Source organism: Oryctolagus cuniculus, chromosome 3 (assembly GCF_964237555.1).
Source record: "Oryctolagus cuniculus chromosome 3, mOryCun1.1, whole genome shotgun sequence".
Taxonomy (NCBI): Eukaryota; Metazoa; Chordata; class Mammalia; order Lagomorpha; family Leporidae; genus Oryctolagus; species Oryctolagus cuniculus.
This window is the reverse complement of record NC_091434.1, coordinates 33,571,264-33,642,833: the sequence shown is the minus strand read 5'-3', so window position 1 is coordinate 33,642,833 and position 71,570 is coordinate 33,571,264. Positions and strand designations below refer to the sequence as shown.

The 71,570-nt window shown below is 42.5% G+C and overlaps 1 protein-coding gene and 1 long non-coding RNA gene across 9 annotated transcripts in view; both read left to right on the top strand.

Moving 5' to 3' along the window:
- LOC127491711 (uncharacterized) overlaps positions 1–16,067 on the top strand; it is a 19,238-nt gene extending 3,171 nt beyond the window's left edge. Inside the window, exons 1-4 of the long non-coding RNA XR_011387147.1 lie at positions 1–730; positions 3,481–8,422; positions 10,049–10,273; positions 15,941–16,067. The exon at positions 1–730 is cut by the window's left edge and continues 3,171 nt beyond it. This is a non-coding gene — a long non-coding RNA (uncharacterized lncRNA). The remainder of the gene's footprint in view (positions 731–3,480; positions 8,423–10,048; positions 10,274–15,940) is intronic.
- Positions 16,068–21,537: 5,470 nt separating this feature from the next.
- On the top strand, positions 21,538–65,382 carry ZDBF2 (zinc finger DBF-type containing 2). 8 transcript variants are annotated; one of them, XM_008259034.4, is made up of 6 exons: positions 22,507–22,807; positions 28,034–28,087; positions 40,383–40,458; positions 41,589–41,679; positions 50,430–50,557; positions 55,835–65,382. In XM_008259034.4, exons 4-6 carry the CDS (start codon positions 41,620–41,622, stop codon positions 62,742–62,744), a joined length of 7,098 nt encoding a protein of 2,365 aa, XP_008257256.1. In that variant the 5' UTR covers positions 22,507–22,807; positions 28,034–28,087; positions 40,383–40,458; positions 41,589–41,619; the 3' UTR covers positions 62,745–65,382. The 8 variants fall into 8 exon arrangements, with proteins under 8 accessions (XP_051705177.1, XP_051705178.1, XP_008257260.1 ...); XM_070070312.1 differs by lacking the exon at positions 22,507–22,807 and adding an exon at positions 22,814–22,966; XM_051849217.2 differs by lacking the exons at positions 22,507–22,807; positions 28,034–28,087 and adding an exon at positions 21,538–21,662.
- The last annotated feature ends 6,188 nt before the right edge of the window (positions 65,383–71,570 follow it).

Genomic DNA, 71,570 nt, shown 5'->3' with positions numbered 1-71,570 from the left:
AAACAGTCATTTCTGTGATTTTCTAGCTTAAAATTTGGAGAGAATTTTTTTCTTAAGAGGATATCAAACAGCAGCCTCTTCAAATATTGAAATGCTATTAATTCGCAATTTAATATTTTATACACTACATGTTCAAATGTTCAATCTTTCACAGCACGTAAAGTTATTAGGGAAGCTGGACTACCGTGACCAGAACTATTCCGGCGTGTATACAGTTCTGACAGAGAGAGCCAAGATCAAGGAGTGGTTTTCTTTAGGAAACAATTCGACTGGAAAACAGTATGGGAATAGAAGTAATTTAAAGTGTTCAAGACCTACTATTTGGAGGACTGTGACTCCGAATTGCCATTTAGCATGCTTTTGTTTTGTAAATATAAATTCTAATTTGGTCACCCGCTGGACCACCTTTTCTTCCTTGTTTGGTTTGCTTTAGGGTTTTCGCTTCTTGAAGCTGCGCTTCTTATCTGTCTCTGATCTGTAAGGGACTATCGGAGGGGAGCAGACTGGCACAGCCCTCAACTGTAAGATGATTAGTCCCTCCTTCTTAAAGAAGAATCTTCAATTTTTTTTTTTCATTTTGTTTGAAAGGCAGAGAGAGAGAGAGAGAGAGAGAGAGATCGAGATCGAGATCTGTCAACTTAATCACTCCTGAAATACCAGCAACAGCCAAGGGCTGGGGCCAGACTGAAGCCAGGAGCCCGCAACTCTGTCTAGGTCTCCCATGTGCATGGTAAGGAGCCAACCACTTGAGCCCCCAGGATGTGCTTTTGCAGGGAGATGATTCAGAGGAATAGAAGCCAGGACTCTGAACCAGATTCTACAATGCGGGATGCAGACATTGCAAACAGCAGCTTAACGACGGTGCCCAGTGCTTCCTTCCCAAGTAAAATCTTGAGAACGGCTTGTATTTAGGAGACCAAACAAATTTTTCTCCTGCTCTCTTTTGATGTTTATCTGCTGAGCTCCTGGTAATATCAAGTAGCAAACTCTACTTTTGTTTCCCCATGGCCATGTTGGTAGTCTGCTTCTTCTCTAAAGTGTCCTCATTGGAGTTGGGGCGGGGACGGGGTGGGGACTAAAGCGACAGAATCCCAGGAAGGTCCCAATGTAGAGACCTCGGGCTTTGGCCCTCTTTCCCCTTTGCTGGTGCCTTTGGATTCCTGGTGTAAGATTATTCCTTCTCCAGGTTAGGGCACGTAGTGCTGGAGTAGCTCACCGCTCCAAGGACCCGGGGAACATCTCCCTGTTCCCTAATATTCCTGTCTTCTAATCCAGACTGGTTGGTTCTCCTTAAAGTGAGGTGGGGAGTTCCCTCTGTGTATTTTTTTTTTAATGATTTGTTTTTATTTCTTTGAAAGAGAGAGTGACAAGGAGGGGAAGAGAGAGAGAATCTCCCATCTGCTGGCTTATTCCCCAAATGGCTGCAGCGGTCCGTCCTGATCTCTCATATGGGTGTCAGGGACCCAAGTACTTGGGCCATCACCAGCTGCTTCATTAACAGGGAGCCGAATTGTAAGTGGCATAGCCAGAACTGTGAACTCCAGTGTGGGTTGCAGGTGCCCTAAATGGCAATTTAACCCTCTGTACCACAGTGTCAGCCTCCACAGAATGCTTTTTATTCTGAACCGATGCCTAAGTATCCAACCTATGACCAGAGATCGTTCTCATAGGAAACTTGTTTATACAGACGTTCCTGGATTTTTTTTTATGGTGTTGCATCGCAGTAAGCTCATTGCAAGTTGAAAATTCAGTAAGTGGAAAATCCATTTAATATACCTAGGCTAGTGAACAGCAGAGCTTAGCAGCCTGGTGCACTGCAGGGTATTATTTGCTTCCCCTCGTGATCTCGGGGCTGACTGGGAGCTGGGCTCACTGCGGCTTCTCAGCTGCGAGACAAGTATCGTGCTGTTGCATAGTGCTAGCCTGCGAAAAGAGCATAATTGAAGCACGGGTGCTACGAATGCGTATGGCTTTCCTACCATCACGAAATGGAAAAATGATTAAGTGGAACCATTTTCTGTGTGGGACTGTCTGTACTGGCAGATGTCTTTGTGGCTCTTTTTTGACTTATGTCCAGTGTATTCCTACAGAGACAGATACTCTCTAGGAAAAACTGGACCCAGAGAGTTTGGGTCGCAGTTGCTGTCTTTGCGGCACAGCGAATCCCATAATGCAGCAGATGCAGTGCGTTAATAATGACAGGTCCGAGAGGGCAGAGGGCAGAGGGCAGCCTGTCTCTCAGAGCCAAGGAGCAGGGGGATGCATCTTGGATATACACCCTCAACCAGCAAGTAGGGGGAGAGAGAGAGAGAGTGGGAGAGAGAGAGAGAGTGCAGCGCGCGCATGCGAGGGTGTGAGCTCAGACTTAGTTTCTTTCTCTTCAGCTCTAGCAGAACCTGAGTCTCCTCATTTTTTTTTTTTTTTTCAGGCAGAGTGGACAGTGAGAGAGAGAGACAGAGAGAAAGATCTTCCTTTTCTGTTGGTTCACCCCGCCAATGGCCACTGCGGCCGGCGCGCTGCGGCCGGCGCCCGCGCTGATCTGAAGCCAGGAGCCAGGTGCCTCTCCTGGTCTCCGATCCAGGTGCAGGGTCCAAGGACCTAGGCCATCCTCCACTGCACTCCCGGGCCACAGCAGAGAGCTGGACTGGAAGAGGAGCAACTGGGACAGAATCCGGCGCCCCAACCGGGACTAGAACCCGGTGTGCCGGCGCCGCAGGCGGAGGATTAGCCTAGTGAGCCGCGGCGCCTCATTTTTTAGTTTTCCATTCTGCAGGTGAATCTTTAATTTCTTGCTTTGCCTGCTTTCCCTTTGCTCCTCTTTTCCCTTTCTCAAAAAAGGTCTTTTTATGATTATGATTATGATTATTTGAAAGGCAGAGCAACAGAGACACAGAGAGATTGTCAGTCTGCTGATTTAGTCCCCAGATGCTCACAACAGCTGGAGCTGGGCCAGGATGAAACTAGGAGCCCTTAACTCAGTTCAGATCTCCCATAAATGGGGCAAGAATTCTGGTACTTGAGCCACCACCTGCTGTTTCCCAGGGTGTGCGTAAGCAGCAGGGAGCTGGGTCAAAAGCAGAGAATTTGGAACACTCTGATATGGGATGTCCATATCAGAGGCGGGGTGGGTGGGGGTGGGGGTGGGGAGAGGTCTTCTATCTGCTCCTTCTTTCCCCCAACTGCAGGATCTGGGCTGGGCTGAAGCCGGGAGCCAAAACTCCTTCCAGGTCTCCTACATGGGTGGCAGGAACCCAAGTATAATTGTGCCATGATTTGTCATCATTTACTGCATCCCACACGTATTAGCAGGAAACTGGATCACAAGGGAGAGAGTAGCTCAGACTCCAACCGGTGTTCCTGCCACAGTCCCAAGCTGTGGCTTAAACTGCTATGCTACCATGCCCCACCCCTTCCCTTGTTTGCACTTTTTTGTTCGAAGATTTATCCTTGCCTACTGCCTTTTTTTTTTTTTTTTTGCAGGAGCAGGAAGAGCTGACAGCCTCGCTGGTCCTTTGGGCACTTCCCTCCCTGCCCTTTCAGGAATGCTGACCTTTTCTGGAGCATCTGCCAGCAGGGAGGGCATGAGTCATGTGCCTGGCCGCAAGGGAAACGTGAGAGCATAACTGGGAAGTTCAAGGATGAGGGTTGAAAACAGGGAGCCTTTGAGAGCTTGTGTGGCTGTTCTAAGCAGGGGAGTGCAGCTAGCTGTGTATGAAGATCAAGAATGGCCCTCCTGGGGCCGGTGCTGTGGCTTAGAAGGTTAATCCTCCACATGCAGTGCCAGCATCCCATATGGACCCTGGTTCGAGCCCCGACTGCTCCAGTTCTTTCCAGATCGCTGCGTATGGCCTGGGAAGCAGAGGAAGATGGCCCAAGATCACCCACGGGGGGCTTCAGATTGGTCCAGCTCTGGCCGTGTGGCCATCTGGGGAGTGAACCAGCAAATCGAAAACTTCTCCCTCTCTGTAACTCAGTCTTTTTGTTTTAAATGACCGTCCTTTATCAAGGAAGGGACGGGAACGGAGAGTGGTGAGAGAGCGAGGGGCACCTGCCTCGCCTGCCAGATGGAGAACAGAGAGCCCCAAAGCTTCACAGAAGCATCTTTGGATAGGGAGTCCTAGGGGAGTCTGAAAGTGACTCTCCCTAGGCCTGGCTTTAAGGTGAGACATTAGGCACACACAGCCCAAAACCCTCTCTTTTTGTTTTTGGGAGACTATTGACCAGTAGGAGCTGATTTTGTGGAGATAATTTTTCCTGCAACCCAGATATCAAGACCCAGCAATTATCAAGACACAAGAAAAGCACAATTGAATTTTCTTTGTCACTACCTTGTCGCCTCTCCCACCCCACCACCTTTTTTAGTTGCTAAACCTTTGTTCAATCTGTGCCCAGAGGAGAGCTGTCCTGTCAGAACACAGAAGCTCATCCATGTGTTAGAGTAAATTGGTTTCCTGGGAATTCTAAGTCCCTTAAATTCGTATTTTGGGTGCATGAGAAGTAGGTAGGGAACCTCAGTAAATCCTGGGGGCCAGTCAATCCAGCTGCATCATTGTTTGTCCCAGGTGATGGGAGACAAGTAATGGGAATCATTGGAGAGGAGCGTATTGACAAAAGCAGAACACAGATGGACGATGGTTAAAATATTTGGGTGCTGGCAGAGATCATAGACGGGCCAGCGTCAGGTTAGGCATCAGGGGAAGCTGGATTTGTCACGTTGATTGATAAATCTCAGATCTGGTGTTAGCAGATGACTTTTATCATTTGGCTCTTAATTTTTTATTTTATTAAATCATTTTTCTTTGTTTTCATTTTATTTGCAAGGCAGAGAGAGAGAAAATCTTTCACCCGCTGATTCACTCCCCAAATGGCTGTGCGGGCAGAAGCCAGGAGCCTAGAACTCTGAGTCCCCCACAAGGGTGGCAGGGGCCAAGTACTTGGCTCATCATCTGCTGCCTTGCCAGGATTAGCAGGGAGCTGGATTTGGGCTCTGGTATGGGATGCCACCTCAGAAGCGGCAGCTTACCACACTGTGCCACAAGCACCAGCCACTGATTTAGAGCCTTAATTGAATGAGTGCTAGGTTGAAGTGGGGAAAAGGAACTCAGGGAAGCCAGTTGAAGCCACTGGGGACAGAGACACAAGGCTCAGGAGTCAGGGAGGAATCCTTTGGGGCCACACCGTGTCTTGGTAAGTCAATTCGCGGGAGGGTCGGCAACAGATACGCGGGAGCTGTAGAACTGAGTAGGAAGTTAACACCGCTGTAAGAGGGAGAGGTTGAGAAAAGAAAATCAGAAGGCAAATGATCAAAGCCCGCCACCATTGCAGCGTTTTGTGGCTCTTGGGAAACCAGGTGATGTTAGGGGTGGCATAAGACACGCGGTAGGTCGCCCTTCAATTATACACTGTTCCCCACCCTGCCTTTTTTTTTTTTTTAAGATTTTCGTTTATTTATTTGAGAGGCAGAGTTACAGAGATAGAGAGAGGTCTTCCATCATGGATCCAAATACAGGAGCTTCTTCTGGGTCTCCAACGTGGGTACAGGGGCCCAAGCACTTTCCCAGGCATTGCAGAGAGCTGGATCGAAAGAGGAGCAGCCGGGCCGCCAACCGGAGTACGGAATGCTGGCACTGCAGGTGGGGGTTTAACCTGCTTCGACACAGTGCCAGCCTGGCTTGTTTCCCTTTCAGTACTGTGGCAGTGGAGGGCATTTGCCATTTATTTCTAATGTAAATGATTGGGAGTCAATGAATTTTCTGATTAGAATGCGCCTCGGGGTTCTTCTGATTCCCGACCCAGCATTCTTTTTACACTGTTTGCCTTGGATCCAGTTTCCTGCTAACTTACCTGCAGTTTATAGTGTGGGCAAGCAGCTAGATCATGGAGCACCTATGATTTTGGGGCTGTGGGTTAATATTTTCAGTTTTTCTAATTAGTTTAATTGCAGTGGCACAGTGTCATCAATCTGCCTTGTGAATGTTCCTTCCCTGCCGCACCCCCCCCCCCCCTTTCTTTTTTAAAGAAACACCGTCTCAGGGCGGTCGTCCTGGCGCAGTGGGCTAAACTTCCGCTTGAGACGCCGTCATTCCATATCTGAATGCCAGTTCAAATCCGACTATTGTGCTTCTGCGCTGATGAGCCCGGGTAAAGCAGCAGAAGATGGCAGGAGCATTTAGGAGACAATAAATTAATTTTTTTTTTTTTGACAGGCAGAGTGGACAGTGAGAGAGAGAGACAAAGAGAAAGGTCTTCCTTTGCCGTGGGTTCACCCTCCAATGGCCGCCGCGGCCGGCACGCGGTGCACCGCGCTGATCTGAAGCCAGGAGCCAGGTGCTTCTCCTGGTCTCCCATGGGGTGCAGGGCCCAAGCACTTGGGCCATCCTCCACTGCACTCCCTGGCCATAGCAGAGAGCTGGCCTGGAAGAGGGGCAACCGGGACAGAATCCGGCGCCCCGACCGGGACTAGAACCCAGTGTGCCGGCGCTGAAGGCGGAGGATTAGCCTATTTAGCCGAGGCGCTGGCCAATAAATTAATCTTAAGAACAACATCAACAAAAAGAAATACTATTATTGCAGCTCAGACATGTTTGCGTTTTGTCTGTTGCTGTTATTTTTGGAGATGTGAGCTGGGGTTGGAGATCGTTACAAAGGTTGCTTCCAGAGCCGAGATGGGAAGTCTGTTCCCACATGGAATGTGTTTTCCATGGCGTCTCCCTCAGTGGTATTATCCTTTCGTTGCTCACGATTTTGAATGTGCAGCCTGTACATTTTGGTGAGACAGACAGGAGAGGTGCCTCCTAGCCTTTTTTCTCGTTCTCCTCAGGCTTCAGCAAGATCTTCAGGGATCTTCTGAGACCCTGGAAGGTCCTCAGAAGTGGTCTGCTTGGCTTTTTCAAACGAAAAGGGAGGCATCCGCAGGAATGATCAGTGAGTGAGTGAGTTGATGCGGGTAAGAGAATCTTGGAGAGTATGCCCCCTGAAGAATCCTAAGTTGTTCCGCAAATTTTTCTTTCTTTTTTTTTTTTTTTTTCCTAAAAGTGGTTAGGAAAAGTTCCTGGTGATGGCTCTTGTCATTCAGACCCAGGCTTAAGTGATGTTTTTTTCTTTAAATACTTTTCATTTGTTTATTTAAAGATTTATATATTTGAAAGGCAGAGTTAGAGTAGCAGAGGCAGAGGGGGAGAGAGCTTTTCCATCTGTTGGTTCACTTTCCAGATGGCTGCAACGGCAGGAGCTGGGCTGATTCGAAGCCAGGAGCTTCTTCTGGGTCTTCTGCACGGGTGAGGCGGACTAAACACTTGTGCCATCTTCCGCTTCTTTCCCAGGCTGTAGCAGAGAGCTGGATCAGAAGTGAAGCAGCTGGATCTTGAACCAGCACCCATATGGGTAGTCAGCACTTCAGGTGGCAGCTTCACCTGCTAAGCCCAGTGCCGGGCCCCTTATTTTTATTTATTAAAAGGCGGTGAGGGGCGGGGGCAGGAGGAGGAAGAGAGAAAGAAATAGAGATCTTCCATCTGCTGGCTCCCTCCCCAAATGGTTGCAATGGCCCCTGACGATCCAGGCTGAAGGCAGGTGCCAGGAACTCTACGCAAGTTTCCCACTTAGGTGGCAGGCAGGGTCCGAAGCACTTGGGCCACCCTCCACGGCTTTCCCATTTCACACTAGCAGAGTAGATGGGAAGCGGAGCAGCGCAGACTGCGCTGTACCGGCTGTGCTACTGCACTGGCTGCGGGTTTAAGTGCTCTCGCTGTTCAAGTAGCTGGGGAACTGGTGCCTAGTGTACGCTGAGCTGCTTCTGCAGGAGCTGGGCGTTTGGTGCTGGATCTTCTGGGGATCGAGGGGCTCGATGTTTGGGCGGTGGAGGATGTTCGGGGAGAGAAGGATACAAAAGAGAGGTAGTGGGGATGGGAGGGATACAGAGTTGCTGTAGGGTGTACTGAATCAGAAAAATGTTTCCGAAGACGCAATTTAAAAGCCTGACAGTTTGAGTGAGATTTAAATCATTTAGCTGACTTTCAGCTTTGTGATACTAGATGAAATAAGCAGACCTTCGTGTATTTGAGATTTTTTTTCCTCTTTTGCTTTACATCTCCCCTTAGGTGGATTAATTTGGAGGTGTCAAAGGAACCCTACAAGGATGATTGTTATTAAAAGAGTCTTGAGTAGACTTTTGTAGGTGAGACAGAAAGCGGACAGTGTGGAGACCCCGGTGGTAAAGGATTTTGATGACTGAGTTCTCTGGAGAGAACTGGATCGAATAGAACAGGGCCTCATGAGGAACCAGGAACAGAAGTTTTCCAGCTGAGGAGTTGGAAATGAACCCCAGTGTACACAAGAAGCCAGAAGGAAGAACTTTGAGCTCAGGAGTCACGGATGGCAAGAAGCCTGGTGCTCTAACCCCCTCTCAGGGACTTCGCTCAGAACGGTAAGAATCAAAAACCACCCAGAGCACTGGATTCGGAGTCAAAATGACCACCAGACACTCAGACGAGTGTTGAGACGGAAGTCACCGAACTTGTCAAGGGGTGTCCTGTTAGCTGGATGGCAGTCGGCACCGGTAATGACAAAGGTCAACGGAGTGCGTATGAGTTAAGTTGGTGAAGACTGGTTAATTCTGTTCAGTAACTACTGGCAGTAGGGGAAAGAACCAGGCTCCATTCTGATTTGTGCAGAAGGGATTTGGCCATTTTAAAGGAATCGGTAGAGTCAGAGACATGAAATTGAATCAAAGGGCTTCCAGGTCCCTGGGGGTGGAAGGGCACAGAAGCTTCGTGCTCCCAACCTCAGATGTTGCCCTGTGCATCTCCTTGGTCTGGCTCGTCGGTAGCCTCTGTAATATCCTTTATGATAAACCAGTGAACGTAAATTTGCAGCAGCTATGAAAAGCTTCTCCTGAATCCACCTTTGATTGTTAGTGAACAATTGCTCAGATGCTTCAGCGCTAATTACAATAATGAAAAGGAAACACACGATTCCCATATTAAGTGAATTGGGGATACATTTGCAGATTTGGAAACCGTGAGTTTGCTTTAGGTGTGGATCATTTGGAAGAATATATGAAACAAATGTACTTTGGCCGGCGCCGCGGCTCACTCGGCTAATCCTCCGCCTGCGGCGCCGGCACCCCGGGTTCTACTCCCGGTTGGGGCGCTGGATTCTGTCCCGGTTGTCCCTCTTCCAGTCCAGCTCTCTGCTGTGGCCTGGGAGTGCAGTGGAGGATGGCCCAAGTACTTGGGCCCTGCACCCACATGGGAGACCAGGATAAGCACCTGGCTCCTGCCTTCTGATCAGCGCGGTGCGCCAGCCGCGGCGGCCATTGGAGGGTGAACCAACAGCAAAGGAAGACCTTTCTCTCTGTCTCTGTCTCTCTGTCCACTCTGCCTGTCAAAAAAAAAGAAAAAGAAGGCCGGCGCCGCGGCTCACTAGGCTAATCCTCCGCCTAGCGGCGCCGGCACACCGGGTTCTAGTCCCGGTTGGGGCGCCGGATTCTGTCCCGGTTGCCCCTCTTCCAGGCCAGCCCTCTGCTGTGGTCAGGGAGTGCAGTGGAGGATGGCCCAGGTGCTTGGGCCCTGCACCCCATGGGAGACCAGGAAAAGCACCTGGCTCCTGGCTCCTGCCATCGGATCAGCGCGGTGTGCCGGCCGCAGCGCGCCGGCCGCGGCGGCCACTGGAGGGTGAACCAACGGCAAAAGGAAGACCTTTCTCTCTGTCTCTCTCTCTCACTGTCCACTCTGCCTGTCAAAAAAATAAAAATAAATAAAAAGAAAAAGAAAGAAACAAATGTACTTTATGTGGCTCCTCAGTCCTGCCAATGACAGACATTTTGTTTTCTTTTAAAGGTTTTTTTGTTTATTCGAAAGGCAGAGTTACAAAGAGAGAAGGAAGAGAGGGAGGGAGAGAGCCGTGTCCTATCCTCTCTGCTTCACTCCCCAAAGAGCTGCATCGGCCCTGGGCAGGGCCAGGGTGAAATCAGGAGCCAGGAGTTTCATTTGGGTCTTTCACACGGGTGCAGGGGCCCAAGGACTTGATCCATCTTCCACTGCTTTCCCAGGACATAGCACAGAGCTGGATCGGAAGTGGAGCAGTCGGGACTCCAAGCGGCATCCACAAGAGATGCCGGCGCTGCAGGTGACAGCTTTATCTGCTACACCACGCCAGCCCCAGACTTATTCTGAAGCTCTTGGATGTGTGAATGTTAGAAGTTCTCTGCCCAATTAATGTGGAGTTTGATGGCGTGGAATTACTGTGGAGATCAGAGAGCCATCTTGGAAGTCAGGTAACTAATACAGTGTTGGTGGCTACTTGTGCTGATTGGGCACTATTTAATCCAGGCACACTCAGATCTGATTTTTTTTTTATTTTTATTTATTTTTTATACTATTTTTTAAGCTTTTATTTAATGAATATAAATTTCCAAAGTACAACTTATGGATTACAATGGCTTCCCCCCATCAGATCTGATTGTACATGTCCAGTGGAGAATTTTACTTGAAAAGAAAAGATTTTTTTCTTTTTGTCTGTCCTTGCCATAGTGAATCCATTTTAGTTGTCAGAGTAGCAGGTATACAGTGGCTTGAAGCACCTGAACATAGGATTTACTCTAGACGGATATTTCCTTACATCGTTGACAGAATTTGGAGTTAATTCAGATGCAGAATCAGGACACTGAATCTTTTTTTTTTTTTTTAAATATGTATGTATTTACTTGAAATGTAGAGTTACAGAAATGGTAGGAGAAACAGAGAGAAAGAGCTGTTCCATACACTGGTTCAACCCTGCATGGTGGCAACGGCGGGAACTGTGCAGGTCTACAGCTAGTAGCCAGGAGCCAAAAGCTTTTCCCAGGTCTCCCATGTGGGTGCAGGGGCCCAAGTACTTGGGCCATCTTCCGCTGCTTTCCCAGGCCATTAGCAGAAAGCTGGATCAGAAATGGAGCAGCCAGGTCATGAAACGGTGTCTATGTAGGATGCCTGTGTCGTAAGGGGCCGTTTAACCTGTAGCCCCACAGCATCAGCCCCAGCACACTGAATCTTTTTTTTTTTTTTTTTTTTTTTTTTTTTGACAAGAGTTAGACCGTGAGAGACAGAGAGAGAGAGAGAGAGAGAGAGAGAGAGAGGCCGGCGCCGCGGCTCACTAGGCTAATCCTCCGCCTTGTGGCGCCGGCACACCGGGTTGTAGTCCTGGTCGGGGCGCCGGATTCTGTCCCGGTTGCCCCTCTTCCAGGCCAGCTCTCTGCTATGGCCAGGGAGTGCAGTGGAGGATGGCCCAAGTGCTTGGGCCCGGCACCCCATGGGAGACCAGGAGAAGTACCTGGCTCCTGCCATCGGATCAGCGCGGTGCGCCGGCAGCAGCGCGCCAGCCGCGGCGGCCATTGGAGGGTGAACCAACGGCAAAGGAAGACCTTTCTGTCTCTCTCTCTCATTGTCCACTCTGCCTGTCAAAAAAAAATTAGAGAGAGAGAGAGAGAGAAAGAAAGAAAGAGAAAAGACTTCATTTCCGTTGGTTCAACCCCAAAATGGCCGCTACAGCCGGCGCGCTGCGCCAATCTGAAGCCAGGAGCCGGGTGCTTCCTCTTGGTCTCCCACACGAGTGCAGGGCCCAAGCACTTGGGCCATCCTCCACTGCCTTCCTGGGCCACAGCAGAGAGCTGGACTGGAAGAGGAGCAACCAGGACAGAACCCGGGGCCCCAACAGAGACTAGAACCCGGGGTGCTGGCGCTGCAGGCAGAGGATTAGCCAAGTAAGCTGTGGCGCCGGCCAGCACACTGAATCTTAAAAGGTATTATAAAAGTTCAAGGTAATATCTACAAATAAACAGATTTTACCTTCTAGGCAGGCGTTGTAGCACAACAGGTTAAGTTGCTGCTCCCATGGGATGTCTACATCCCATTTGGGTTCAAGTTATGGCTACTCCTTTTGATGCAGCTTCCTGGTAACACACACCCTAAGGCAGCAGATGATGGCTCAAGAACTTGAGTCCTTGCCACCTGTGTGGGGGACATGGATGGAGTTCTTGGCTCCTTGTTTCTACCTACCCCCATCCCGACTGTTGTGGGTATTTGGGGAATGAACTGGTTTATAGAAAATTCTCTCTCTCCCTCCCTCCCTCCCTCCCTGCTGTCTCTCCCTCTTTTTCGGTCACTCTTCAAATAAATAAATATACAAATATTTACAAATTGTGCTCTCTTGCTATTAAAGTGCATTTGAAATAGGAAGGATGCTTAAACTGTGCAGAAAATTTGTCTTCAAATATTTAGTACAGAAACTGAAGAGTATTTTCCTACAGTATAATGAATCACATTGAATTGATAGCATTTTTGCAAGGAAGCAATGAGTGTCTTCCAGGCCATTGAATGAGTTTAATTACTGCCACAAACAAATCACCATCACTGACAGCCTTTGAGGAAAAATCAGATAAACCATCAGCAGTAATTGCAGCAGTACCTTGCACAGAAGGACAGATTTGCCATATTTCTCAGAACGTTCACAACAACTGAGAACTGCAAGGAGACAAAGCCTTAAGAATTTCCTTCAGTTAGTGATAATGCATCAGAAAACTCTGATTCTGATAGAAACATATAGATAATGTGTTTTATTAGTCAAGGCCAAAAAAACCCTGTCAAATTAACATACAAATTTAGCCTTGACAACTACAGTAATATAATTATGGCTCTTTTGTACTTTCCCAGATCGATTTTAATTCTAGAGATACTTGCTCTAACTGTTCTTTTCATTTGGTTTTTACCAAGTCATATAATTTTTGAGTATAGTGTGTTTTGCCAGAAACAAATGAGAACATATTTGTGACTTAAGTATATATCCTGGGTAATGTTCCCAGATTAAGTGACTTCCATACTCAAAAGAAAAAAAAAAAGCAAAGCACCCAGGACTGGTCATTGTAAATTAAATGTGATCAGGCAGCTTTGTCGGCTGGCAGGCTGTTATCTAACTTAGGATCCTATCCTCCCACAAGACCTGGAGACAAACAAGGCTTATCTTTCTTGTTGAAAACATCCAATGGCCTTGAGACCTTTGATAGAGAAGCTTCTGAGTTGCAAGAACTACACCCTCTAAAGTACAACAGCGAGCCCTTTTCAGTAAATGCACTAGGAAAGGGATATCAGGGGCCTAGCACTGGGTGTGTGTTGGCGAGGACGTATAGTAACTTTTCTGGCAGCATGGAGCCGTCACCAGGAGGCACTTTAAGGAGAACAGAGGTCACTCAGAGAGGCAGCCCCGTGCTGCTAGATGGCATGCTGGGGTTGGGCTCATCTCTGAGTGCAGGGGTGTGGGTGGGGTGATGTGTGCCAGGAGTTCTGCAGTTTTTACTCTACGCAAGCTACACTGCATCCTGCACAGCCTGGTGCTCTTCCAGGCATTCTCCAGGTCTGTCTTGGAACCGTTTGGGCGATTGTTCTTGTTTTGGAGCCCTTTAACCTCAAGTATGCCCCAGCATTTTCTTTTAAATAATATTTATTGTATCTATAGGTTATAGGGACAGTATTGTGGCGTAGCAGGTAAAGCTGCCGTCTTTGCTGGCATCCCATATGGGCACTGGTTCGAGTCCTGGCTGCTCCTTTTCCAATCCAGCTCACGGCAAATGCCCGTGGGAAAGCAGTGGAAGATGGCCCAGGTTCTTGGGCCCCTGCATGCATGTAGGAGACCCCAGGAGAAGTTCTTGGTTCCTTAGTTCAATCTGGCCCAATCCTACCCATTGCAGCCATTTGGGGAATGAACCAGCAAATGGAAGATTTCTCTCTGTGTGTCTCTCTCTCCCTCTCAGTAACTCTGCCTTTCAAATAAATATAATAAATCTAAAAGAATACGGAGCGGGGGGAGAAAGAGAGAGAGAGAGAGAGAGAGAGATATCTTCCATCTCTCCCCAAACGGCTGCAATGCCCTAGAATTGGGCAAAATAGAAGCCAGGAGCCTGTAACCCCATCTGGGTCTCCCATGTGGGTGGCAGGGGCCCAAGCACTTGGGCCATCTTCCTCTGCTTTCCCCGGGTGTGTTAGTAGGAAGTTGGATCAGAAGCGGAGTAACCTGAACTCAGTCACCTGTCTGGCCCGCTCCCAGTCATTTTCATCTTGGAACTATTTGGGGTCAAAAACACCCCAGCATTTTTGTGTTTGAATTGTTTGGGCTACAAAATGCCCCAACATTCTCATCTTGAAACCCTTGCTCAGCGCTTGGGGGACGAAACGCCCAGCATTCCCATCTTGGAACAGTTTGGGGTACAGATATGCCTCAGCAGGCAGGTGTTGTGGCGCAGCAGGTTAAGCTGCCACCCGGGGCACAGGCATCCCATATGAACAGTGGTTATAATCCCACCTGCGCTAGTTAAAATCCAGCTTTTTGTGTGTGTGTGTGTGTGTGACAGGCAGAGTGGACAGTGAGAGAGAGAGACACAGAGAGAAAGGTCTTCCTTTGCCGTTGGTTCACCCTCCAATGGCCGCCACGGCCGGGGCGCTGCGGCAGGCGCACCGCGCTGATCCGATGGCAGGAGCCAGGTACTTATCCTGGTCTCCCATGGGGTGCAGGGCCCAAGCACTTGGGCCATCCTCCACTGCACTCCCTGGCCACAGCAGAGAGCTGGCCTGGAAGAGGGGCAACCGGGACAGAATCCAGCGCCCCGACCGGGACTAGAATCCGGTGTGTCGGCGCCGCAAGGCGGAGGATTAGCCTAGTGAGCCATGGCGCCGGCCAAAATCCAGCTTTCTACTAATGTGCCTGGGAAAGCAGCGGAACATGGCCCAAGCGCTTAGGTCTCTGCACCCACGTGGGAGACCCAGATAAAGTTCCAGGCTCCTGGTTTCATCCTGGCTCAGCCCTGGTTGTTGTGGCCACTTGGGGAGTGAGCCAGCAGATGGGAGATTCTCTCTCTGTCTCTGTGCCTTTCAAACAAATAAGATTATAAAAAAACACCCCGCATTCTCCTATCGAAACTGTTGCCCCCCTCCCTCCTGCCGTGATCTCAGAACCATTCGTGTGTTGTGTGCCCCTATTTTCAAGCTCTTTGGGGGTACAGTGCACCTCATTCTCATCTTGGAACGCTTTGCAGTGCTGCGCGACACTGCACCGCAGCTCCCAAGCTGTGAGTTGTGAGGTCACAGCAGTCAGGCCCCGACAGAGAAATCACACAGTGGTATCCATCAAACAGCATGTAGGCACACGCCGCAGCGCTCTCTCTCCAGCGGGGACTTCTGTCTGTCAGGCTGGTTACCGAGCCCACAGCAGTCTATCTGGGTATCCTGATACCCTACTCATGGCGCCCATCGTTCTAATGCGCCCCAGACTTGTTTGAGCAGGTGTAGTAAGCAAGAAGGAGTTTTGAAATTGTACCCATGTTCCCCTAGACCCAGGAGACACAGCACCATGCAGGGCTACACAGGGAAATGCCGAGTGAGATAAAAAGGCAGAGGTGGTGGTGAGGGTGACCTGCAGGTGGGCGGGAACTTTTTTCTCAGGAAGAAATGAATCAAGCAGGGTCAGCAGGCATACACACATAGACTATAGTTTGTAGGCTGTGCCAGTGGTTTGGTACCTAGCCCTGCAATGATTAGAACGGGGGATAGTGTCCCAGACCCCAGAGGTCTGGTAATTGAGATGGTTGGGGCTAGGGTCCGGTGGATTGGTTGGTTTCATAGCAAAGACAAACTGGCAGGTCAGTTTGCTCTCTCTAGGAATTAGTTAATCCTGAGAGAGGTGGTTCCTCAGCCCTGAAAGTCCCCAGTTGCATGAAGAATACAGAAAATATAGTTGATACAATTGACTATGAGATGCTCCGACATTACAGAAATTTCTGGAACGCTTTCCATATCATAACATTTGAATGCCACCAATTAATTTCTAGAAATAGGGTCTGTGAAATTCACATTAGCCTCTAATTTTTTCCTTGTAGCCTCTTACACTCCAATGCAATAATTGGCTCTTTTCCCCGTAGCCTTGGACGCAATCGGCAGCTTTCGACGAAGCTGAATGTCCCCTTCCCCGCTGCTGGCTGCCGAGACTCATTAAAGTGGACGATGAATGTCAGCTTCGTGCTCGTTATGAGTAGCACTGGCCACGGACGTTGCTGCTCACAGTCTCTGAGAAGAACGGAAGGGTTTTGTGGTCTGAATCCGTGGTGGGAATGGCAAATGAGGTTTCCCCATGAAGCAGCAGGGTGTCCTGACCGTGGTGGAGTCTGCCCGCTGCTGAGTAGGGGGCACTCCTGTTAAAGACCAGGGGAACTGGAGAAAGAAAGTGCAAATCTGTCCGGTTGAATTGTGGATGACAGTTGGAGCCTTTTCAACCTGGTTTTTGTTAGGAGAGAGAGAGGGAGGAAGGGAGAGAGGGAGGATATTCTTGACAGATCAGTATATCCAGTTCCTCGTCACCTGGAGCCCAAAAGAACTATGAGAATCCACAAACCTCTCGGTCTCTACAGAGACTTTACAAAGAAGATGATGTCTGCCAATATGTATTAAGAGAGCCCTTGCAAAAGAAGATAGGAACCCAAGACCAAGCACCTGAGGTTCAGCATCCTACTACTCTACGCGTTCTGCAATAGCAATGCTGGGGAATTGCCCTGAGGAAACAAGGGTACTAAGAAACCAGGGAGGGGAGGCAGCGCTGAGGCTGAACGAGTTAAGCCGCCACCTGCAATCCCAGCATCCCATATGGGCGCTGGTTCAAGTCCAGGCTGCTCCACTTCTGATCTAGTTCTATGCTAATGCACCTGCGAAAGCAGAGGAGGATGGCTCAGTCCTTGGGCCCCTGCCAACCACACGGTAGACCGGGGATGGAGCCCTGGACATTGTGGTCATTTGGGAGTGAACCAGCAGATGGAAGATTTCTCTCTCTCTCTTCTCTGTCTCTTCCATTCAGTGTGTCTTTCTAATAAATGTATTTTTAAAAAAGATTTATTTATTTATTTGAAAGAGTTACACAGAGAGAGGAGAGGGAGGGAGGGAGGGAGGGAGGGAGAGAGAGAGAGAGAGAGAGAGATCTTCCATCCGCTGGTTCACTCCCCAGATGTCCGAAATGGCCAGAGCTGCGCTGATCCGAAGCCAGCAGCCAGGAGCTTCTTCCGGGTCTCCCACACGGGTGCAGGGGCCCAAGGACTTGGGCCATCTTCTACTGCTTTCCCAGGCCACAGCAGAGAGCTGGATCGGAAGTGGAGCAGCCAGGTCTCAAATCGGTGCCCATAGGGGATGCCGGTGCTTCAGGCCAGGGCATTAACCCACTGCGCCACAGCACCAGCCCCTCAAATAAATGCATTTTTTAAAAGAGGCTGTAGAATATGCTAAACTTCTGGCTAAGAGAATGAAGACCAAAGAAAATTGCCAGCAATTGATTGCCAAGATTCAGAGGCTGTCTTCTCAAGGGCTTCCATTTCTTATTAGTCCAGTGAAAAATGAGAATTTTTAAAAGTAAAAATAATTAAGACTAGACCTCAAAAAAGATTAATTATATATTGTTGCAAATGGACAAGTGGAGATTTTAAGTAGAGTGAAAGGCTTAAGAATATATTTTCATATTGATGACCTCATTGTATGAAAAGGATAGCAATTCTTTTAAAAATGAACGATCTTTATTCACTTATTTTTATTTATTTGAAGGGAAGTGGAACAAGAGAGACAAATAGATTTCGCATTTGCCAATTCACTCCCCCAAATGGCTGTAGCAGCCAGGGCTAGGCAAGGCTGAAGCCAGGAGCCCAGAACTCAATGTAGGTCTCCCACATGGGTGGCAGGGACGCAAGCATTTGAGTCATCACCTGCTGCCGTCTGGGGTGTGCATCAGCAGGGAATTTGAACCCAGGCATTCTGCTATGAGATGCAAGTGTCCTTAAGCGGTATCTTAACAGCTGTATCAAACATCCACCCCAATAGTAATGCCTTTTTTCTTTTTTCTTTTTTTTTTTAATTGGGCTAAGTGTTTCTGGTGCAGTGGGTTAAGCCTTGGCTTGCAACACTGGTATCCCATATGGGAGACCTAACTGCTTTGTTTCTGATCCAGCTCCCTGGTTATGTGCCTGGCTCTTGGCTTCAGGCTGTCCCAGCCTTGGCTGTTGCAGCCATTTGGGGAGTTAACCAGCAAATGGAAGATTCTCTCTCTGTCTCTCTCTCATCCTCCTCTATTTCTACCTCCTTCTCCTCCTCCTCTCTCCTCTCTCTTGCTCTTTCAACTCTGCCTTTCAAATTAAATAAGTAAATACTAACAAAAAAGAATTTCTGTAGGATGCAGGAGGATTGAAGATATTTGCAGTCTCCTCTCCACACTTACTACTGCAACTTTAACTGGAGCTTCACAAAGTTTGTGGAAAATTACATTGAGATATGAATTTGTTTTGGTGCAAAAAAGGCTGAAATACATGCACAGGTCTTCCATAATACACATCTCTATGAACTTGCTGAAAACCCACCGAATGCATAAATTTTAACTTTTTTGTGCCCAAATAATCTTATTTGCTAATTTCCGTTTTCCATGAATGCTTCTGATCAGGTTAGTGCTTTAGTTTGCATTTTTATCCACCGTGTTGTTACAATAACCAGCTGTGGGAACTAGCGCTAGCATCTTGCCCTCTTCTTCGTGAATGTCATCTTTGTCTGTCTTACAGGAACCGGCAAGACAGTATGGAGCCGTGTTTGTGATCATTCTTGTTTATTTTTAAATTGTGATTTGGATGGCACCTAGGGGTGATTGTGTTACAGTAAAAGATAATTTATGTATTTTAAATGCAACATAGAAACTTTATTTAACAAAAGTAACAGGTAAAGCCAAACAGGTGTTTGCATGAAGAGAAAAACTGACTGGAGAAAACTGTATGGTAAACACCTTACAGTAAGCTACCTGCAGTTGCATTTAACTGAGCTCTGTCGTGAAGGATAATCTCATGCAGGTGTGGATGAGTGATTTGTACATTTCCCAGGTGTTCATGGAATATACATAATACACATACGCGTTACATTTGGAAAAGAATTGGTGATCTCCAGATATACTTCATTTTTGTCAGTCTTTTGGGTGAGGTCGTCTAAAGAGAAGAACCTGGGGCTCTGGCTCCTGAGTCAGGCAGTGAACCTGTCCTGGACTTTGCTGGACACCCGGCCTCCTCCACTCCTCCCCAGACAGGTGGGTTTTGGTACTTGTTTGGAGTGTTCTCTGGATATCCTGGCATGCTGGCCAGAGTGAGAAATCTGCTTGTGGGCCATCCTGCTGGTGTGGGGCCGACAGGGAGAAGCCCAAGTGTGAAGAGTGGGCACAGCACCCATAATGCATGCGTACATCTATGTCGGGTCAAGGCAACAACTCTGAGAGATAATATTATACTGTTGAAAGATGTAAAAATCCTTTTCAAAGAGTGTGCCACTATTGAACCCTGCATTTTCTTATAAGTGGTTGGCCCTGTCTCATAAGTTTTGATCCTTGACTCATTCATTCGTTCTTTCCTACCTTCCGTTTTTTAAAGATGTATTTATTTAATTGAAAGGCAGAGTTACAGAAAGAGAGAGAGGGAAAGACAGAGATCTTCCATCCACTCTTTTGTTCCCCAAATGGCTAAACAGCTCTCTTCCTTTTTTTCTTTATTTTTAATTTGAAAGGCAAAGAGAGGAGAAACACACAGATATCAATCTTCCATCTGCAGGTTCCTCTCCAGATGTCCACGAAGATGGAGCTGGGCCAGACTGAAGTGAGCAGTCGGGTGCTGCATCCGCATCTCCCACGTGAGTGGCAGGGGCCCAAATCAAACAGTGGACCACCCGCAACTGCCTCCCACATGCATTAGCAGAAAGCTGGATCAGAAGCAGAGGAGGGTGGGACTTGATCCCAGGCCCACTAATATGACAAGGGAAAGGGGAGGGGGGCAAGCAGGGGTTTACCTGTTGAGCCAGAATGCACACCCCATGGGGGCACCTTCTTGAAGCAGAAGTCAACAGCAGGTTTTCAGGTAATATCCAGGAATGTTTTTCTTCTTTGATGTGTTTCTGACTAAAACTTAAGGGGTTACAGTTGATTAACCAGGCTATCAGGAATAATAATAGCCAACTCTTAAAAGTATTTTGTGTTTGTGTTTGTGTGTGTGTGTGTGTGTGGGTGGTGGTGGTGGATTAGGTTTATAGTTTAATTGTTCACTTGCAGGTTAACAATAAATTTAACAATAAATACATTAACAATAAATGTACTTGGGGGCCAGCAATGTGGTGGAGTGCGTAAAGCCACCGCCTGCAGTGCCTGCATCCCGTATGGGTGCCAGTTTGAGTCCCAGGCTGCTTCACTTCCAGTCCAGCTCTCTGCTAAGGTCTCTGAAAGCAGTCCTTGGGCCCCTGCAGCCGTGTGGGAGACCTGGAAAAAGCTCCTGGCTCCCGGCTTCAGATAAGCACAGCTCTGGCTGTTGCGGCCATCTGGGGAATGAACCAGCAGATGGAAGACCTCTCTGTCTCTGCCTCTCTGTAACTCTGCCTTTCAAATAAATAAATGAATCTAAAAAACAAACAAACAAGAATAAACGTACTTAGTGAGCAATTTAGGGCTCCCAGAAATCTAGTAGGTTTTAGCCAGTCCTTTTTCTTTTCTAAGAGCCGTGGCAATCTCTGGTTCTAAGAAAATCCTCTTCTCTAGGAAAATCTTCCCTGTTTTCCTAGGAAAATCTCTCTTCAAGTTTGAAAAAACTCTGTCATTAACTCCCCCCTTTTTTAGGGCTGAGGATTTTTATCAAACCACGCACTTAGCTGAAAGGAAGACAATTGCAACAGCAACATTCAAAATTTTCTGCCGTTTGCCCAACATGTGGAGAGCAGAGTTTGTAAAATGCATCCTGATTCCAGAGATGTTAGAGTGTGAAAAAAACATGCGTCTCACAGAAACACTTAACAGTTTACTGCAGCGTTTCTTACATTAGGCTAGAAATGAATGTCACCTACGTGCCCATCAACTGATGAATGAAGAGAGGAATTTTGATAAATCTACACAAGAAATGTATCCAGCCCTAAAAAGGGATGAAATCCTGTTGCTTGTGACCACCTGGATGGACTGGAGGACATTATGTGAAGTGAAATAAGTCAGGCACAGAAAGACCTACACTTACATGTAGAATAAACAAGTTGATCTTACATAAATTGAGAGCAGAGGCTGAGGAGAGTAGGAGGAGGGAGGGATGGGGAAAGATTTATTAATCGGTACTAAGAGAAACAGGTTCTGATGTACAGTTTAACATACAGTAGGGTGAATATGGAAAATGTATTATATACATATATATATATATAAAGCTAAAGAAAATATTTTCCTGATAAATGTGGCTGATTTGTCCTCTTGACTTGAACATTAGTTAGTATATGCATGTAGCTGAACTGCACATGGTACCCTATACATACAGAGTTTTCTGTATTGTTAAAAAATATCTACAAAAAGTGTGTTTTAGCATGTGCAAATTGCGTCATTGTGGCTGGATTAATGTATCAGGGTTTTCCTTTACTAATTCCAAGATTGGGAAAGAGCTTGCCTTCAAAGAAATGTTTTTTTTTTTTTTTCTTGAGTGTTCAACATCTAAAGATATAAGGAGGGTATGAATCCAACAGATGCAGTAGCCTCGGTCGCAAGTGAGAGAAACACAGGCTGGGGTTGCGGATCGCAAGAGCTAAGAAACGCACAAAGAATGGAAACTATGGATGCTGATGCGATGGGTAAGTTTTTTTTTTTTTTAAGGGACAAAATCATGAGCTTATCAAATAAAGATGAAATAATAATTGTAGCAACGGCCAAAAAGCAAGGTGGCTTTCTAGGGTTGTTATGGCATAAAACACAAGCTTTGGAACAGGGGACTCTGTCCCTTTTTCGATAACAATTACTTTCCTGCGCACAGATTCTAATTATGTATTCGTAGTGTGATTGATTTAGGTTTGTGTTCCCCCATTACACATAAAATGTTTTTGTTCACCATTTGCTCTTCCTCATAGTGGGTAGTGCAGTGAATCTAATTGAATGACCGAGTGGATGCTTGTTAATATTCGTAACCCTTTCATGGGCAGCCCTGGGCTTCGAAAAACCTAACCTCCTTAAAGGGGCCTCAGTTTTCTCGCTTGTCAGAGGGGGCTAACAATGGGATGCCTCTTAAAAGAGTGTCCCCAAAACGCTGAAGCACAGCCCAGCCCAGCCCAGAGGAAGCGCTCCCTGGGCTGCAGCTTTTGTGAGACGCACCTCGCTGTCGGGTACTCACGGGGCCAGCGCGACCCACTCGTATCTTAGCCCCGTTTTCGTCTTCGCATTCGTGCGCTGCTTGAAACTGGCAAGCCATTTTTGCTGGGGCCCTCAAAAGCTAAAGCCCCGGTGTCTGGAGCTGCGCTGAGCGCCTCGTCCTGTGGGCTGCAACGGGACTTGTTTCCCAAGCTCGGGAGTGGGGCCCTGACCAGGGAGGAAGTGTCCGCTTTAAGAGCTCCTGGCGGGGAGGAAGGGGGCTCCCGCGCCGGGGCGAGTGAGTGGGTGGGCGGGCGTGCGGGGGGCGGTCCGCTCCTCCTGCGTCACAAGGGGCCCCATTTTCGCACCTTCCCTGACGTCAAACCTGCATCAGGGCTGCAACGCCACGTTGCCCGTGGATGCCTGCGTGAGCCCAGTCGTGACTCGGAGCCCGCGTCTTGCGAGACGCGCTCCCGCCTCGCTGCTTCTCACTCCCGGCATGACTGGCCGGGGGCTCGGGTTTCTGGCTCCGCGGCGCTCTGGACGGCTCGGCGGTCCAGACGCCGCCTCGGAACCGGAATAAGCAGGACGAGCACCGAGCCCGCTCTTCGGTCTCCACAGCGATCCGGAAGGAATCCGGGCAGCCTCCGCGGAGGTGAGTGCCGCGGCGGGGGCGGGCCAGGGCGGCGCGCGGCCCGGGCGACGCCCGCGGGCGGAGCCTGCTAGCCCGGCGCCTCGGGCGCCTTCTTCTTCCCGGGGGACGCGTGGACCGCTCGCCGGGCTCCTGCACCCGCTTCCCGCACCCGCTTCGCAGGTCTTCGTCTTTCCCTCACCCCGAGTCCTTTCTGCCCCTACTGTGTGAGAGGGACCGGCGTCTCCGGGCCGGATCGCGGTGGCTCGGGAGGGGAGGAGGTGGGGACCCTGGGTCGGAGGGGCCCGCGGACGAGGCCTCGGGTCGGGGCCGGGCCTGGGAGGAGGCGGCTCGTGGAGGTCGGATTTAGGGCTCTGTCCCCGCGGAGACTTGCTTGGGCACCTGTGGGGCGGGGATCGCAGCCACCTGTCTGCGCACCCCCCTTGCCCCGTGCCCTTCGTTGCGTCGTCCCCCCCACCCTACCCCGCTCCGCGACCCCAGACTTAGGCCTCGGCCGGCCGTTGGAGATTGGACTTTATCTTGGAAAGGTGCGATTTTTGTGTGCCTGATCGGTTTTGCTTCCGTCGTGCAACAGTTGTGTAATCTGGGCGGGCTTCGCCATCCTCAGGAGTGGCTCCTAAAGAGGCCCCTGGCAGCCCCACGATCAGTGGACGCGAAGCTTCTCGGTGGCTCGGGGTGGAAATGCAGAACGCGGTTCTGGTTCTTAAGGACTAAAATGCGCCCCCCCAACCCCATGGTAGTATCTTTGTTATTATTTTTATAGTAATTATATACTACGGGGCTGGGAGGGGAGGAACGCAGGAAGCCGTAGCCATCTCACCCTCAAGCGGGAATCCACGGACAGTCTGAGGTGTATCTGCCGCTGCTTCTCTCTAGTGAGTCCACAAACATGTATACGTGGGGTGCCTAGGTAGGGTATTGCTTTTCTGCTTTTTTCGCTTCGCACGTCGAGGAGTTTTTCTGTATCATTTGAGGCTGGGCAGAAACTCGTTGCAGGTTTGATAACCTATCGCTTCACTGGTCAGTGTGCATTGGCTAGAAAAAAAGCTGAATTCAGGGTAACAAGCGGTTGCTACTAACGGTTGTTTGCTCTGCTTAATCATCTGCACTGTTTGTTCAGACTGCAGTTTGCCACCCATTAGTGAATTGTGAGATTAATTTAGTAAATCATAACTAGCGTTTTCTTAAAAAAAAAAATGAAATTAGATAGCAGAGAAAATACCAGAACGCATTATTGCATGTAGTGAGGGTATTGTTTCGTGGAATTTTGTTTTAAGTGCACATGGGTGCCTGTGTGTGTGTGCTGGAGTGTAATATACAATGCATTGTTTCCTGCGTTTTCCGCTAAATAAATTTCCACTAATTCAAGGTACTGTCAGCATTCCGAAAAAGGAGCATTGATTCAATCAAATTAAATATCAGTTTTACTTTTTTCCTTTGGAATAGTGACATTGTTTATTGCAGCAAATGAGGTTCCTAATTGTTTGTTTTCACCTAATAGGAAAACAATCGATTGACATTTCTAAACATAAAGTGAGAAGATGTTTTATGGAAATGGAGGAGTTCAGATTGCCTTTGGGTCAAATGCTAGCTAGCTATATACCTCCGTTTCCTAATTTGTGAAATGGAAATTATTATGGCATCCGCGGTATCGGGCTGCCTGTTATTTAGATGATGCCTATGAAGCTGTTGACAGGGTGCCTGGGTCAGATTAAATACTAAATATTAGCTGTTACTATTTTATTGAGACTGAAGAAAAGTGTCACAGATAGCGCTGCTCATCAGAGGAAAGACAGCACAGCGTGAATTAAAAGGAAAAAAAAAAAAACCCAGAAAGTTAAAAATTAGCTAACAGGTGTTACACGATGGAACTTACACTGATTTATGAGGGTTTTGTTTTTATATCATTTGGCTATTGTTTTGCGATTGCTTTCCAATTGTTTTCCTACTTTATTTGGACAGATAATTTAGATTGTCTTATTCAAAAAACCAGATACCCTTCTATTGCTTTATTTTCTATTAACTTGACGTCTCTTTTGTCAGGCAATTGAAAAATATTTCCCCCGAGGATTCTAGATTTTGTTAGATCTTATTATAATGCCATAGTCGGCTTGAGAAACACGCACTACAACTACAAAATCAATTCAACAATAATTTTATTAGTGTTTATCTTTGCGCCTGCCACAGGTCTCAGATGGGGAAGAAATATTTCTTACCAAAAACCCAAAACACAAAATACAACTTCATTTCAATTTTGAGACAGTTATGTTAAAGTCATCTTGGGCAGTTCGGAGATCTCTGTTTACTGCCTCAGATGAGTTTATGCCGTACTGAATGCTACATTAAGCCAGTGAAATTAGAGGGTAAACACTGACATTTTAAAAACAGTATTGTTATTTTTATGAAAAATAAATGGGGTGTCTTAGACTCAGAAAAAAGGCTTTTGTTACAAAAGTGCTTAACTGGGTGTGACGACTATAAAAGGTTGCGCAGAAAATCTTAACATGAATTATAATTCTGTTCTCAGATTTGAAAATGCCTTCAGATTTTTCATCTGCTTCAGGTGAATGAAAATAGAGACTCATTTGAGGGTTTATCGTGACTTGGTTTATGAAAAAAATGACTTTGAGCTCTCCTAGCCTGTCCACCAAAAAGCCGCAAACAAAAAAAAAAAAAACCCAAATGAGACAAAAAAAAACCCAACTTGACTTTATATCAAACAAATATATATTTATTTTTAAGTTAAATAAAATATTAAGGTTGATTGTATATATATTTTTAAAATCACCTCATTGATTGAAAAGTTAACTCACGGGTGACAGGTTCTTGTCAGATCAGACTGCTTTAATCTTACACTGATAAAATGAAATATGATACAATCACTAAATATTCTATATTAGAATTATGTGAATATATAATGGCATATCAAGGTGCTCATCATATATGGTTGGTGAGAGGTTGTTTATAAAATGGAATACACAGGACCAACCTTTTTTTTTTTTTGTAAAAATGTGTTTAGAACAAATAATAATACAAGTGCTAATGGTGGATGGTGGGATTATGGCTGATTTTACTTCTCTTTATTTTTAAATTTTTGTAACTCTGAGTATGTTTTGCTCTTGTAATAAAAATAAAGATTTTTTTTAAAGAAAATTTAGATGTGTGTTTCTTTCTAATTTTCAAGCATAATTGAGACCATGCTTTAGGATACTGATTCTTTGAACCTGAATATTTGGGAATGAACTGATTCCCCAGTATTCTAGGAAATGGTGCTGAATAGTTTAACAGTGATATTCCTTACCCATGGACGGTAAGGAATTTTTGAGTAGGAGACAAGCCTTGTTCCAGAATTTTCCTAAAGTAATCTTTGAGTATCTCTCTGTCCAAAATAATTTTACCTGAAAATACACTCTAAATTTTTTAGTGTGCTTTTGAATCCTTGGTGTCTAAACTCTGTCTGCCTTTCTTGTTTTTTTGCCCCTTAGATTCTCAAATTAAATCTTAGATTCATCTGAACTCGTTAGCTTATTATCTCCAAATGGCCTTGTGCTTTCTTGCTTTTGTGCTTTTTGCTTACTTGTTGCTTGGAATCTTTTTCTGACTTTCATATAAGCAAATCCTATGCATTGTCCAATATATGGTTAAAAAATTGTATCTGCTGCTACAGCCGTGGCCATGCCAGCAACACGCGAACTTTGCAGTTGAACCCATTTGCACTTATTTTTGGTCAGGCATTTCTCAGACGCCACTCTGTGCTTTTGCATTCATTCCCCAATTCCATTTTAAACTTCCTAAGGGCAAGAAAGCTTGTTTTATATTTGTGTCTGTGTCTCAAGTCTTCTAGTGTAGAATTGTGCATAGGATAGGTGCTTAATAGTTTACTCTTCAATGATACAGTGGTGTCACTGGCACTTTTTTCTCCTTCCTTCCTCCCTTTCTTTCTTTCTTTCTTTCTTTCTTTCTTTCTTTCTTTGACAGGCACAGTGGACAGTGAGAGAGAGAGAGAGACAGAGAGAAAGGTCTTCCTTTTCCGTTGGTTTACCCTCCAATGGCCGCTGCGGCCGGCGTGCTGTGGCCAGCGCACCACGCTGATCCGAAGGCAGGAGCCAGGTGCTTCTCCTGGTCTCCCATGCGGGTGCAGGGGCCCAAGCACTTGGGCCATCCTCCACTGCACTCCCGGGCCACAGCAGGGAGCTGGACTGGAAGAGAGGCAACCAAGACAGAATCTGGTGCCCCAACCAGGGCTAGAACCCGGGGTGCCGGCGTCGCAGGCGGAGGATTAGCCTTTTAAGCGGCGGCACCGGCTGTCACTGGCACTTTTGAGACTAAATGGTGCAAACATTTTTAACCAATGATCCTGGGTAAGGGTCAACAGTGCAGAGGAATAAAAACGTGTTAGTTCCGTGTAATTGTTCATTGGTATAGATAAATGCTAAAGAATTGACATTGTTTTCCATTGAAACTAACGTTGTAGCTGAGAATTGATTGGTTAGTTTAGGACCCACACATGTATTGCTTGTGAAAATGTCTCATGAAACTCATTTTGTGTTTGAGAACAATTTTTTTGTTCTTTTTGGTTTTGTTGAAGATTTATTTATTTGTTTGAAAGAATTACAGAGAGAAGGGAGAGAGAGAGAAAGAGAGATCTCACATTCACTGATTTACTTCCCAGAGAGCTGCAACAGCCAGGGCTGAGCCTGTTGAAGCCAGCAGCCAGAAGCTTCATACAGGTCTCCCACGCTGGTAGCCAGGGCCGAAACACTTGGGCCATCTGCTGCTGCTTTCCCAGACTATTAGCAAGGAGCTGGATCAAAGTGGAGCAGCTGGGACGCAAACTGGTGTCCATAGGGGATGCTGCTGTCGCAGGCTTGACCTGCCATGCCACAACACAGGCTCCAGAATTTTTGTTCTTAACCTTACCACAGGTACAGTTGTACTTTCTAGTCTATTACGGTTGTTACTCCTGGAGCCCAGAGATAGATGTGTTTGATGGTGGGTTAGATAGGCTGTCAGTCACTCTGGGGGCACCTTAGGAGGTCAGGTTGTGAGATTCAGTGAATCATAGTATATAAAGTGTTTTCTGTTCAAAAGTTAACACTTTCTTCTGTTACTGGAGACAGAATTATGTCACTTTACAAACTAAAATATGATTTTGGGGTCCTTATTTTTTGTCAGTGGTAGACACAGGATTTATCTTTATTTAAAAAATTGCTTTATTTTAATTTGCAGATGTTTACCAAGACTAAATATAGCTGATGAAATACCTGCCCTTTATTGCTGAAGGTAATTAATTTGTTGCTATATAAGAATGCCAGGTTTTAGTAGAATTCAGAGTGTGTACTCACATAAAAAGATCACATAAAAAGTAACATAATTCCCATACCTTAAAGAAATGATCCCCTTAGTTAGAAGGAATTCTATTAGTTTATAAAAATTGATGACTTACGTTATTGGATCTACCTACAATCGCCTTGGAACATTTTAAACATGATAATATGGAATGATGTCAACAAGATGGCTTACCGGAGGAGCCCGGCTTGCTCTCCTCCCGAACACAGGATCAAAGCAAAGGAAAGCAAAAACAGGTATTTCACTGGAGTGTGTGGGGAAGAGTGCGACTGTGCAGTTGTAGATGTGGCAGAGATACTGTGGAGCCTGGAGATACATGATTGCCTTGTAAGGAAGGGAACTAAACACACAATCTACCATCTCATCTCTTGAGATCAACTCTGAACTAGAATGGACCTTGTGTGGAGGGGAAGCAGTAAGCAGGAGGCCCCCAGCAGTCCCCGCTCATGCCACAGATGGCTGAAGCATTTGCTGCTAGAGAAACCTGCAGCTCGTGGGGCCCGAGCTCAATTTGGGGAGGTGCTGGGTTACTACACTGTAAGTTAACTGAGAGAAAGAGCGCAGCCTGTTGGGTATTCTCCCCCATCTAGACTACTGCTGGCCAGCTCCAGATCGAGACCTCACCCGTCCAAGGTCTTGCAAAGTAGCCAGGCAGTGGCTCACAGCTTTGGGGTCGACCTAGACCTGCCAACCAGTCAGGTGGCCCTGCCCACCATCTTATTTCTCTGGGAAGCAGGCACTGCCTTAAGTGACTTGGCTTGCTGAGGCTCTGAGAAGCACATAGGTGGCCTTGCCCAGCCACACTCAGCCCTGGGAGCAACTGGAAGAGGTTGGCCCCTGAAGGTCCCATGAAGTCATTTGTGCAGCCCCAGACAGTGACTGGCATCTTCTCTAGACCCACTGGTGCAGCTTGGCTCCTGTGTGGCCCTCGGACACTGACAGGTCCCATGCCCCCTACTGGGCACACTGCGTCACACCTGCCTGAACCCTCTGGAACAACTCCACTCCCTCTTGACTGCTGGAAACTGCTGGGTGCATCACACCCACAGTTAAGCCTGCTGTGCCCAGAGCCACCAGCAGCCCCACACGATGCCCAAGAGAGCTGCATCCCAGCCAGTGGTGCATTCTCCAAAGCCCTACAGCCTGGGCTGCTGAAATATCCACAAACACTGATGTGGTTTACAACTGAAAAAGCTACACTAAGGCACCTACCTAGAACCAAAGCCAACACAGCCTTCCTAACTGATCTCATCTTTTGCTGTGAAAGCCACCTCAGAATTGGTAGAGGTGACCAAGGCACTAGAAGCACAAATATCAATTTAGGGATATAAGTGTGAAACAACAAAGTAACATGGTGCCTCCAAAAGAACACAATAACTTTAGCAATGAATCCCAGACAAAAGGAAATTGAAAAGTTGCCTGATAGAATTTAAAATGGTGACTTCAAGGAAACTCAGTACATTACAAAAGAATGCAGACAGAGAATTCATCAAAATGAGGAAGACAATTCATGATCTGAATGAAAAATTTGACAGAGATAAGACATCATAAAGAAGAGCCAAACAGGAATCTTGGAATGAACGAACTCAGCACATGAAGTAAAAAAATATCGAGTTGAGAGCTTCAACAACAGACTGGATACATCAGAAGAAAAGATTTCTGAAGTTGAAGATGGGTCTTTTGAAATAGCCTGGTGCTATGATTTGTCCCTCTCAAGCTCGAGAGTTTGATCTCCAAAGTTACATGATAATGACTTAAAAAGTGGAAACAATCCAATTATGTATTTAGAAATGGAGCCTTGGAAAATGATTGTATTTAGGTAAAGCCAATAGCATAAAGCCCCCATGGTTGAATCTTGGTTGCTTAATAAGAGGAGGGATGCAGACACGCTATCTAGATGGAGCTACTTACAGATGCTGTGTACTGCTATGTGCTTCCTTGGGGCTGCCAGCAAGGAGGCTGTCTAACATGAAGTGATGTAGCCAAAGGGATACCTCACAAGAGTCTGTGCCATACTGTTTGGATTCTCAGCCTGCAAAACTGTAAGCTATGTGAACTTCCTTTCTTTACAAGGTTAGCTTGCCTTCTGTGTTTTGTTATAGTGACAAAAAGTTGACTAATTCATCCAAAAAAATTCTCTTCAAGGCATATTTTAGGCAAACTGTCAAAAGTATGACAAAATTCTGAAAACATCAAGAGGTAAGCATTAAGAGGTAATTTATCATTTGTGAGAGAATCTGTGTTAGACTAGTAACAGATTTATCAGCTGAAACCTTATAAGCCAGGAGAGAATGGGATGAAATATAGTCATAGTTCTATAGAACAAACTTTGCCAACCAAGAATGCTATACCTGAAAAGCTATCCTTCAGAAATGAAGTAAAATAGAAAGTCTTTCAAAGACAAGCAAAAACTGAAGGAGTTCACCACTAAACCCAACAAGACATGCTTTTAAGGGAGTCCTACACTAGAAGCAAAAGAAGGTTAACTACCATTATGGAAACATGATGTTTTACTAGTAAGGAACTCACTAATAGAGCAGATACATAAAAGACAAAGAGAATCAAATTTTATCAATACAGAAAACCACCAACTACATGGTAAAAAACAACAAGGCAAAAACTGAAGGATATATAAATCAATCAAAAATTAATGAAATGATAGGAGTATGACTTTTTCTTTTTTAAAGATTTATTTATTTGAAAGAGTTATAGAGAGGGAGGGAGAGACACACAGAGAGATCTTCTATCTGCTTGTTCACTCCCCAGATGGTTACAATGTCAAGGGCTGGCCAGGCCAAACCCAGTACCCAGGAGGTTCTTCAGGGTCTCCCAGGTGGGTGTCAGGGTTGTCCAAGCATTTGGGCCATCTTCTGCGGCTTTTCTCAGGCCATTAACAGGAAACTGGATCAGAAGTGGAGCAGCTGGGATTTGAATTGACACCCATATGAAATGCAGATGTTGCAGGTTGGTGGCTTTATCTGCTGCACCACAATGCTGGACCCAAGAGTATGTCTTTACTTATTGATAATAACCCTGGAAATAGATGGGTTATATTTTCCAGAATTAAAAGATATAGATCAGATGAATGGGTAAAGAAGCAAGACATAGTGGCTGGTGCTGTGGCGTAGTGAGTAAAGCCACTGCCTGCAGTGCCTGTCCCATATGGGCACCGGTTTGAGACCCTGCTGCTTCACTTCCAATCCAACTCTGCTGTGGCCTGGGAAAGCACTGGAAGATGGCCCAGGTCTTTGGGACCCTGCACCCACATGGGAGACCTGGAAGAAGCTCCTGCCTTCGGATTAGTGCAGCTCTGGCCATTGTGGCCATCTGGGTAGGGAACCAGTGGATAAAAGACCTCTCTCTCTCTCTCTCTTTCCTCTTTCTCTGTGTAGCTTGACTTTCAATAAATCTTAAAAAAAAAAAAAAAGAAAGAAACAAACAAGACCTAGCAATATGCTGCCTTTTAGAAACTCACTTCACCAGTAAAGACACATTCCTGACACTGAAGGGGTGGGAGAAGTATACCAAGTGACTAGAAACCAGAAGCTAGCAGTGGTGATTATATATCAGATAAAATTTTTATCAGATAAAATAAACTTTAAGTCAAAAACTGTGAAAAGAAACAAAGAAGTTGTTATATAACATAAGGGGCTCAATCCAAAAAAAAAAAGGAAACAACAAATTTAAGAAATTATTTACTCATAAAATTATTTACTTATTTGAGAGACAGATAGAGGGAAGAGAGAGAGCTCCCATCTACTGCTTCACTCCCCAAATGCTTATAGTGGTCAAGGCTGGGCCAGGTTGAAGCCAAGAACTTAATTTAGTTCTGTGTGGGTGGCAGGAATCCTACTGAGCCATCACTGTTACCTTTCAGAGTTCTGTATTAGCAGGAAGTTGGAGTAAGGAACTGGAGCTGGGTGCTCTGATGTGGGATATGGGTGTCTTAACTGCTAGGCTAAATGTACACCCCAACTAATACATATATACATATGCACACATCCAATGCTGGTGCAACCAATAATTATGCAAAACATCCATTGTTAGATCTAAAAGGAGAGTTGTCCTCTACTATAATCATAGGGGGGACTTCAAAACTCCACTTTCTTCTGTGTGACCAGCATTACCCTACCAAAGCCAGAGGGAAACACAGCATAAACCTCAACCGATCAACCAACAAAAAACAAACACAAAACTATAGACCAAAGTCTCTGACAAATATAGATGCAAAAATTCTCAATAAAATACTAACAAATTTAATTCAACAGCACTTCAAAAAGATTGTACACCACCATCAAGTGGTATTAATTCCAGGAATACAAAGATGTTTCAACATATACAAGTTAATTAATGCAATATGTCACATCAACAAAATGAAAGATAAAAAACATATTATCATCTCAGTGGATACAATTTGATTTTATTTGATAAAATTCAGTATCTCTTAATGACAAAAACTCTGAAAAAAGGATTACCTCAGTATAGTAAGGAGTATATATGCAAAATCCACAGCCAACATCTACTGAAGAGGGAAGAACTTAAGTCATTTTCTCTAAGATCAGGAGCAAGACAAAGTTGTCTACTTTCGACCACTCTTACTTAATATAGTATTGGAAGTTTTAGCCAGAGCAACAAGGCAAGAGAAGATAATGAGGACCATGTAAATGAAAAGGGGGAGATCAAACTATGCTTGTTTATAGATGACATGATTCTTTATGTATAGAAAAATCTACAGATCTCTCTCCCTCCCTCTCTTTCTCTCTCCCTCCCTCTCTCTGTCTCTCTCTCTCTCTCTCATGCACACACACGCACACACACACACATTAGAATTGGTAAATGAATACACTGAGGTTGCAGGACAAGATCAACATGCAAAAATCAGTGGTTCCTTTATACACCAATGACAAAATCACTGAGAAAGACATCAAGAAGCAACCCCAGTCACAACAGAAAATACCTACATGTAAATTTTACCTAGGAATTTTATGATTTGAACCATGAAAAGTGACATAGCATTACTGAAAGAAATTGAGAAAACACACGCACATGCACATGCACACACACACACAATGGATATCTGTGTTCGTAGATTGGAAAAATTAATTTTGTTAAAATGCCCATACTATCCAGACACATGTAGATTCATTACATTTCCTATCAAAATGCCATAAAATAGAAAAAAGAAACTCTTCATTTGTATGGAACCTCAGAAGACCCCTAAGTAGCCAGAACAATCCTGAACCAAATGACCAAAGCTGGAGTCATTGCAATACCTGACTTTGAAACCTATATAAAACTATAGTAACCAAAACAGCATGACATTGGCATGAAAACAGCGCACAGATAAATGGAACAGAGTAGAGAACTCATCTGTTTACAGCCAACTGATTTCTACAAAGGCTTCAAGAACTTTGGAGAAATGGTGCTGGGTATTCCATATGCAGATGAAATTAGTTCTGTTTCTCAACACATACCAAAATCAACTCAGAATGGCTCAGACTTAAATGTAAGACCTAAAACTGTAAAGCTATGAGAAGAAAACATAGGGAAAGCAGCTCAGAACATTGCTATAGGTAAATTTTTTGTTGTTGGATATGACTTCAGAACTCAGGCAGTGAAAACAAAACTTGGGGTGGGCATGTGGCCTGCTGGCTAATGTGCCCATGTCCCACACTGGAGCAACTGGGTTCAATTCTTTGTTTCAGATACTGATTCTAGCTTCCTGCTACTGCACACCCTGATTGACAGCAGTGATTATGCTCTGGTAATTCAGCTTCTGCCATCCACATAGGAGACCTGGTTCCTGGCTTTAGCCCAGCCCATCCCTCTGGGGAGTGAACCAGAGGATGGGAGTGCATGCTCTCTCTTTTGGCTTCCTCTCAGATAAATAAATATTAATTTTTTAAAAAACCAAAACTGACAAATGAGATTACATCAAACAAAAACTTTCTGCACAGTAAAGGAGACAACCAACTGTAGCAACCCTCAGAATAAGGGAAAATATTTGCAAACTGTTCATCTGACAAACGATAAATAAGGATAAATAAGGAACTCAACAACTCATCAGGAAAAAGCCAAGTAATTTGATTTTAAAATGGGCAAATGGGGGCCGGTGTTGTGGTACACTGGGTAAGCCACTGCCTGTGATGCTGGCATCCAGTATTGCAGCATTGGCTTGAGTCCCAGCTGCTCACATCTCATCCAGTGCTACCTGCCACCACTCATGTGGGAGATCCAGATGGATTTCGTAGCTCCTGGATTCGGCTTGGCCTAATTATTTGGGGAGTGAGCCAGCAGATGAAAGATCTCTTTCTCTGTTTCTCTCTTTCTGTCACTCTGCCTTTCAAATAAATAAATAAATAAATAGTTTTTTTTTTAATTGAGGAAATGACCGGAGTAGATATTTTCCAAAAGAGGATATCCAAAATAGTAACAAATATATGAAAACATGCTTAACTACAAATCATTAGGAAAGTACAAGTCAAAAACAGTATATCATCTCACCCTGGTTAGAATGACTGTTATCAAATAGGTAACAGTATCCACATGCAGAAGAATGATCTTAGACCCTTATCTCCTACCATGTACAAAAATCAACTCAAAAAGATTACAAGCTGAGATGTGAGACCTGAAACTTTGAAGCTATTAGAACAAAATATAGGGAAAATGATTTAGGACATTGGAATCAGCAAGCATTGTCTAGATCAGACTCCAAAAGCACAGGAAATAAAAGCTAAGATAGACAAATGGGATTTCATCAAACCAAAGAGCTTTACACAGCAAAGGGGAAACAGTAGAGTGAAGAGACAACCTATAGAATGGGAGAAAATATTTGCAAGCTGCACATCTGACAAGAGCTTAATATCTAGGATATGTAAGGAACTCAACTCAGTAACAGTTAATAGTACAATTAAAAATGGGCAGTAACCATGAGAGTTTCTCAGGCATGGAAAGCCAAGACACTGTGGCAAAAAAAAATGACCTAAATGAAAGATCTTTGTGAGTGAGATCCCAGCGGAAAGAATGGGCCATCAAAGAAGGAGGTACCTTTCTCTGAAGGGAAGAGAGAACTTCGATTTTGATTATGGCCTTGTCTAAATAAGTTCGGAGTTTGTGAACTCAAAAACCTTCCATAGCCTTGGCAGCTCATGACAAGAGCCTTGGGTGATTACTGACGTCATAAATAAGAGTGTCAGTTGTTAAATCAACAATGGGGCCGGTGCCACAGCTCACTAGTCTAATCCTGGCTAATCCTCCGCCTTGCGGCGCCAGCACACTGGGTTCTAGTCCCAGTCGGGGCGCCGGTTTCTGTCCTGGTTGCCCATCTTCCAGGCCAGCCCTCTGCTGTGGCCAGGGAGTGCAGTGGAGGATGGCCCAAGTCCTTGGGCCCTGCACCCCATGGGAGACCAGGATAAGTACCTGGCTCCTGCCATCGGATCAGCGCGGTGCGCCAGCTGCAGCGGCCATTGGAGGGTGAACCAACGGCAAAGGAAGACCTTTCTCTCTGTCTCTCTCACTGTCCACTCTGCCTGTCAAAAAATAAATAAATAAATAAATCAACAACGGGAGTCACTGTGCACTTATTCCCCACGTAGGATCTCTGTCCTTAATGTGTTGTACTATGAGAATTAACGATATAACTATACTCAAACAGTACTTTATACTTTGTGTGTCTGTGTGAGTGCAAACTGTTAAAATCTTTACTTAGTATATACTAAGTTGATCTTCTGTATATAAAGATAATTAAAAATGAATCTTAGTGAAGAATGGGATGAGAGAGGGAGTAGGAGATGGGATGGTTTGCAGATGGGAGGCAAGTTATGGGGGGGGGAAAACCGCTACAATCCCAAGGTTGTCATTTCAAAATTTATATTTATAAAATAAAAGTTTTAAAAAAAGTGAAAAAGAAGAAAGAAAAAAATGGGCAGTAGATCATGGACATTTCTCAAAGGAAGATATATAAATTGTCAACTGGTACAGAAAAAATGCTCCTTATCAGTAAGTAATCATCAGGGGAATGCAAATCAAAACCACAGTGAGATATCACCTCACTCCAGGAAGATTGACTTTTATCAAAAGACAAAAGATAAATGTTGGTGAAAATGTGGAGAAAAGAGAACCCATTTACACTGTTGGTGGAAATGCAAATTAGTACAGCCATTGTGGAAAATAATATGGAGGTTCCTCAAAAAAATAAAAATAGGACTATCATATGATCCAGCAATCCCACTCCTGGGTTTATGTCCAAGGGAAGTGAAATATTTCTGTTGAAGAGACATCTGCATACCCATGATTGTTGTAGCACTTTCCACAGCAGCCAAGAAATGGAAACAACCAAAGTGTCCATTCACTGATGAATGGATAAAGAACATGTAGTACATATACCTAGTGGAATACTATTCAGACATGCAAAGATGAAACATTGTTTGCAACAACGTGGATAGAAATGGAAGTCATCTTGTTATATGAAATAAACCAACCACAGAAAGACAAACTATCACATGACCTCCTCATATAATGGTGGCTACCAGAGGCTGGGGAGGGAAGTGGAGACAGAGATGGTTGATTGACGGATTCTAGGTTGTAGCTAGATAGGAGTATGAAATTCTGGGGTTCTGTTGCAAATAGGGTGACTATAGATAATGTACTGTCTACTTCTCTATTTTAAAAAAATGGAACACAGGGTTTTGGATGCTTTCACTGTAAAGAAACATGAAATGCCTGAAGTGATAAATAGATTTGCTGTGATTTGCTACCACGCAAGGTGTACATGTAATGAAACATCATATAGTACCACATAAATATCCACAATTTAAAAAAGTGGGGGTAATAACATAAAAAGGAAACAATAGCAAATGGCAGTGAGGGTGGGGAGAAAGGTTATAAACTGGTGGTGGGAATTTAAAATCAAACAGTTTTTATGGAAAATACTATGGAAGTTCCTCAAAAAACCCAACATAGAACTATCATGTGGCCTAGCAGTCCCGTTACTGAAAATATAAAGTTACTTCAAAAAGTTTGTGGGGAAGCTTGCATGGTGCTGCGGGTTAAGCTACCTCTTGTGACATTTTCATTCCCTAACGGAGCACTGGTTCTGTGTCCTGGCTGCTCCACTTCTGATCTAGTTCCCTGCTAATGGACCTGGGAAGGCAGTGAAACTCTGCCACCCATGTGGGAGACCCTGCTAGAGTTCCCCACCCCCAAGCATTGTGGCCATTTGGAGAGTGAACCAACGGGTGAAAGTTATCTCACTCTCTCTCTGTCTCTCTGTCTCTTTGTCTCTTCCAATCTGTCACTCTGCCTTTCAAATATATTTTAAAAATTTTGTGGAAAAAATGGAGTTAAAATTATGGGTTTATTTTGGTGCTTTTTCCCCCTGAATATGTAGAAAATGTGTATTATGAAAAAATTCTGTTTTGAACCAAAGTGAGCACACACTTTTAATTCAATTTTGCATGATTCTTCCGGGAGTTTCCTTGATTGTCTAAAAGAATTGAAATCAGCATGCTGAAGAGCCACTTGCACTCAGATGTTTATTATAGCATTGTTCAAAAGAGCTAATATATGGGCTCAACCTAGGTGTTCAATGACAGACAAGTGGGTAAAGAAAATGTGGTATACATACACAATAGAACATTATTCAGCTGTTAAAAAGACAATGGAGTTTCTTTTTTTAAGATGTTTTATTTATATGAAAGGTCGAGTTAGAGAGAGAGAGAGAGAAAGAGAGAGAGAGAGAATCTTCTGTCTGCTGGTTCACTCCCCAAATGGCTGCAACAGCCAGGGCTAGACCAGACCAAAGCCAGGAATCCCATCTGGGTCTCCCATGTGGGTGACAGGCCATGCACTTGGGCCATCCTCTGTTGCTTTTCCAGGCACATTAGCAGGGAGCTGGATCAGAAGTGGAGCATCCAGGACTTGAACTGTTGCCTACATGGGATGCCGGAGCCACTGGCAGTGACTTAAACCACTGCACCACGATGCTGGCCCCCAAAATGTAGTTCTGTCATTTACAGCAACATGGATGGAACTGAAGGACATTATGTTAAGTGAGATAAATTTGTCATGCACAGAAAAATAACACATGTTCTCACTTATATGGAAAGGCTAATAGAAGTAAAAAATAGAATCATGGTTACTAGGGCCTGTGAAATACATGGAGTGGCGGGATGAAGAGAGGATGGTTAGCAGGTGAGAGTTTGCCGTTGGGTAGGAGGGTGAGAGAGAGAGCTTTGATGTGCTGGTTCTCTCCCCAAATGTCTGCAACAGCTAGAGCTTGACCAAGCTGAAGCCACAAGCCTGAAACTCAATTTGGATTTACCACATGGGTGGCCCAGATCCAAATAACTGACCCATGATCTGCTACCTCCCAGGGCATGCATTGGCAGGAAACGATTGGAAGTAGCTGGTCCTTGAATCAGGCACTCCTATATGGGATGCAGGCATCCAGAGCAGTGTCCTTTTTTTTTTTTTTTTTTAAGATTTATTTATTTATTTGAAAGTCAGAATTAGAGAGAGAGAGAGAGAGAGAGAGAGATCTTCTGTCTGCTGGTTCACTTCCCAGATGGCCAGAGCTGTGCTGGTCTGAAGCCAGGAGCCAGGAGTTTCTTCTGGGTCTCCCACATGGGTGCAAGGGGCCAAGGACTTGGGCCATTTTCTGCTGCTTTCCCAGACCATAGCAGAGAGCTGGATTGGAAGTAGAGCAGCCAGGACTTGAACCGGCACTCATATGGGAATGCCGGCACTGCAGGCGGTGGATTTACCCACTATGCTACAGCGCTGGCACCCAAAGCAGTGTCTTAATGGCTGTGCCAAACAGCTGCCCCAGAAATAACATAGTATTCTAGGAGGTACAGTAGGACAACCATGATTGACAGCAATTATTTGAATATTTCTAAACAACTAGGAGAGAGGATTTTGAATGTTGCTGATAAAAACAAATGAAAAATATATGAGAAATAGCAGTTACCCCGATTTGGTCATTACATATTATGTACATTTACTGAAATGTCACACTATACCCCATAAATATATACATTTATTATGTGTCAATTAAAAGTATGCATAATATGGGGCATCCACTTGGCACAGTGGATAAGTTGCTGTTTGGGGTGCCTACATCATATGTTGGAGTGCTTGGTATAAGTCCCAGTCCTGCTCCCTATTCAAGCTTCTTGCTAATGTGTATCCTGGGAGGCAGCAGGTAATGGCTCAAGTTCTTGAGACCTTGTCAACTCCATGAATTCCAGATTCCTGGCTTTGGTCTGGCCTAGTAAGCATTGTTGTGGGCATTTGGAAAATGAAATCAGTGGAGGAAGCTCTCTTTCTGTGTTTCTCTGTTTTGCTGATTTTCAAACAACCAAAAATATTTATGTGCCTGGGCCTCCCTCAACCCACCCAAGGGTATTTTGATTGATTGGTAAATTTTGGCTGGGGTTCTGGTGTGTGAGTTTTTTAAAATGACAGCAAACATTTCTGACTCACTGACTCGTCATTGTGGCACTAGAGATAGTGGAATGGCTGGTGAAAATGAGACAGGGATAAATGGCCATAAGGGCTAAAATTTAAAAGACATTTGAAGTATTTAGTTTTGTGTGTGTACGATCAGACTCATACTTTAATTTTGACTTCGTTTTATTTTTTTTAAAGATTTATTTATTTATTTGAAAGGCAGAGATACAGAGCGAGAAGGGGAGAGAAAGAGAGAGAGAGACTGAGCTTCCACATGCTGGATTACTTCCTAAACGGCCCAAACAGCTGGGGCTGGGCCACACTGAAGCCAGGAGCCGGGAGCTTCTTTTGGGTCTCCCACATGGGTACAGAGTCCCAAAAACTTGGGCCATCTTTCTGTTTTTCCCAGGTACAGTAGTTGGGAGCTGGATTAGAAGTGGAGCAGCTGGGACTCAAACCAATACCCATGTGGGCTGCTGGCTCTGCAGGCAGAGGCTTAACCTCTGTGCCACGGTGCTGGCTCTCATTTTGGCTTTCATTTGTTGACTGTTTTAATTACATTTTCAGTGAGTCACTAAAATGTTTGATATGTTATGACTTTCAAATTTAGGTTAAAGCTCAAGGGTTCTCTTAGTTTAAACATTACCTTATCTACATGTTCAACTTAAACTAAGAAGCTTTGTTTTGTTTTGTTGCTTTAGGTTAATAGAGGAAGTAAATTAATGGAAAAAAGACACAATTTTTAAATAAGTAATTTCTTATGTGCTCTTTGTTTCAGAAGTTGCTTCAGTTGATTTATTTTCCCCATAAATGTGAAGTCAGAAAATCAAAGATCCTGAATAAAAAGTTAATAGGTGAGTAAACACTATGATGGCATTTTGAGTTAATGAAGCTTTTATAGTCTCATCTAATTGGTCTTAAGGCTATAGTTTCATTCGTGAGTTTAACTTTTTTCATTGCAGAATAATCTTTTTATTCAGAAGTACTTATAAGCACATCATAGATTCTGTTAAAAATGTTGTAACATAAGAATGTTTAATTTGAATAAAAATTGGACAAAATTATTTGTAATTTCTATTTTCAGTTTAAAAAACCCCGCATTCTTTACTTAAAATAACCATAACTGTACATACATTGTGTCAGCTCATAAATTGATGGTGCATCCAAATACCTAGGGAACTTAAAAAATTCTGAATCCTGGGCTCTAGCTCAGCTCTACTAACTCAGATTTTTGGGAAGTGATTTTGGTATTCAGCCTGTTTTGGAAACTGGTGTTGTACATAATGTTGAGGCACTTTTGTTTTAGGGGAGTGGAGCCTAGGTAACTATTTGTAGGAATCTCAAAGCTCCAGTAAGAAATAATTTCTCATATTTGTTTGCATTATATACTTCTCAAGAGGAAAATGGCTTGTGTTTCAGAATCTAAATTAGTTGTTTTGATTTTTAGCAAATTTTTTTTAAAATCTGCCTCTCTGTGAGTTAATCAGAACATGCCATGTGGTATCTTTACTCTCCTGACAGAGAATTAGTCGTTATTATAAATGACATGGAGAGTTCAAATAATCTGGGGTTTTATATAGAAACATGGTGGTAAAATTAATTAATAGACTCCATTGGAGTATGGTAAATATACTATAGTAATATTTTAGAAGTAGTAATTTGTACAAATTGAGTATTATTTGTTACTGAATCAATTCCTAATTCTTAATTATGAGTTGTGAGAAAATCGATAAGAAATTTAAGCATCTGGCCTTCAGTTTTTGGCAACGAACTGCTCTTTCGGAAGCTGAGTCATTTCATCTCTATTTGGGATTTGCTGATCGACTCAGTAGCTCATGGCTATTTTATGGTTTCCTAATTAGTTTAGAAATAAGAGTGAGTAGGACTCAGGAGTACATTTTTGCTTTCCAATATTTATCAAAGCCATCTTTCTCACGTCCATAAGGAATCCTTGTCATTTTGGCCATTTTTCTTCTTTTGGCAGTTTGAGTATTCACGGACTTTGACTATTCAAGATGCAGCGGAAGCAAGGCTATTGCAGCTACTGCCGAGTGCAGTACACTAACCTGGAACAGGTGAGCACTTCCTCTTGCGTGATAATGCCGCAAAGGACCTTAACCGTGCCTCTCTGTTCTTTGACATTTTATTGAATCCATTTATTGAACAGATATTTCGGTATATTAGTTGGCAGAGGCTATTTAAGATTCTAGGGATGTGAACATGAACAAAACCATGTTTCTTTTTCCTTTTATTTTTTGACAGGCAGAGTTAGACAGAGAGAGAGAGACAGACAGAGAGAAAGGTCTTCCTTTTCCATTGATTTACCCCCCAAATGGCCGCTACGGCCAGCGCGCTGCACCAATCCGAAGCCAGGAGCTTTGGATTATTATTATGATTATTGTTATGTTCACAAAGTGATACAGCTATTACCACTGTCTAATTTCAGAACATTTCCATCTCCTTAAAAGGGAATCTTGATCCCGTTAAGCATGAAGTCTCCCTATTCCTTTCTATCCCAGACGCTGGCCACCATGAATCTACTTTCTGACTCTGTAGACCCTGAATATTTCACATAAATGGAATCATATCCTATTTGACTGTGTCTGGCTTCTTTGATTTAGTATAATATTGTCAAGGTTCATCCATGTTTCAGCATGTATTACCATTGTCTTCCTTTTTATGGATGAATAATATTTCATTGAATGATATACCACATTTTGCTTATTCATTCAACAGTTGATGGGGGTTTGGGTTGTTTTTACATTTTTGCTGTTATGAAAAATTCCTCTATGGACATTTGTGTGTAAGTTATCTTGTGGACATGTGTTTTCAGTTCTGTTGAGTTTATATGTTGGAGTGGAATTAGTGTCAGTATTGCTCTGTGTTTAATTCTTCTGAGGAGCTGCCTCACTGTTTTTCAAAGTAACTATTATTTTATGTTTCCAACAGCACTGTGTGAGGATTCCCATTTCTCTGCATCCTTTCCAGAACTTCCTATTATCTAATGAGTTATTGTTTAGCAGCTATGACGTAGCATCTCATTGTAGCTTTGATTTGTAGTTCCTGAATTATTAATGGCATTATCTTTCCATGTGCTTATTGGCCATGTGTATATCTCCTTTAGAGGAATACCTGTACAGATCTTTGCCCATTTTTAAACTGAGTTTCTTCTTTTTATTGTTGAATTGTAAGTATTTATATATTCTGAATACTATACCTTTATCAAAGATATGATTTGCAAATACTTTCTTCCCTTCAATGGGTAGTCTTTCCACTTTATTGATAGTATGTTTTGATGTACAAAAGTTTTAAATTTTGCTATAAGTATACATATATGTTTATATATGTGTGTATATGTACATATATATGTTTTTTTCCTTTTGTTGCTTGTGTTGGTGTCAGAAGGGTCTGCTAATCCAAGGATGTGAAGATTTATGTCTGTGTTTTCCTATAAGAGTTTTATAGTTGCTTTTACATTTATGTCTTTGATCCATTTCGTGTTAGTTTTTGTAAATGGTATGGGATAGGGGTCCAGTTTTATTTTTTGCATGTGATATTCAGTAGTCCAGCACCAATTTTTTTTTTTTAAATTCATCTATGGACATTTGTGTGTAAGTTATCTTGTGGACATGTGTTTTCAGTTCTGTTGAGTTTATATGTTGGAGTGGAATTAGTGTCAATATTGCTTTGTGTTTAATTCTTCTGAGGAGCTGTCCTTTCTTCTTGAATTGTCTTGACATTCCTATTGAAAATTAATTGACCATAAATGTAAGAGTTTATTTCTCTACTTTCAATTCTATTCATCTATACATCTGTCTTAATGCCAGTTTTGAGTCTGTAGATTTATACTAAGTTTTCAACTTAGGAAGTTTGAGTTCTTCAGCTTTGTTTCTCTTTTTCAAGACTGTTTTGGCTATTCTGGATCCCTTGTGTTTTCAGATGAATTTTAGTATAATCTTATCAATTGCTGCAGAAGGGAAGCTGTGATGAATCTGTAGACAAATTTGGAGAATATATACCTTACTAACAGATCTTCCTATTCATTAACAGGGAATATATATTTCCATTTATGTAGAACTCAATTCTTTAAAATCTTCCAACAGTATTTTATAGTTTTCAATATATAAGTCTTAGACATTTTTTGTAAAATTTATTCCTAAATATTTTACTCTTTTTGGTACTATTGTAAATGGATTGTTTTCTTAAATTCATCTTTGATTGTTTGTTGCTAGTGTACAATAGATTTTTAAAATATCGGTCCCATATCATTTTGCTGAACTTGTTTATTAGCTCTAATAGTTTCTTTGTAGATTCCTTAAGATTTTTGTATACCTAAGATCATGTCATATTCAAACAGTTTTACTTTTACATTCTGGATACCTTTATTTCTTTTTCTTTCCTAATCACCTTTGCTACAACTTCTAGTGTCATCAGTGATGAGAATACAAGTAGTAAGAATAGACATCTTTGTCTTATTCTTGAATTTAGGGAGAAAACTTTCTTTTACTAATAACTATATTGGTTGTGAATTTTCAACACATGACATTATAGGGTTGAAGAAGTAACTTTCTATTCTTAGTTTCTTGAGTGTTTAGTTACAAAAGGATACAGGCTTTTTGTCAAATGCCTTTCTCTATTAGATACTTATGTGTTCTTTTCCTTGTCTATTAATGCTAGTATATTGCTGTATTGGTTAGCTCAGGTTGCCATAATAAAAGACCATGGACTAGGCTTAATCAGTAGAAACTTACTTGTCATAATTCTGAAGGCACTATGAAGTTGGAGCTCAAGATGCCAACTGGTTCAGTACCTGATGAAGGCCCTCTTTCTGGCTTGTGGATGATTACCTCCTCATTATGTCCTCACTTGATGGAGGGAGGGAAATCTCATCCTTTTTCTTGTAAGGCCACCAATCCTAACAGGACTTTTATGACTTCCATTAATCTTTTACCTTTTAACATTTATTCATTTATTTGAGAGACATAGGAAGGGAGAGAGAGAGTGAGAGAGAGAGAGAGAAACTACCATCTATTGGTTTACCCCTTAAATGGCTGTAGCAGCTGGGGCCAAAGTCAGTATCCAGGATTGCAGTCCAGGTCTCCACCTGGGTGACAGGGCCGTCACCACTGTCTCCTAGTGTATGCATTAGCAGGAAGCTGAAGTCAGGAGCCAGAGCCGGAGCTGAATATCAAACCAAGGCATTTGATATGGGAGATGAGCATATTAACCAACATCTTCCTGTTAAGCTAAATGCCCACCCCAGGGGCTGGTGTTCTGGTGTAATAATGCTGGCATCCCATATGGGTACCAGTTCCTGTTCTGGCTGCCCCGCTTGCAATCCAGCTCCCTGCTCTTGGCCTAGGAAAAGCATCAGAAGATAGCCCATGTGTTTGGGCCTTGTTTCAGCCTAGTCCAGTGCTGTCCGTTGAAGTCACCTGGGAAATGAACCAGTGGATGGAAGACCTCTCTTTCTGTCTCTCCCTCTCTCTTTCTTTTTTTTTTTTTTCTGTAAGATTTGATTTATTTATTTGAGAGTTAGAGTTACAGACAGAGAGAGGGAGAGACAGAGAGAAAGGCCTTCCATCTGCTGGTTCACTCTCCAGTTGGCTGCAACGGCTGGAGCTGGGCCAATCTGAAGCCAGAAGCTAGGAGACAGGAGCCTCCTCTGGGTCTCCCGCACAGATGAAGGGGCCCACATGTTTGGCCATCTTCTACTGCTTTTCCAGGCTGTAGTAGAGAGCTGGATTGGAAGAGGAGCAGTCAGGACTAGAACCGGCTCCTATATGGGATGCCAGCGCTGCAGGTGGAGGCTTAACCCACTATGCCACAGCGCCGGTCCTGTCTAACTCTTCAAATAAATTAATATTCTTTGAAAATGCCCACCCCAGCTTCATGTAATCTTAATTGCCTCCTAAAGCCCTATCTCCATGTATAGTCACATTAGGGGTTAGAACCTCAACATATGAATTTTGAGGGTATACAGTTTCAGTCTATAGCAATTACATTGAATTTTTGGATGTTAAACTAATATTGCACTCCTGGGATAAGTCTCATTTGGTCATGGTGCATAATCCTTTTATATGGTGTGGATTCAGTTTGCTAATATTTTTATTCAGTTTATTTTTGCCTGAAATTCTTAAGGAATATTGGTTTCTTGTTTTATTTTCTTGTCTGGTTTTGGTATCAGGGTAATTTCAACTTCATAGAATGGATTATGAGGGATGTAAATGGAGTTAATTTCTAAAGACCTTGCATTATTTATGAAAAAGTTGAAAATAACAAGTAATTTTATTTTATTTTTAAAGATTATTTATTTGGGAGAGAAAGAGAAAGAAAGTGTCTTCCATATACTGGTTCTCACTCCCTCAGTGGCTGCAACATTAATAAGTAATTTTAGACATTGATAGGTCAGAAAATCTTGATGTAATCTGTTACCTCTAAAGAATATGAAAAAAATTCTGTAACTACCAAGCTGATTAAAAAGGAAATATGGTATACTAAAACAGAGTTCATAGGGCAAGAAAGAAGAAAAAAATGGGATATTATATAGGAAATAATAATAAAAGCAGATTTAAGAAGAAAAATATTTTTTAAAAAAGATTTTATTTATTTGAAATAGAGAAAGGAGAGGCAGAGAGAGAGAGAGAGAGGTCTTCCATCCGCTGGTTTACTCCCCAATTGGCCGTAACGGCCGGAGCTGCGCTGATCCGAAGCAGGAGCCAGGAGCTTCTTCCAGGTCTCCCAAGTGGGTGCAGGGGCCCAAGGACTAGGGCCATCTTCTACTGCTTTCCCAGGCCATAACAGAGAGCTGGATCGGAAGAGGAGCAGCCGGGACTCGAACCGGCGCCTATATGGGATGCTGGCACTTCAGGCCAGGGTGTTAACCCACTGTGCCACAGTGCTGGCCCTAGATAAAAAAGATTTAAATCTAAGATCAGTGGACATGGGCTTAATGCTTGAATTAAATGTATATTCAATATTTTATCATAGGGACTGGTGCCCTGGCTCATTTGGTTAATCCTCCGCCTGCGGCACCGACATCCCATATGAGCACCGGGTTCTAGTCCCAGTTGCTCCTCTTCCAGTCCAGCTCTCTGCTGTGGCCCGGGAGGGCAGTGGAGGATGGCCCAAGTGCTTGGGCCTCTGTACCCGCTTGGGAGACCAGGAAGAAGCACCTGGCCCCTGGCTTCGGATTGGCGCAGCGCCATTTGGGGAGTGAACCAATGGAAGGAAGACCTTTCTCTCTGTCTCTCTCTCTCACTGTCTATAACTCTACCCTGTCAAATAAAAAAATATATATATTTTATCAGAGGTTCCTAGCCAAGGGAAATAAGGAAAGAAAAAAGAAATGAAAGTTATAAAATTGGATCAGAAGAAATAAAGCTGCTGTTTTTCGTGTACATGATTGTGGATATAGACAATCCAAAAGATATCTAGACAGACTACTGTAATTAATCAGTGAGTTAACAGAGTTGTTGTACCAACATGAAAAGGGACTTGTATATTTATATGTAAATGCCATGCAGAAAATGCGATTTAAAATTTATTTTTATTTATTTTAAAAAGATTTATTGATTTGAAAGTCAGAATTATAGAGAGAGAGGGAGAGAGAGAGAGAGATCTTCCATCTGCTGACCAAACCCAGGAGCCAAGAGCTTCACCTAGGTCTCTCACGTGGATGGCAGGATCCCAAATACTTGGACCATCCTCTGCTGCTTTTTCCAGGCCATTGGCCATGAGCTGGATCAGAAATGGAGTAGCTGAGACATGACTTGGGGCCCATATGTAATGCTGGTCTCTGAGGTGGCAATCTGGCCTCAAAAATATTTCTTGTACAGTTGTACAATAATATTTTAAGCTATGTGTTTTTATAAGAGTCAAAAACTTTTTAAATAAAAAATGTATAAACTAAGAAAATTAAAATAAGCTGAGGTTAATTTATTATTGAAAGAAATAAAAATAAATAAATTTAGGGGCTGACAGTGTGGTGCAGCAGGTGAAGCCACCAGGAATGTGTGGTTTGAATCCTGGCTGCTCCACACTTTCCATCCAGCTTCCTGCTAACTCATGGAGGAGGCAATGGAGCACGGCCCAATTCCTGTTCCCACGTATGAGACCTAAATGGAGTTCCTGACTCTTGGCTTTGGTGCAGCCTAGCCCTGGCTGTTCCTGGCATTTGGGGAGGCAACCAGCAGATGGAGGATATCTCCGTCTCTGACTGTCACTCTGTTTTTCAAATAAATAAATAAATCTTTAAAGAAATAATGAATACATAAATAAATGTAGTGCAGCCTAGTCGTACTGCATTTACCAAGTCCACAGTGGTAGGGTTGGCGCTGTGGTGTAGTGGGTAAAGTTGCCACCTGCAGTGCTGGCATCCCATATGGATGCAAGTTTGAGACCTAGCTACTCCACTTCCACTGCAGCTCTGTGCCATAGCCTGGGAAAGCAGTAGATAATGGCCCAAGTGCTTGGACCCCTGCATCCACGTGGGAGATCGGGAAGAAGCTCCTGGCTCCTGGCTTTGGATTGGCATAGCTCCTGCCGTTGCGGCCATCTTGGGAGTGAACCATCGGATGGAAGACCTCTCTCTCTCTCTGCCTCCCATTCTCTCTGACTTTCAAATAAATAAATAAATAAATAAATGTTTAAAAATAAATAATAAATAAATAAAATTTAAAAAGTATATGGACCAGTTAAATTAAAAACAAAACAAAAACAAAGTCCACAATGGTGTGCAGTAGTGTCCTAGGCCTTCACATTCTCTCCCCTCTCACTGATTCTCTCAGAGCACCTTCCAGTCTTTCAGGTCTGTTCATGTCCTATACAGATGTACCACTTGAACTCTTTTACACCATATCTTTACGGTCTGTTTTTGATACTTAGTCATGTTGACATCACAAATGCCATTGTATCGGATTTGCCTATAGTATTCAACAGAGTAGCATGCTGTACAGGTCTGCAGCCTGGGAGCAATGGGTTATACAGTGTATTGTAGGTATCTAGTGGTTGGCTGTCCTGTCTAGATTTGTATAATGACATTTGCACAAACATGGAATAGGATGAAGGCAACCAGTAGCATTTCTCAGAATGTTTCCCCAACGTTAAGCAACACATGACTGTTTTGGACTTTTTTGTAATAATAACACTTAACTTAAAACATACATTGTATAGCTGTACAAAAACATTTTCTTTCTTTATATCCTTATTCTGTTGTGTTTTCCTATATATGTATACCTATGATAGGGTTTCATTTATAAATTAGGTACAGTAAGAGATGTCAAGATAGAACAATTTTAACAATAAGTTGTAATAAAAGATATGTGAATATGATTTCTCTTTTTCTCCCAGAATATCTTGTACTGCATTAACTCTTAAAGGAAGCACCTTATAACTTCCCTTGGGCATATCTGAATTATCAGCATCATTACTCTTGTGCTTTAGGGCTATTATTTAGTAAAATAAGTGTTTCTTGAATGCAAACACTGAGATCCTGTAATAGTTGATCTGATACCAAAGACAGTTACTAAGTGACTGGTAGGTGGGTAGCATATATGGTGTGGATATGCTCAACAAATGGATGAATTAGATCGTGAGTGAGATGGAATGGGATTTTTTTTAACTTTTATTTGATAAATATAAATTTCCAAAGTACAGCTTTTGGATTACAGTGCCCCCCCCCCCCCCATAACTTCTCTCCCACCTGCAACCCTCCCATCTCCTGCTCCCTCTCCGGAATGGGATGTTGTGAATTTTCATCATGCTACCCAGAATACCATGCAATTTAAATTGAAAGAGTAGGAAGGACACAGAGACTGAGAGAGAAACAGAGATCTTTGATCTGCTGGTTCACTCCCAATATGCTCACAACAACCAGGGCTAGGCTAGGCTAGGCTGAAGCTAGTAGTCAGGAACTGCATTCAGGTCTTCCACATGAGTGACAGGGACATAAATACTTGGGCCATCATCCGTGATTTTCTAGGTGCATTAGCAGGAAATGGGATTGGAACCATGGAGTATCTGGGATAAGAACACAGGCACTTTTACCTGGGATGTGGGCAATTTTTTTTTTAAGATTTATTTATTTATTTGAAAGGCAGAGTTACAGAGAGGCAGGGACAGAGAAAGAGACAGAGGTCTTCTCTCCACTGGTTCACTCCCCAAATGACCACAATGGTTGGAGCTGAGCTGATCTGAAGCCAGGAGCCTCCTGAGGGTCTCCCACTTAGGTGCAGGGGCCCAAGGACTTGGGCCGTCTTCCACCACTGTCCCAGGCCGTTAGCAGAGAGCTGGACTGGAAGAGGAGCAGCCAGGGCTTGAACCAGACCCCACATGGGATACCGGCACTGCAGGTAGAGGCCTTACCTGATACATCACAGTGCTGGCCCCAGTGTGGGCATCTTAAGCAGTGGCTTAACCCACCATGCCACAGCACTTACTGTGTGTTATTTTAGTTAGATGTATTATATTGTAGGGCATAATTTAAGGATTTTATTGTTAAACACCTAAGGAGTTTCCAGTTCTTTGTTATCATGCTCTGATAGGCATTGTGTTTTGTGAAAATTATCCACATTTAAAATAATTTCCTTAGGATCTGTTTAGAGAACTGCAATGACTACATCTAAGGGAGAGATACTTTCATGATATTTATTTATTTATTTTACTTTTTTTTTATCATGGTTTTTAGATGCATGTTTTGGAGTTGCTTTGTAGAGAAGGTATCAACGTATATTTCTACTGGGAGTATATGAATCCACTTCGTGAAACTGTCACTCCTACTGAGTATTACCAATTTAAAAACTTTCCATTTCCTTTTTATTCATAGCATTTGTTCAGTGCTCAGCACAGAAGCTTGACCAGACAGAGCAGACGTCAGATGTGTACCAGTAGTTTGATGGAACGCTTCTTGCAGGATGTACTGCGGCACCACCCGTATAACTATCAAGAAAACAGGTAAAGTAGCTGAGTGGAATAATATTACTCGGTAATTACATGCTACAGTAGAAGCTGAAGTGTTGAAGTTCCAATGCTTTTTGAAGTGAATCTTTGAATCAAGAAATACAAAATGACATTTTAGGTAGTAATTTCCCTTTTTTTTTTTTTTTTTTTTTTTTTTTGACAGGCTGAGTGGACAGTGAGAGAGAGAGACAGAGAGAAAGGTCTTCCTTTTGCCGTTGGTTCACCCTCCAATGGCCACCGCGGCCAGTGCGCTGTGGCCGGCGCACTGCACTGATCCGATGGCAGGAGCCAGGTACTTCTCCTGGTCTCCCATGGGGTGCAGGGCCCAAGCACCTGGGCCATCCTCCACTGCACTCCCTGGCCAAAGCAGAGAGCTGGCCTGGAAGAGGGGCAACCGGGACAGAATCTGGCGCCCCGTCCGGGACTAGAACCCGGTGTGCTGGCGCCGCAAGGCGGAGGATTAGCCTGTTGAGCCGCGGCGCCGGCAGTAATTTCCCTTTACAATTTTAAGTTTTCTAGTCTTAGTCCAACAGATAATTATGTGTCAATGAGGTGTTTTATAAGTATGTCATAGCAGAGGAAAAAAGGTGAGAGCAAAATGTTTTCAAAAGATTAGTAACAGAAAAGCTAGTGACAAGAGCAGAGTGAACAAAAGTAAAAAATAAGTTACTTTACTGGATCTGTTTGCTAAAAGTGTCAAGTAGAATTGACTATAATCTGTCAATATCTTTATACCTTTTGCTTGTATAAATTTATTTTAGTTATTTAAATAGTAAATATTTGGATAATATTTAAGAATTGATATCCCATATTTTTAGAAAATGAGATTAAGTACTACAGTGTGTTTGCCACTCTGGCCATACAGGATAGGTAAAATCATTAGCACCTCTGTGCTGTGTTAGCCAGGAGGCACACCAGTAGTCAAAGAGGGATAAGCTTCTAACCTAGAATTTAGAAATGGTGAAAGTGTTGTAATGGAGAAGTTAGAGGCAAAAAATAAGGTTTCTTATCTGGTGGAAAAATAGAATTAGCCTATCATGGAGTCAGTATTAGTTGTCAGTTTATAACTCTCAATATGCAGTGCTTTCAAAAACTATGTTTGTCCAGTGCAGCGATATCTGTGGTATGCGTTCCTAGAATTTGAACTCTGGGTCAGTTTCTAAACCTTTAAAAATAGATTTTATAGGCCAGCGCGCGGCTCAGTAGGTTAATCCTCCGCCTGCGGCGCCGGCACCCCAGGTTCTAGTCCCAGGTGGGGCGCCGGATTCTGTCCCGGTTGCAGCGCCGGATTCTGTCCCGGTTGCCCCTCTTCCAGTCCAGCCCTCTGCTGTGGCCCAGGAAGGCAGTGGAGGATGGCTCAAGTCCTTAGGCCCTGCACCCGCATGGGAGACCAGGAGAAGCACCTGGCTCCTGGCTTCAGATCAGTGTGGTGCGCCGGCCGTGGCGGCCATTGGAGGGTGAACCAACAGTAAAGGAAGACCTTTTCCTCTGTCTCTCTCTCTCTCTCACTGTCCACTCTGCCTGTCAAAAAAAAAAAAAAAAAGTTTTTATATTTTTTTACTTTTCATTTGGAAAAAAATTCAGGCTTATGAAAACATTGCAAAACTGGTATAAGAAATTCTTGTGTTACCTTTACCTGGCTTCCCTGAATATTGAATCTAAAATAACTACCCTACAGTGGTCAACAACAGTAAAAGGCGCTGATAGCATACTACTCAAGAATCTGTAAACCTTATGGGACCTCGTCAGTTGTCCTCATAATGTCCTTTGTCCAGAACAGATCCAATGTAGGATCACACATTGTATCTAGTTGTCTTATCTTTTTATTCTCCTTAATCTTGAACAGTTCCTCAGTCTTCCTTTGCTTATAAGACTTTTTTAAAGAGTTCTGGGCAGTTATTGTATGGGATGTCCCTAAATTTAGACCTGCTTGTTGTTTTCTCATGGTTTAACTTAGATTATGTATCTTGAGAAAATCTCAGAGTTGATGTTGTGACCTTCTCAGTGTATGAATCAACAGACAGATATTTTGCCATAACCCATTGCTGATGGTTTTAACTTGAGTCGCTTGATTAAGGTGGTATCTAGCAAGTTACTCCACTCCGAAGTTACTGTTTTTCTAGGTGTAGTTAATGAGAATCTTGTGGGGAAGAATTTTGAGACTGTAAATATCACCCACTTACTTTAAGCATCTCTTGATTCTTCCCTGAAATAGTTATTATACTATTCATCACAGTTTTACCATGAAAAAAAGCTTTACATCAGGGATGGGGAACATCTGGCCTGCGGGTTGTAGAAGACCCATGAAATCATTTGGTCTGGCCCTGCGGACAAAACTTGAAATTCAGTTAATCTGTAGCAAGTTATAAGTCTTAAACATAAACTCATGCAAATGTAGGTGCAAATGAAAGCATTGAGATGGCAGTTCCCAACTGTTTAGGACTTTTATCAGCTTGTTTGGTTTTATGACTCTGCTTTCTCTCCTTGTCTTTCTTTCCTTTGTTTTCTTAGACAACCATTACAAAATTTATTTTGTTTTGAGAATCGTGTTATAGTCCTCAAGACAAATGAAAATAGTCTAGGATTCTGGAAAACCTAGAGTAAAGTGATTATTGCATGGCATTTTCATTGATTAGAATTCTGTCATATGAGAATGTATGGATTTTTACCCCCATCATTATACTATTATTGATGCTAGAATTAATTTTTCTATTTTCCAAATTCAAATTAAGTTAATACATTTATATGGGGAATAAAATTAATACTTATGATACATTAGAAGAAGAGTTGCATGTTACTGACACTTCATATATATATCACATATATACATACACATGTTCTTTTAGACAAATGAGGCTTTTTTCAAATCCAAAATATTTAAGAAAGGTTTCTTAAATCATTTTTCAAAGAATAACCTTTTTTTAAAAAATTTATTTAATATTTGAAAGTCAGAGTTACACAGAGAGAGGAGAGGCAGAGAGAGAGAGAGAGAGAGAGAGAGGTCGTCTATCCAGTGGTTCAGTCCTCAGTTGGCCGCAATGGCTGGAGCTGTGCTGATCTGAAGCCAGGAGCCAGGAGCTTCTTCTAGATCTCCCATGTGGATGCAGGGGCCCAAGGACTTGGACCATCTTCTACTGCTTTCCCAGGCCATAGCAGGGAGCTGGATGGGAAGTGGAGCAGCCGGGTCTCGAACTGGCACCCATATGGGATACCAGCAGTTTAGGCCACAGCATTGATCCACTGCACCACAGTGCTGGCCCTAAGAACTACCTTTTTTTTTTTTTTTTTTTTAAAGGTTTTATTTATTTATTTGAGAGGTAGAGTTACAGACAGAGAGAGGGAGAGACAGAGAGAAAGGTCTTCCATCTGCTGGTTCACTCCTCAAGTGGTCACAGTAGCTGGAGCTGGGCTGATCTGAAGACAGGAGCCAGGAGCTTCTTCCCTGTCTCCCATGTGTGTGAAGGAACCCAAGCACTTAGGCCATCCTTCATTGCTGGATTGGAAGAGGAGCAGCCGGACTAGAACCAGCACCCACATGGGATGCTGGTGCCACAGGGGGAGGCTCGGCCCATTTTGCCATAGTGCCAGCCTCTCTTTAATCTGTTTTTATTTTTATAATTTTTGTAGTCTATTTTTAGGAATACTTTTAAACTCACAGAAAAATTGAGAAGATAGTGGAGATAGATTTTATTTCTCTACCTAGTTTTTCTGTTATTAACATCTTACATTAATATGGTACATTTGTTTTAAGAAATGATCTGATATTAATACATTAAAGTGTATGGTTTATTCAGATTTCCTTATTTTTACCTAAATTAAGTTTTCCTAAACAAAAATCTTCTAGTTTACCTCTTTTTCAGTGTGAGGATCCTATCCAGGATTGCATATGACATTAACTTGTCAAGTTTTAGGCTCCTTTGGGCTGTGACGGTTTAATCTCCTTTTTAATGGGTCTAGATATGATAATGCTTCTCACTTTGAGTTGTAATTATTTTTTGTATTACTTTCTGCTGATGCATGAATGCTCCCTGGGAGACAGCTTATCTGTCTTGGAATTTGTATCAGTATCTAGCATAGAACCTGTCACATAGTACTAAATCCTTAGTAGGTGGTTATTGATGACTGAATTTTTGCCTGTTTTGAGTTATGAATTCAGGAAGTGGCAGTATCATTAGGTCAGCAGGTTATATATATGAATGAGCTACCCCTAAAATGCTTTAAATCAAGCATGTTGTCTTAATGCTGGTAGGAGAGATTCCCAGACTGATTTTAGATATGAAAATTTTAGATCTTTTAAAAAAGTAATATAGTTCAAAATTTGAATGGTAAGTATATAAGCACATGGACATAATTCAAAAGACACATGCATACTATACTGTTATAAGTGTATATTTTTCCTTCTATTTTACATAAATGGTAGCATTCATATACAGTTGTTTTTCACTAGCAATGTTTATAGTGTTTGATTTTATTAGTACATGTAGACCTGCCTTATTATTTTTAAAAGCTAAATTATATCATATTAAATGCTGTGGATGATTTAACTAGTACCCAGATGGACTCTGCTCATTTGCTATTAGAAGTAAAAGGCAATGAGTGTTCTTAAATATTCCTCATTAAACATATGAGGAAATTAAAAGTAGAATCATCAGGTCAGAGGGATGTACATTTTAAATTTCAGTAGGCATTGCCAAATTGCTTTTTATCAAGGTGACAAATTTACAAAGAGGTTAACTAATAATCTTCATATGCATTACTTAATCCATACTCCTACCAGCAGTATATTAAAGTGCCTGTGCCCTTACACCCTTGCCAGAACAATATGTGAAAATAATAGTAGCTGACATTTCTGAATGTTTACCATGTGCCAGGCTTTGTTTTCTCTTTAACAATCTTTACAAATAATAGCTAATTTATTTCTCAAAACAATCTTATTAGGGAAAATAGTATGATCATTCCCTTTCTCCAGAAGCAGAAACTGAGACATACAATGTTAATTAATTGTGTCAAATTTTTTCTAACCTTGATAACTGAAAAATGATGCCTGGTTTTATTTGCATTTTGTTGTGTTTATTCAGTGGCAGTTGGTGGGGCTGCTCGTGACCTCACTAGAGTACATACAGTAGAGAGCCTGATAAGATTGCCTTGATTCTTGGCTCTCTAAGGATGGCCCATAATAGAAAGAGAGCAGCAGCTGTGACAGCTTTTATTTAACGTTGTAAACAAATATCAGAATGTTTTATGTTTTTTTTTTTTCCTGATCTTTCTTAGATCAATGCAAAATGAAGCACCTACGAATACTGATGTACCACCTGATACGGTGCATATGGATGAGTCTATTCCTGAAGAAAAGGCTGAGGATGCAGCTGCACCCCACAGAGAGAGTCCCTCTGAGAGTTCTGAACCTGCTGAAGAGTCCCATTCCAGACCCAGTAAACTCCTGGAACATGGAGAGGAAGTCTCAGTTCGACCATCGGTTATACAAAAGCTGGAAAAGGGACAGCAGCAGTCTTTGGTGTTTGTTCCTAAGGTTGAGAGTAGCACGAAAAAGTTTAATCCAGTAGATACTGGTCAAGCTACAAATAAAGGCAAAAGCTTAATCCGACACCCAGTGATTTGTAATGCCCCCGCTCGTGGTCTCCCTGAAAGTTCTTGTACTAGACCAGTTATAACTAAAATGACTAGGTTACCGCTAGCAGCACAAATGGGTTCAGCTAGCAAATGTGACCCAAACAAACCTGGAAAATACGATGTACCATCAGATGGGGTTTCTAGAAATATTAGGTCATCATCCAACCTAGAAACGTCTTCAGTTTCATATGAGAAACATAAAGAATCAAATAGGAAATCTTTACGTGTAAATTCAGATAAATTGGTCACACAGAAAGGTTTAAAATCACAGGGAAAAACTTCATCAGGTGGCTTTAAATCCCATGAATCTATGGGTGCTGAGAGCTCTGAAAGAGCTGAATTTCCTGAAGTAGCAGCAAACCCAGCACAGAACTTGAGTGTAACTGACATGCCTTCTAATGTAGGGATCTTTGAAGATGCCATTCCAAGGCATCAGGAGGAATTCTTTTCTAATATGGATTGTACTGAAGAAGAAAAGCATTTGGGTTTTAGCAAGTCAGTGATTTTGAAACAGAAGGGCTCAATGAGTACTGAAATGAAGTTTGACTGTGACTCTGTCCGGTCAGTTTCTGATCAGCCCCAGGAGGCTGTTCAAGGCGTAAATCTATGGAAGGAGGATGGAATTGATCAGGAAGAATCTAGAGGTTCTGAAACGAGTTTTGATTGCAGTTCCTTTTTTCATTCACTGACTAGTATATCTAAAGTGGCTGCCAAAGAAACAAATCTTTCAGAGAAATTATATTCTGACTTACAGTATAAGAATATTAAACCTTATGTTTCTGAATTAAGTTGTGATTGTGATGACTCTCCTCAGGTGGGTACTAGCCAATCTCAAGTGATTGTTAGAGGTGAAAGTCTTCAAAATATAAAGCCTGTTAGCCTGGTTGACCAAAGCTATGACTCTAGTGGTTCTGAAATGAATTTTGATTGTGATGCCTCACTCCCGACAACTAGTGACTACCCCATGCAGTCTGTAAAAGAAGAAGACCTTCCTAATGAGATGCCCTTTTCTTTGGTTGATAAGAACTATGGATCTAGTAGCTCTGAAGTAAGTGCTGATACTGTTTTCCCACGTCAGTCAGTGATTGACCGTCCCCCAGTGATTGTCACAGAAACAAAACTTTGGAAGAAGTCTCATGTTGTGTTGGTTGATAAGAACTATGGATCGAGTTGTTCTGAAGCAAGTTATGATTGTGATGTTCCTCCTCAGTCAGTAGTTGACCCTCCCCAACTGACTGTCAAAGGAAAAAAATCGAAGCATAGACATGCTCGCCTGAAAAAGAAGAAACGGAAATCCAGAAAGGCTAAAAGGCATCTTCATAGCGATGTTTCACTTGAGGCAGTGGCTGATGAACCCCAGAGGGATGCTGAAGAGATCAATCTTCTGAAAGAGAAGAATGCTGACCTTATGGATATGAACTGTGAGTCTCATGGTCCTGAAATGGGTTTTCATGCTGATGCTCGATTTGTGGCTGACCAGTCTGAAGTAGCAGTTAACGAAGTAAACCCTCCAAACATAGATAATGACCTAGAGAATCAGAGTGTTCACTCTAGCATTTCTAATATAAGTTTTGATTCCCATGCGTTTTCTTATCTGTCAGTTTATGATCAGCCTCAAGGGGCTTTGGGTGAAGTAAATCTTAAAGAGTTAAATGTTGACATGGAAGTTAAGAGCTGTGGGTCCTCCACTTCTGAGTTGACTTTTGATTCTGATCCCCCCGTTCTGTCAGTTTCTAATCTGTGTCAGCTGGATGTTGAAAGACTAAAAGAAGAACGCGCTAACCTGGAAGATGAGAGCTGTGAGTCAAATAGTTCTGACATAACTTTTGAGTCTGATATTCCTCTTTGCTCAGTAGTTGACCAACCTGAAGTAGCTGTTAATGAGAAGGAACCTGTTGAACTGGAAAATAAAAGTAATGAGCCTTGTGTTTCTGAAATAACTTTTGATTCTAATATTCCTCTTCATTCAGGAAATGATCAACCTGAAGTAGCTGTTAAAGAAGTAATCATTCAGAAAGAAGAGTATATACACTTAGAAAGGAAGAATGATGAACCCAGTGGTTCTGAAATAAGTTTGGACTCGTATGCCCCTCATCATTCAGTGATTAATTCTCCTAAAGTAGCTGTTAAAAACTTAAATCCTGAAAAAGAAGAGCAGGTACCTTTAGAAAATAAGGAAAAGGAACGTACCAATTCTGAACTAAGTTTGGATTATGGTACTCTTTTCCATTCTGTGACTGGACATTCTGAAGAAGCCACTGAAGAACTAAACATTACAAATGAAAAGCAAGCACACTCTGGAAATAAGTGTAATGAAGGAAGTGTTTCTGAAACACGTTCTGGTTCTAACATCCCTCTTCAGTCAGTGATTCAAAAAGCTCAAGGAATCATTAAGGAAAAATGGCTTCAGAAAGAAAGGGTTGCTATATTTCAAGGTAAAGGTGCTGATGTTCATGGTTCTAAAACAAATTCAGATTCTAGTGTTCCTCATTCAGTGACTGAACCTCAAGAAGTTGGTAGAAAAAGGAAGAGAAAAGAGAAGCATATTCAAGAAGAGGAGAGTGATTACAGTGATTCTGAAAAAATGGTGAAGCCTGGTTTCTCGCCTTGGTCAATGACTAAAAAATCTCAACTCGCTGTTAGGAAGGAGGACCGTGTGGACTCAGATCATGGAAGTACTGAACCCAGAGGTTCTGAAGTAAATATGGATTTTGGTATCCCTCTTCATTCAGTCACTGGCCAATCTCAGCTAGCCTTTTTGAAAGCAAAACATGCTGATCCAAACGATAAAAACAGGCAACTTAGTGATTCTAAAATAAGTTTTGATTCTGTTGAGCCCCATCAGCCATTGGCTGGACAATTTCAAGAAGCAGTTAAAAAAATCAATATGTGGAATGAAGGGGATATTGGCCTTAAAAATAAGATTGATAAGCCTAATGGCTCAAAACACGGCTCTGATGTTTCTCTTCTGTCTGCAGCTGATCAACCCCAAGTAGCTGTTAAACAAATAAACCATGAGAATAAAGATCATAAGTACTTGGAAATTAGGAGCAGCCAGTATAGTTGTTCTGAAATGAGTTCCCATTCTAATTTCTCGGTTCAGTCGCTAGTTGCTCGACCTCATGTAACTGTTTTGAAGCCAGAGCACATTGAGGTGGAAGGAAAACGCGGTCAGTCTTGTGGTTCTGCAATAAGTTTTGATTCTGAGAAACCTCATCAGCCTGTGGGTAAGCAGCCTATGGAAACGGCTAAAGAAGGAAGTTTCTGGAAGGATGAAGTTGGCTGGGAAGATAAGAAGGATGAAGCTAAGGGTTTTAGAGTTATATGTAATTCTGGTGGCCTTCAGCCAGTGATTGGCCAAACTAAGGAAGTAGTTAAGGAGATCAGCCTTCAGAAAGAGCATGTTGACTTGGAAGAGAAGGCTGTCAAACCTAATGATTCTAAAATAAATTTTGATTCTGATGAACCTCTTCAATCTGTGACTAATAAAATTCAAGACCCTGTTAAAGAAACAAATCTTCTGAGGGAGGAACATGTTTGTCTGCATGATAAGAGCTATGAACCTGATGGTTCAGAAATATTTTATGTTTCAAATATGCCTCTTCAGTCAGTGATGGAGCAGCCACATATTTTGGAAGAGGAACGTGCCAATTTGGAAATTAAGGGCAGTGATCCTTGTGGTCCTGAAATAGGTTTTGATTCCAATCATCATTTTCAGTCAGCAGCTGAGCAGCTTCAAAAAACAGACAAAGAACCGAACCTTTGGAAGGAAGATCATATTTACCTGGAAAATAAGAGCTATAAGCTAGGTGATTTTGAAATAAATTGTGATTCTGGTGCTCCTGTTCAGTTTGTGGCTCCTGTGTCTGTCAAAGAAATGAACTTAGAAAAGATGTATCATAATGACCCGGAAAATAAGAACTATAAATCTTGTGGCTTTGAAATAAAATGTGATTCTGGTGTTCATCTTCATTCAGACTACCAACCTCCAGTGGCTTGCAAAGAGACAAACTTTCAGAAGGATGCGCAAATTAGCATGGAAGATAAGATGAGTGAGCCTAGTGATTCTGAAATGGTGTGTGATTCTGATGTCCCTTTTCAAATAGTAGTGAACCAGTGTCAAGGGTCAGACAAAGAAACAAATCATCCAGAGGTATTACTTGTGGACTTGATGACCAGTGATAGTGATTGTGATTGTGAAGTGATTTCTCATCCTCACATGCCTCTTCAGTTGCTGAATGACCCACTTCACAGGGCTGTCAAAGAACTCAGCTCTGCAAATGCTGACTCTATTAATGTAGACGATTACTGCTACGACTCCTGTGGTTCTGCTGTAAGACATGTTTGTGAAGCCCGTTCTCAGTCAGTGAGAAGGCAGTCCAAGGAGAGTTTCAAAATAATAAACCGCAAGAATGACTATATCATTCTGGGAGATTTAAGCTGCCAGTCTTGTGATTCTGAAACAGATTGTGACGTGGATGCCTCTGACCTGTCTGTGGCTTGCCACTCACGAAGGCCTGATAAAAAAATGGTGAGAGCTAATGGTCCCAGAAGAAATTCTAACATGAAAGGCACGTCTCAGCCAGTGACTCATCAAATGCAGAAAGCTGACAAGGAAGGCAACCTTTGGAAAGATCTAAAAAATGAATCTGGTGATTGTGCAGTTGTTTGTGGTACCTCTTGTGAATCAGTGGCCAATCAGATAACTGGTAGAGAAGACCTTTTGAAGTTAAAGTGTACAGCTCTGGAAAAGCGAAGGAAATCTTGTGGCTCTGAGAAGGATTTTCAGGGCAGTCCTTCTCTTCGGTCTAACTCTGACCAGCCTCAAAAAGCTGTTGGCAAGAAAGGCCGCCTTAAAAAGGTAACCTTTGACCTGAAAGAGGATAGCTATGATTCCCCTTCCAGCTCCACTCCCATGGGTGGTTCTGGAAAGCAGCTGGAAAAAGCAAAAGAGGTCGTAGAAGACGATCCTGATGAACCAGTTCTTGAAGCCTTGCCTAATGTGCCTCCTTCTTTTGTGGGGAAAACATGGTCTCAGATAATAAGAGAAAATGACCTAAAAGTTGATGCCCTTGTGAAGGAATTTAAGGAAGGTCGTTTCCGCTGTTACTTTAATGATGATGATTGTGAGCCCAAAAAAGTTTTGGATAAAGGAAAAAAAAACACCCTGCCTGACCTTCATCAGGACACTGCATCAATTCAAGGTCTGCCAGATGACACTACAGGTAGTTTTTCTGGTAGTTTTTCTGGAAGTTTTTCCGGGAGTTTTTCTGACAGTGATGACTTTTCAGTGGACTTTGATAGACTAGGCTTTCATTACCCTCTAGCAGACAGGCTTACCAACCAGCTGTGGCATGTGGCATGTCGGTGCCGGGCAGTGAAAGTGAGCCATGCGACGCAAACCAATTTTACAAATTACCAAATGATGAAAAGGAAAATTGTTAGCCAAGAGGAAGAATCACCAAAAAGAAGGCATTTACATTCACAGAGTGACAGCAGAGCAACAGCAACAGTCAAAATCGGGACAGATGAATTTCCTGAATCATGCCCCAAACATTCGAAGCCTACATCATCCGAAGCCTTAGTCCATGTTCTTTCATCTCTAGATGATAAACTGAAAGAAGGTGAATGCTCTGAGCTCTCTACCATGAGTCCCGAGGGGTGTGATGATATGCAGTGTATATGCACATGTGGGCTGGATGCCATTCATTGTGATGACCCCTCATTAAAGCAAACTCTAACTGATCCAGAGTTCACAGGAGATGATGATGATGATGATGATGATGATGATAATGTACAGAGCTTTGCTTCAACATCTTCCATGATAGTGCCAGCAAGATATGGATTAAAGTCACGCCGGCGGACCAGTAAATGCTCTGTGGTCCTAGGGAATTGTGAGATTCCAAAGGGAAGTAGTTTCCGGCTAACTTTTTCAAATCGTGGTATTGCCCAAATCTCTCCCAAATCAGTTAGAAGTCAGTTTTTAGCAAGCAAAAGTAAAAAGAAAAGTCAGGGAAAGAAGATGACACCAAGTAATAAGAGAAGTTTTCCCCAAAAGGTTTATAAACCATTTATTCTCCGGCATAAAAGCAGAATAGCTTCAGAAAAACGGTCCATTTGGATTCGGACCAAACCAAGTGATATCATTAGAAAGTATATTTCGAAGTACTCTGTTTTTATGCGTCGTAAATACCAATCCAGGGCCACTTTTATGGCAATGCATCTTAAAAAGAAGCAGTCTGTTGTGGATAGGTCAGAGACAGTGGAGAGACCCGCTGAGGTGCTTTCGGATGCCCCAGCTCCACCAGTTGGTGCTGACGTGCAGTTAAGAGCTGCGGCAAGTCCTCCGAAGCAGCCTGTGCAGGCCTCTCCTAGTACAGCAGGAGGAAAGAATAATGGTCTTAAAACTTGCCGTCGCAGAAAGAAAAAACATGTTGTTTTTCGACCCTATGATTTGAGAAGTGTGTGTTACATCCCGGATTCTGATAGAATACTGACTCGGCTGGCAAACAAATTGAGAACTAGTGAGGTCAAGTCGAAGGCTAGTTGAGGATTCGGTACTTCAATTGAAATATATTTGGTACTTTGTGCACATAGCTTTCCCAGCTTTGGTGGGAAAACCTTGAATATTTTGCTATAGATTTTATTTTTCAGAACTTTTATATTCATTTAAAAATTAGTATTTAGGGTCCTTTTCTTTAAGATTTGAAAACAACTTCTGTCCAACATTTTCTGTAGAAGATCTTCATCTTAATTTGTCATAATTTAGCACATATAGAATTTTGTCCATCAGATCCTGTCTTACTTATTTTTTATGACAATCATTCTCATACCAGCAAGTTATACCATTGTGAGAATGAATATGGTAAACTTAAAAATGCCCTTATTTTTAAAGATTGGAACAAATGCGTATGTACGTGCATTCTGGTTTCAGAGTGTCATTGTCAAGATAACGTTCTAACTGGATATTAAAAAGAAGGAACTATATTGAATTATCTCAGCCTTTGAGTGAGGTTGACTTAAGAGATCATAACTAAAATATAATTTGTCTTTCTCTTTTAAAGTTATTCCAGAAAATGAGATTTTCGTAATCTTTAATCAAGTTTTTAAAGTGCCTGGTGATTTTATAAACATAACACAAATTCCTCCTTCATTTAAATTGAATCTGCAAGTCTAACTTTCTCCATTTGAACACATTCACCCACACACATCTCAGTAGATTTCCTTTAGTATTATTAGATCATAGTGGGGAGAATCATGTTGCCAATGTGGATAGGTCTTTTTAACTACATTTATGGCCTTTTTTGTGAAGGATTGTTGGCTTAGTTTGAAAATCCGTATTATTTTATTCTCTTATCTCTTAAAAATATTTTAGACATCATGGAATCATTTTTTAAGTGTCTAATCTGAAATTATTGGTTTGATAATATTACTTGGGCAGCCTACTTTTTTTTTAGTCTTTAGTAAGTCATGTAATATCTCAAAAAATTGAATAAAATTGATCACCTAAGTGGAGGCTCATTTTGCAAGTGGAACACATTAATTTGTCTTGAACTTGCTGATTTTGGTAATTCAAGTGAAAGATGTTGAGATACGCAGTTTGCATCTGGGATACTCGGAATATCTTCAGATTCTTTATTCAGAGACACTGGCTGAGCTAGTACAGATGCGTCCACTCACTGGTAAGCTAAGATCTTGGCTTTTCTTCTGTCATCAATGTTAAAGCGAAATGTGAATTTCAACTCTATTGTGTGACTACCATATTTTATTGAAACTACAGTCAGTGTTAAAATGTATCTTGATTTCAGAGATAAAAAATGTGTTACCTTAAAATTAATGAATATAGTGTAATGGTTTGTTTCTAAATGTGATTTTATTTCAGGGGCCATTACTTAACCTGTGGGTGTGTTATGATGGTGTTGTGTTGTAATTTCTTCTAAATTTAAGCAGTAATTATGTTGAAAAAATGAGCAAGTGCTTATCTTTTTAGTTGCCAAACAACACATATAGCATTTCCTTCAACTATGTCTCCTTCTATACAAACATTTTAATTTACTTAAAATATCACTGTGGGCCACTAGTCCAGAATAATTCTGCAATTTTAATTTAGTAAGTAAGTTCTGGCCCACTTATCAGGAAGTAAATAGCTCACTGTGTAAAAGTATTCTATTTATGGTTATTGATATCTTTTTTCCTATTGAATCAACACAGTTCCCTCAGGTACTACAAGGGAACTTCAAAAAGTTCTTGGAAAATGGAATTAGAAGATAAGATTATTTTGGTGCAAAAATTTTTTGAGATCCAAACATAGCTTTTTCATTATAAACATTTTCCATGACCTTTTTGAAGACTCTCAAATTAATAGACATTCTTCCAGTGTAAGTTTGAAAACAAGATTTCATATGGAAATAATTCTGTAAATATAATGTATCACATCTGTTGTGATGATGTCACACACAGATGACAATTCTTACCATTCAAGAGATCAAAATTTAAAGTTAGAAAAATGTACTACCTTTTTCACATTGGAAGCTCTTTTAAGTACCATTTTCAGGGTGACAGGTTTGTATTTAAAATTTACATTACTGAAAATACTAAAGTATAATATGGGACTGATGATACTGATTAACATTCTGGAAATGCTATTCTAAGTTGTTGTAACTATTATTTTAGGAAAGCTTGAAAAATTGAAAGTAAGTCAAGTTGGAAAGGAATTTCTTTCAGAATTTGATAGTATACAGGATGTGCCCCTTTGTCTAAATAAATGTTGGCTTAATTTGCAGGTTAGATAAAACAATTGGTGTTTTTGTGTGCTCAAGAATGCATCATATTGTTTTAATAGTAAAAAGTCTAATTACAACCATAATGAGTATTTTATTAACCTTGTCCATGTTTGGTATCTTGCATAGATTTTTATTGTAATTGTCCTGAGTTAAAAAGTATGTGAAACAATATTGTGTAAAGTGTGTTTTTGCATTTGTGCATTTAAATTATTTATGTAACTAGGGCTATGAGTAGCACTTTTTTTTGCTTAAAGAAAAATTATATTTAAATATTCAAATAATTATATATTTCCATGTAAAACTAATGTGAAGCTTAATGTATTTTTTATAATGCAATTTAAAAGGTAAACTTGTTTTTGAAGTTATCAAGATAAAGCTTATTAAATATTGAAATTTGTGTCTACACTCTCATCGTGTGAGAAGTTTTTTTTCCAAAAATGCTCAAATGATCAGTGAATAACAAAAACTGAAGTACATTTTGTAAATGGTCTGAGAGAGAATAAATAGGAGAATATCAATATTGATGCTGGTGAGAAAATAGTTTAACCAAAGAGGTACAGATTATATTCAATGCAGTAGTTATTTCAAAGGATTAGAATAAAACAGCTGTTCATTTGTGTGGTACAGCAGTAAATTAGCAGCTTTGCTCTTTGTGAGCATGTATTGAAAGGACCCATGATAGGGCTTAGTCGAGGAGGCAGTACCTGGATTACTATTCGACACCTGCTGGGGAAGGGAGAAATTTGCTGCCTCCAAGACCCCAGCATATGTTAGAAAAGATAAGAAAACATGGAGAGTTGAATGAGGGAGGGGGCTTTGAAAAGTTATGGAAATATGGGGGGAAGCCATTGTAATCCATAAGCTGTACTTTGGAAATTTATATTCATTAAATAAAAGTTAAAAAAAAGTTATGGAAAAATGAACATTAAAAAAAAGATTTATTTTACTTATTTGGGATGCAGAGTGACAGAGGGAGAGACACAAATCTTCCACCTGCTGGTTCACTCCTCAAATGGCCTCAACAGCTGAGGCTAGGCCAAGCCAGAGTCAGGAACTCCATCTGGGTCTCTCACTTGGGTGGCAGAGGCCCTATCACTCAGACCATCATCTGCTGTCTTTCCAGACACATCAGCAGGGAACTGGGCCAGAAGTGGAGAATCTGGGACTCAAACTGGTACTCTGATATTGGATGGCAGCATCACACAGACTGCAGCTTAAACCACTGGGCCACACACACCAGCCCCACACAAAAGCCAAGAGCTGTGAATTCAAGCAAAGCCTCCCACGTGGGTGGCAGGAGCTCAGTTACTTGAACCATCACCCTTACCCTCTAGGAAGTGCATTAGCAGGGAGCTGGAGCTGGCAGCCAGAGCCAGGAATCAAACCCAAGTATGATGTGGGATGTGGGCATCTTAACCAGTAGGCTGAATGCTTGCCTCCTCCATGAACTTTTGAGATTCCCCTCGTATATCAGTGAGACAGGTGTGTTTGTCCCCAGTTTTACTGGCTTCCAGAATGTGTTGGGATATTATTGACAGGATAAACGATATCCTATTTAAGTTTTTATAAAGTTATTTGAGAGACAGAAATCTCATCTGTTGGTTCATTGTCGAAATGCCTGCATCACCTTGGTCTGGACCAGTTGGAAGATGGGAGCCAGGAACTCATTTGGTTGTGGGTGGCAGGAATCCAAGCACTTCAGCCATCACCAGCTGCTTCCCAGGGCACTTATTAACAGGAAGCTGGAGTCAGAGTGGAGTCAGGACTCAAACCCAGGCACACTGATAACAGCATGCAAGGTCCCAAGTGGATCCTTACCCACTCAACCAAATGCCTCACCACCCTAATCTTTATAAATATTACTAGAGTGAAATGGAAATCTGTTTTCAGTAAAAGAGTAGAAAATACTAAAAAAATCCTGTGAATTTCACACCAAAATGCCAACCTAAGAAGATCAGAAGGGATGGAGGGAGGTTGGGGAAGACCAACCTCAGCATTTCTTTGTACTTTATTTAACTACACCCGTGAGGGATGTAACCAGGTAATTTAGTATGTTTTCCTTTTTTCCTGTACTTTATATTTTAAGAATTTACCCATAGTGTCTTAAGCTTTTTATCTTGATTCAAGGAAATGGGTCTAGCATGTAGTATAGTTTATTGCTGAATCTTTGGATAAGTAAAAACCTGTATTTTTTTCTATATTTATAATTTATTACATGCACGTTGTAGTAAATTTCTTCTCAGATTTATTTATATGAAGGTATAACCAAGTTTCATTTTTTAAAAAAAGATTTATTTAATTGAAAGGCAGAGAGGCAGGGCTATGGCAGGGGGTGGGGGGAGGGGGAGTGCTTCCTTCTACTGATTCATTTCCCAAATGGTCAAAACATCCAGGTCTGGGCTAGGCTGAAACCAGGAGCCTGGAGCTCCATCTGGGTCTCTCACGCAAGTGGCAGGGGCCCAAGCTCATGGGCCTCTTCTGCTTTCCCAGGCACATTAGCAGGGTGCTGGATTGGAAGCAGAGCAGCCAAGACTTGAATCAGTTCTCATATAGGATGCCAGCATCACAGACTGTGGCTTAACCCACTGCACCACAAGCTGGCCCCAAGTTTCACTGTGAGGTGTATTAAATTAGACTTGAAATTTATCTTCCATATTTCCAAGCTGTGTGTGTGTGTGTGTGTGTGTGTGTGTGTGTGTGTACAACCTCAGCCCTTAGTGCAGCACATTGCTCTAAGCTTTCAACCTATTTTTAACTCATCTGATCTTCACAGAACCCTTAAGAGTCAGATGCTCTAATTGTCACTATCTATCTGATGAGAAAATCGAGGCATGGAGCAGTTCACGGTTAGTTCCCATTCTTACCCCCAGTCCAGTCCATCACTGGTCCACTTTATAGTTTAGCTTTTTCTGGACAATTCACATAAGTAGAATCATAAGTTATGTGACATCTTTCGTTACCCATGATGGTTTTGGGGGGTCATCCTGTTGTAGAACGTATCAATATTTTGTTCCTCTTTGTTATGGACTGGTGTTTATAATTAGTTTCTACTGAAATCAGTAATAGAATTCTGGTTTCCTGATAACAAATATGATAAAGCCATTAGACTCACTTTATGCCTGTCACATTTGGTAACATTGGTTGCTCCCCAAATGCAAGACCAAATAGGGTAACTGCCTTTTTGAGCTCTTTTAACCCACACTTGAATTCTCTATGCTTCCTGTCTTTGGCTCTTAAAGGTCCCTTTTACTGCTCATCTTGGAATTCTATTTCAGTGTCAACACATAATGCTAGGTTGTCAATCTTTTCATGATGGATAGTTTGCAGGCAACTGAAACCCGAGACTCGTATCTAAGTTGCCCATTACTCTAATCTACTTGTGCCTCAGATCCAGGATGGTAAATGGTTGTGGTGCCCACTCATTTAAAATCACATTCCTCCATAACCACAGTATACACCATCTAAACCAGCAAGTGCATCAACATTGATATAATATGACCATCTTCTCCATAGACCTCATTCCAGATTTTGCAAAATGCCCATAGCATCCTTTATAAGTGCAACATTTGGCCAGGGATTATAGAATGCCATGGCTTTCATTTCCTCTGGTGTGGAGCAATTCCTCAGTCTTTCTTTGTGTTTACTATAGCATGACATTTTAAAGATAGAAAGCCAGTTTCTTTGTGGAACGTTCCTCAGCTTGGTTCGGTCTGTTTCTTTATAGTCTATGCTTTTTTGGGGGGATGTAGGAAGGGAGTCTGTGTTTTTCTCAGTGTTTCATAACATGTGATGTCAGTTTGATTAATGTGACAGAAGATATCCATTGTTAAATCCATATCCGAGGAGAAAAGATTTTCATATTCAAACAGAAATAGAAGAATCTTAAGGCAAGCTGATTTATGAACAAAGTTATATTTTTTGAACTGTTTTGTTGTAGATGTGAGCATGAGAATTTCAATGGATATAAAGCTAAGACAATAGCTTAGCATTTAACAAATACCACTTCTACCCTTACTGTATGCACGCTCCTTAGATGGGTGCTGTGGACTCAATCATCAATCAAGCAGGGGTCTAATCACTCATCTTCATGAACTGATGGGGTGAAAGGGCATTTCAATAATGGTAAATCTGTGGACTCCTCACATGCTTTTCGTGCCTTCAAAAGATCATTAATACACTGTATAGATAATACTCACTGGATTTTGCTGTGTTGGAAAATTCCTCAACTTCCTGCACTGAGAATCATTGCAAAGATTTCAGATCATTATCTGGGAAGACTATTTTCCTGTGTTTGTGTTATTATGAATAGCCTCCGGTGTTGTTTGATGCACCAGGAAAAATTCTTTTATAGACCCATTTAGCTATCTGTCACAGCACCAAAATGGCTTCCTAAGACAGGTTAGGGCCGGCGCCGCGGCTCAATAGGCTAATCCTCTGCCTTGTGGCACCGGCACACCAGGTTCTAGTCCCGGTCGGGGCACTGGATTCTGTCCCGGTTGCCCCTCTTCCAGGCTAGCTCTCTGCTGTGGCCAGGGAGTGCAGTGGAGGATGGCCCAGGTACTTGGGCCCTGCACCCCATGGGAGACCAGGAAAAGCACCTGGCTCCTGGCTTCGGATCAGCGCGGTGTGCCGACTGCAGCACGTCTGCCGCAGCGGTTATTGGAGGGTGAACCAATGGTAAAGGAAGACCTTTCTCTCTGTCTCTCTTTCTCTCACTGTCCACTCTGCCTGTCCAAAAAAAAAAAAAAAAAAAAAAAAAAAAAAAGACAGGTTGGTATATTTTAAATGTTTAGTTTTTGAGTTGAGTTTTGTCAGCTCTTTTATTGAAAAAAATTTCAAAGATATTTCAGAAGAGAGAGAAATGGAGGAGAGATAGAGAGAAAGAGAGACATAGACCCAGAACTCCCACCTCCTGGTTTACTCCCCAAATGCTTGCAACAGCTGAAGCTGGGCTGAGGCCAAAATCAGGAGCTGGAAACTCAATCCAGGTCTCTCACGTGGGTGGCAGGAGCCCAATTACCTGAGCCATTACTGCTGTCTCCTAGAGTCCACAGTAGCAGGAATCTGGATTCAAGAGCTGGAGCCAGGGATTGAACCCAGGTACTCTGATATGGAATGTGGACATCTTCACTAGCAACTTTAATTGCTAGGCTAAATACCTGCCCCATAAACTCTTTTGACATGGAAAAATAGTATTTTGGGGGGCAGTTATCATTATTGGTCACAGACAACAAAGTAAAGTAAATGATATTTATCATCCATTTGTGCTAAAAATATTTCACTAGGTGACTGATTACCTAAAATTCTGAATTCTCTTTTTTCAAAGATGTATTTATTCATTTGAAAGGGAGAGTTACAGAGAGAAAGAGAAATAGAGAAAGGGGAAAAAAAAAAAGAGAGAGAGAAAAGGAGGAAGGGAGAGGTCTTTTCTCCACTGGTTCACTCCCCAAATGGCTGATCTGAAGCTGGGATGATCTGAAGCCAGGAGCCAGGAGCTTCTTCCAGGTCTCCCATGTGGGTGCAGGGGCCCAAGGACTTGGGCCATCCTCCACTGCTATCCCAGGCCATAGCAGAGAGCTGGATCAGAAGTGGAGCAGCTAGGACTCAAACCAGTGCCCATTCGGAATGCCAGCGCTGCAAGCAGCGGGTTTAACAGCTATACCACAGCACCAGCCAGGCAACAATCCTTTGAGGGTCAAATCACAGTAACCACAAAATGCCAATTATAGTCAGTAACAACTGCCTTATAGCATTTGGAGCCAGGACATTTCTCTCTACTGGATGATCAAGTAAGGTCTGTTCTAACATTAAGATGAGTATAATTGGCTGAGCAATAACAAAGCAAAACAAAAATCCAAAACAAATAGAAGAAAAACAAAACCAAAACACCCTAAAATGTGAGTTCCTATTGAATTCAGATGTTGATGAGAATTATCCTGGAGAAAACCAGCCATTCCATCTGCAGTGTTCATTTAAGGACGACTTCTCAGATGCTGTTGAGTAGTCTGTTTCTCAGTGATGAGGCTTAAGTTATATAAATTTAAACTTTGGAATAGGTATATTCTTTCTTCTACTTCTTTTTGAGTCAAACACAGGTTATTTCATTTGTCATAGGTGAAATTCTGGACAAAAATTCCCTTTAGTTAAGCGCAGGTGTGTGGTGGCTGCAGCTCTTTTATGTAACAGCATAAGTGCTTAAAGTTTTCTGTTTGTTTTTGTTTAATCACAGAACTTGAGTTAAAATTACTCTATGGAATGATCATGAAGCCCAATTTCCCTCTTCAGCCCCCATCCAGCGGAAAACCTTTTCTGATTTAGTCTTCAATATGGGACCTATCTTTCTTTTGGACATACAAAAGGCTTTGCAGTGTGTAGTACTAAGGGCTTAACATTCCAAGGTAATTTGAAGTAAATGGAGGCATTGAGAGCTCATTCTGAGTAAGGGAATAAGGATTATTTCTTAAGCAGAGTCCATTCTGCCAATGAATTGCCCCAGCTTCCAAGTGTACATAATGCAGTTGGGTCAGGGAGACTAACACAGCAGACTCATTTCTATGTCATCATTTCTTTCTAGGTACTCTATCCTAAAAATA

Bases quoted from the DNA above. Each gene is read 5' to 3' on its own strand.
- ZDBF2 (XM_051849217.2), top strand. From the start codon at position 41,620: ATGCAGCGGAAGCAAGGCTATTGCAGCTACTGCCGAGTGCAGTACACT. The intron at 41,680-50,429 runs GTGAGCACTTCC...TTTTATTCATAG, and splicing joins AGTACACTAACCTGGAACAG to CATTTGTTCAGTGCTCAGCA. The intron at 50,558-55,834 runs GTAAAGTAGCTG...GATCTTTCTTAG, and splicing joins TATAACTATCAAGAAAACAG to ATCAATGCAAAATGAAGCAC.